General features: G+C 41.2%; 1 long non-coding RNA gene and 2 pseudogenes across 2 annotated transcripts; 2 read left to right on the forward strand and 1 right to left on the reverse strand.

Moving 5' to 3' along the window:
• The first annotated feature begins 1,117 nt into the window (after nt 1–1,117).
• Nucleotides 1,118–2,008, forward strand: LOC131752887 (myeloid-associated differentiation marker-like; annotated as a pseudogene).
• Nucleotides 2,009–21,264: 19,256 nt separating this feature from the next.
• Nucleotides 21,265–57,082, forward strand: LOC136793833 (uncharacterized). 2 transcript variants are annotated; one of them, XR_010839774.1, is made up of 3 exons: nt 21,265–21,476; nt 22,627–22,724; nt 57,019–57,082. It is a non-coding gene; the product is annotated as an uncharacterized lncRNA (long non-coding RNA). The 2 variants fall into 2 exon arrangements; XR_010839773.1 differs by lacking the exon at nt 57,019–57,082 and adding an exon at nt 23,025–23,315.
• LOC131752317 (dnaJ homolog subfamily C member 15 pseudogene) lies at nt 45,655–46,313 on the reverse strand (annotated as a pseudogene).
• Nucleotides 57,083–72,089: the final 15,007 nt, after the last annotated feature.

Consider the following 72,089-nt stretch of genomic DNA (forward strand, 5'->3'; position numbering starts at 1 on the left):
AATAGGGAAAAGTCACATGTTAAGGAAAAATTTGGGGGGAGGGGATTCAAAACAGTTCCTACTTCACATATCATCTTGTCCCCACTGCCTTGCTTTCACCCCATGGATTATCCCTGTTCTCCTCTGAAGCTGCCCTCCTCTGAGTGGGGCTGGGTCACCTCAGATGGCAGCTCCTTCTAGTGATGGCTACAGGGAGGAAAGGCCAGGACATGTGTCTCTTCAGGTTGCTGTGGAAGGAACCCATGGCTCTGAAGGTGTGTCCTGGGTCCCAGAGCCCCGAGCTTTGGTCCTGGCCTACCACCCATGGGCGCTGCTTAAATGCTGGGCTTAGAGCAAACATTCAAACCCACAGCTTTGGCATTTTTATCTGGGGTTCCCACTTTCTAGCCATGCATCCTTAGGGAAGGCACTTGATTCCCCAAGAGTCAGTTTTCTTATCTGTAAAATGGGGCCAGCAGTACAATCCACAATCCATTTTCTGAAACATTTCAGGTCAGATATGATCCAGAATTCAGAATTTTTCAGCTTCAATCATGTAACATGGTGCAACTACTCTGTAGGACATAACACCCCACTGGGGCCTGAAAGCTCCTTTTAATCAAACACATTAGTATTTCTGCAACTGAACTTTTGAACATTCACACAAAGTGAAATAAGTACAGACCATAATAAATTGTCTCATGTCTGTTCAGGTCAAATTTTCTTACCAAATGAATTTTTTTAAAAGTTCTTTTTCCATTTCAGAGCCTTGAAGCTTTGGGGTTATAGATAAGGACCATCCTACCCTGTGTCTCTGTAGATAATGGCACACAACACAGAGAGACCTAAAATGTTCATGGTTTGAGGCCAGACCCCACCAAGCTATGAGGTTTGGGATAAGACTAATCTCCTGACGAGGCCAAGGGTGATAGGTGGGGTGAACCATTCTGGAGTGGCTGTGCTGTTACCCGAGTGTCTGAGTCAGTGGTTCAAACTCCACACATCCTGAGCCTCAGCCACCACAGACTCCTGAGATGTTTCCAGGTGTCTGACTTAATCAGCTTCTGGAGCCAGATCTTTCTCTGGTGGGTTCTCAGCGAAGACCCCTGCTGTACTGGTGACGGTGACCTGAATGACCATGTGCTTGTCCTCAGGCCTGGGCTCCATGACCATCGTGGGCTTCTTCCTCTGCCTGGGGCAGCTGCTCTCCACCTGTGTGCCCTTCTCGCTGGTGGCCAGTGAAGACACTCTGAAGGGGGCATAGGTAACTGGTCCATGTTTGTCTGATGCTTCTGCTTCACCGTCACCCTCATCATCCTTATAATTTAGTTATGTGTATTCCAGTCGCGCTTCCCTCTGCCGTTGGGATGGTTTTCTCTACTCCTATGCCTATTACTTTCCCTTTGTCTGCCTCTCAGCCTCCATCATTTTCGGCATCACCTACATCCAGTACTTGCCTCAGGGCCCCGCCCAAAATCATGCCATCACCGCCACTGCATTCTCAGGCGTGGCTTCTATGCTTCATGCCACCAAAGAGGCCTAGGTCTGTGTCCGGCCTGGCGATATGTACTGATTTCTGCCCACTTTGGGAGGTGTGATCAGGAGGCTGGAAAACCATGTGGCCTGTGTCATGTTTGGCTTCATCAGTAACACTGACTTGTACCACCTACAACAGCCAGCCCTGATATGCTGTGTGGCTGTGTACTCTATCTGCTTCATCCTGGGGACCGTGAACTTCATTGTGAATGGGTGACTGCGACAATGAAACAATGCTACCCATCCCCTACCCCAGTTTCCCGGTGGAGCAGACTGTGCTCTCCGTCCTCCTTTACAGTACTGCCTGGTCCTCTGGCAGCTCTACCAGTTTGACGAGAATTTCGGCAGGCAGCCCAAGTGGTCCAGGGATGTGAGCTGCAGTGATGAGCTCCGCTCCACGCTGTGCATCTGGGACCAACGACTGGCTGTGGCCGTCTTGACCGCCATGAACCTGCTAGCTTACATGGCTGACAGCATGTACATGGCCTTGTAGTTTGTAGGGTGAGGCTCTGCCCATGAGTGCCCATTCCTCTTCTTAACAGAAGTTTCATGACATCCTCAGATGTTCTCATCCTGTCCCCTCTCTCCCTGCTCACATCCTTCCCCAATCATCTCACTCTCTTTTCTGTTTCCTTCCCTCGTTTTGCTCTGTCTTCTTCCTGATTTGTGTGGTTGCCCACATTCTGTTTTGCCTCTATCGCTTTCCATTCTCTTCTTTTTTACATTTTCTGCTCTCTGTCTCTTTCTGGTTGTGCTTTATTTTCTTTTCTACCTGTTTCCCTACTACCTCTTCCCCTTTTCCTTCTTCTGATCCATCGGGACCCGGAGCTTCTTCCTCCTCTGCTCACCGCCTGCTTCCCACCTCCTAAGGTGCTGACTCCACATCACACAGCCCTCTGTGCAGCTGTTCACACCCTGGGCCTCCAGAGGGGCCTCACGGCCAAATCATGCCTGTGCCCCTGGCTGTGCTTTAGTTGGGGTGTGTGTGTGTGGGGGGAGTTTGGGATGTGGGGTGGGTAGTTAGGGATTTGAACCCCTTTATCACAGTGGAAGATGATATACAGTGTACCTCTCCTTAGAGTTAAAATAATATCTCTGGAGGTCAATAATTTCTAGGCAGGAGGGTTAAAGCAGATACCCTGGGTCCCGAGGTCCCACCTGGTGCTCAGCCCCACCTGAGATTGGCTCCAGAATTTTTGCAGGCTTACTTAAACCCACTGCCTAGAGGGCATATTAGAGCAAGACAGGGGTGAATACCTTCCACCCCAACTACTCTCTGTGTATCAGAGTAGGAGCTGGCACAGAACTGCACCGACTTGAAGACAACCATCTGCAGTGTTTGTGAGGGAAAGTGATGTGGCCCTCCTGTCTCAGTGTTCAAAACAGCATGTCATGCCTCTGCGGGGACAAAAAAAATGGCCACTGCCAGCCTTATAGCTGATGTTAGCTTGTTTTTGTTTTTGTTTTCTGGTTAGGAGGTCACAAGTTACTGGGTGGCCTTATTCTGAAGGAAAGTTTCTTTTCATTTTATTTTTGGTGGAGTGGTTTGAATGGGGTGGAGACTGCTGCTTCCATAGTCAAAGAAACTGCAGTGACTGTGTGTGGTGCACACACGTGTGTGTTTGTGTGCCAGCTGCTTCCTGCTGCTGCTTCCTGCTTCTCTGGGACTCATGAATAATGGCATCTATATAAATGTGCATAAATTTAAAAAAACTTCCTGGAGCTTCTGGTCCCCATCAGCCCCTGCTGTCAATCACGGAGAGAAGCTTTGTCCCTTCTACCACATCTATAATGTTAGTTTTTAAACCTTTTAAAGATAAAAGTAAGAAAACCCACAATATCCACACAGCCTAATTGCCCCAAATTTGCCTAGAGCTCAGACGCTGCCAAGCAGGTTTCCCTCCTCACCCAAAGCACCCTCTCAAGGCAGCCCTCCCTCAGTCTCTCCCCCACCATGCCCCACCCCTCCAGCCTGCCCACCACCGCCTCAGCCAAATCCTAGGCAATGGCCCAGTCTCAGGAAAGAAGAGGTGCACCCCACCCCAATGCCCAGTATCTGGTCCCCTAGCTCTTAAAGGAGCCCTGCCAGCTCCTGAGGCCTCTCTTTAAAGTTGTGTGTTTGCGTGCATGCTGAGTGTCTGTGCGTGTGCCTCTGTGCTCCTGTGCATTGAGACCAGCAGCCACTTACAGTAACTGGTGGTCAGAAATGCATCACAAGCCTTCTTCCTCTCTTACTCCCAGCCAGGATGTTCAGAGCTCAGCATCCTTGTGTCACCAGGGCCAGAGGGGCCAGGCAAGCAGAGGTCTGGGGGAGAGGCAGGGGAAGGACCCCCCGCTGCCAAATGCAGCCACTCACTCCAGTCCTGGGATGAAGCATGAGTTCTTCACCCAGTGGCAGGTTGGGTGGATGGGGAGGGCTCCCAGGAGGTGATACCCATGTCAAGAAAATCTTAAGAAGTAATGAACTAAAATTGCTATTTTAAGGAAAAATTGCTATTTAAATTTTAAGTAAAATTTGCTATTTAACCAATGAGAGACTAGCTCTAGGTGTTTGGACAGGCACATGTCACTCTATTTTTTTTTTTTTTTTTTTTTGCGGTACGTTGGCCCCTCACCGCTGTGGTCTCTCCCGCTGCGAAGCACAGGCTCTGGACCCGCGGGCTCAGCGGCCATGGCTCACAAGCCCAGCAGCTCCGTGGCAAGTGGGATCTTCCCAGACCGGGGCACGAACCTGCATCCCCTGCACCGGCAGGTGAACTCTCAACCACTGCGCCACCAGGGAAGCCCCACATGTCACTCTAATTTCACATGAGGAAGAAGAAATAAACAAAGGCTCAGCCTGCCCTCCCGCCCCCCCACCCCCCCACCCCCGCAACCGGAACCAGAATAGGGCCTGAAGCAATCCTGCGGTTTTGCAGTCAGCTCCCAAAAAGGCGAGTTGAAAAATGGAGCTCAGGGGCCACTGCACTTCACAAACCTGCAGGGTTATAAGTGATAACTAACGTCCAAAAATATATTGAGGTAAGGCAACGAAGAGGATTTGAACGCAAGACAGAATTTCAGGAAACAGTTTTCAAGAAGTAGATTGGACTCGCCTTTAAAGCACATGAAAAGCGTCAGAATATCGACAAAGATGCAGTTGGCCACAAAGGGCGTATACGTTTTTTGCCAACCAAACAAGCAGGCAATGCAAATCAGGACTACAAGAAGGCTCACTTCGGATCTGTCAAAAGGGCCTCTGGAAAAGTATAAAAACAAGAAATTCAGGACAGGCCATGGAGAAAAGGGAGCCTTGTTACGCTGATGGGTGGGATGTAAATTGCCAACGGCCACACTGGAGAAGTGTTTGGTGCTTCCTAAAACATCTAAAAAACTGAGCTACAGAGCATACGGCACTTCCACTCATGGGCATATATGTTCGGAAAGCCAAAAACCGACAGGACACAGGCACCCCAAAGTTTGGGGCTGCTCTGTTTACAAGAAACTCGACTTGTGTACACCTTAAATATCCCAGGGAAGAGAAAAATGGACAAAGAAGTTGTACTTATGTACAGTGGAATATCACTCAGCCATGAAATCAATATCATTAGGCTAGTAGCATCATAATGAGTGGATTTAGGTACAATGATTCAGACAGAAAAAGAAACTGATGATAAGATCTTACTTATGGGGGTTTCGAAAAATCGCTACACATGAACTGAATTACAAAACAGAACAAAGTCACACATTTAGAAAACACACTTATGGCTGCTTAAGAGGAAAGGTGAGGTGGGGTGACGCATAAAACACGACTTTGAAATGAGCACAGACACCGTACCAAAAACCAAATATGTCGTAGACACGACCTACTCCTTGTTCAATGAGCTGGACTCAACACACACTATTCATCGCAGAAGAATATATCTGACTAGTAAGAATCTTAAAAACTATTTATTGATATCTCTCTGTAAGTGAATCAAGTGGATGTAAAGTGGCATAAACACAGCAGTGAAAATCAGCTAAACCCCACTATAAAAATAAATTACAAAAAAAAAAAAAGACAGTGAAAGAGAGAGAAATTCTTACAAAATTCGTGCAGGGTCTGTGAGGCAACCTGGATTGACCACGTCTACACCCACAGCTGGATGAGACATAAGGCTGGACACTCTTGGGGCTGAGACGATTGGTGAGGTTGGGTGAGCAAATGCAGACCCTTTAAAATAATACTGCATGGTACCCATTCCATGGATCCCAAATCTCCAGGTTCAAGGGAATCTTCCTATAGCTAAAACATGCATGGGAAACTCAGAGGATGGTACACCGTGTGATCGGGAAAGGTTTCTAAAACGAACCTCATTTTTCATCTACTGGTGCTTGGGTTCACCATTCCAGCCACTTTACTAACAATCTCCCCAGTTGGAGAATCAGCACCTTTACCTTCCTATTTCAAACAGTTTGCAATTTCTCTGGAGGATGAAGGGGAAGAGGGAGAACCAATGAGAGACTAGCTGTAGTTGTTTAGACAGGCACATGTCACTTTAATTTCCAATCAGGAAAAAGAATTAACCAAAGGCTAATTCAGGAAATATATATTCAGGAAATATATTCAGGAAAAAACGCATATGCCCTTTTTGGCCAACCAAGCAAGTGGGCAATCAAATCAGCGCTACAAAGAAGTCTCACTTCGAATGGGTCAAAAGGCCCATCCTGAAAAAGTGTGAAAACCAGAAATGCAGGACAGGCCATGGAGAAAAGGGAGCCTTGTTACACTGATGGGGGGGATGTAAATTGCCAACGGCCAATCTGGAGAAGTGTATGGTGTTTCCTAAAACATCTAAAAAATAGAGCTACAGAGCATAGGGCACTTCCACTCATGGGCGTATATCTTGGGAAAATAAAAAATCGACAGACACAAGCAAGCCTACGTTTAGTGCTGCTCTGTTTAGAAAAGCCTCAACTTGGGTACAACTTACATGTCCTTAGAAGGAAAAAATGGATAAAGAAGATGTGGTACTTATGTACAATGGGATATTACTCAGCCAGTAAATCAATGAAATAAGGCCAGTTGCAGCAACTCGTGGAGACTGAGGTACGATCATTCTAAGTGACGTGTCAGACATAAAAAGAGACATCATAAGGTATCACTTATAGATGGTATCTAAAAATGGCTACACATGAACTCAATTACAAAACAGAAACAGAGTCACACATTTAGAAAACACACTTATGGCTGCTAAAGGAGAAAGGTGGGGTGGGGTGATGCATAAACCAGGAGGTTGAAATTAGCATAGATATGGTTCCATAAACGAAATAGGTAATCGACAGGACCTACTGTATAGCTCAAAGATCTGGACTCAGCACACTGTTGTCACTGGAAAAGGATATATAAGACTGGTAAGAATCTGTAAAAGAATTTATTGATGTCTCCCTTTAAGTGAATCAAGTGCATAGATGTAGAGCAGGAAGAAACAAAGTATTGAAAATCAGCTATATTCCATTATAAAATTAAATAACAACAACAAAAAAAGACAGTGTGTGAGAGAGAAATTCTTACAAAATTTGTTCAAGGGCTGTGATGTAACCTGGACTGACCACATCTAGACACGCAGCTGGGTGGGATCTAAGGCTCTACACTCGTGGGTCTGAGAGGCTTGGTGAGTATGGGACAGCAAATGCAGCACATTTAGAGTAATACTGCCTGGTCCCCATATCATAGGTCCCATATCTCCACATGCAGGCAACCATTACTACAGCTTAAACCCGAATGGGACATCCAGAGGATGCTACACTGTCTGTTCAGGAAGAGTTTGGAAAAGTCACCTCATCTCCACTTCTCCTGGTATTCGGGTTCCCCCCTCCAGCTCCTTTCCTTGGAGTCTCCCCACTTTGGGAAGGCAGCACACTCAACATCCGGTTTTGCACAGATTGGAATTTTCCGGGTGAAGAAGGGGAAGGGGGGATGGAATGAGACACAAGTTCTAGATGTTTGGACAGGCATATGCCACTCTAGCTTCCTAATCTGGAAGAAGAATTTCCCAATCCTTCAGGTGCCCCAGTAACCGGAATGGGTCGGTAGAAATCCTGCCTCTTTGTGGCTGCTTCCATAAACAAGTTGAAAACTGGTGCTCAGGGGCACTGCAATTCACAAACATGCAGGGTTGTAACTGACACCTCTAATGGAGGCATTACTTCAGCCAAGTATTCATAAAGGCCTTGTAAGCAAGGCAGAATTGCAGGAAAGGGATTTCAAGAGGTAGTTTGCACTCGCCATTAAAGCACATGCAAAGCTGCTGAACATCACCAATGATGCAGTTTGCCAAAAAGGCCGTATGCATTATTCCTTAATATATTCAGGAAAAACCCTTACTCCATTTCTGAGCAACAAAACAGGTGGGCAATGTAAATTAGTACTACAAAGAGGTATCACTTCGCACCAGTCAGAATGGCCAACCTCACAGAGTGTAAAACCTGAAATGCAGGACAGGGCGTGGAGAAAAGGGAACCCTGACAAGTTGATGCTGGGAATGTAAATTGCTAACAGCCACTCTGGAGAAGTGGGTGGTGATGCCTTAAAAATCTAAAAAACAGAGCTTCAGAGCATATGGTGCTTCCACTCCTGGGCCTGTATCTTGGAAAAAAAGTTAATTGACAGGACCTAGAAACTCCAAAATGTATGCAGCCCTGTTTACAAGAGCCTCTACTTGGATGCTACCTAAAAGTCCTTGGGAGGAAGAATGGATAAAGAAATTATGGAAGATATGTACAATGGAATATTACTCAGCCATGAAATGAATGAAATAAGGTGATTTGCAGCCACTCAGAAGGACCTAGATACATTCATACTAAGTGTCATAAATCAGACAATGATAAATATCATATGATATTACATATCAGTGGAATCTAAAAATTGATACAAAGGTACTATCTTACAACACAGACACAGAGTCCCAGACTTAGAACACAAACTTATGGTTACTAAACTGGTTACCAAACCATACCAAACTGGTGTGGTTACCATACCTCCAACTGTGTTGGAGGCATAAATCATGAGGTTGGAGTTAGTATATACATATTTACAGAGAGAAAACTTGTAATCAACATGGACCTGCTGTAGAGCACTTGGAACTCTTCTCAACACACTTTAGTAACCTCAATGGGAAAATAATTCTAAAAAGAATATATACTCATCTCTGTATAAATGAATCATGTTGGTGTATATCAAAAATGAACACAACATGGTAAATCAACTATACTCCATTATAAATTTTAAATTAAATTACAGAAAAGAAAAATATTCACAAAATTCGTTTAGTCGTGGTGAACATGCTAGTGTCACATCCCTAGACACAGACCCAATTTGGTCCCAAGGCTGGATTGTTGTGGGCCTGAGGACCTCAGGAGGATATGCCAGCTAATTCACCCTCCTTGAACATGTAGTACTTGGTCCCCTCTGCATGGGATCACAATCTCCAGATCTAAGTGTGCCCTCATACTACTAAACCAACCCTCTGACACCCAAAGGATGGTGGACTCTCTGGGGTGGATGACATTTGGAAAATCACCTCGTCTCAACATATCCTGGTGTCTGGGCCCCGACTTCCCGACTCCTTCATTAGGGTCATCCGACTCTACAAGACACCTCCCTCAACAGGTGATTTTTCAGGGAGTTGTCGTTGTTCGGGGGACGAAGGGTAAGGGGGAAGAAGGGATGGGACAGAAGCCCTTACATGTTTGGTCAGGCACATTCCACTCTAATTTAAAACCCAGGAACAGGACTTTCCCTACATCTAAGGTTGTGTCAGTAACCAGAGAGGGACGGTAGAACTCCTGCTGCCTTCTGTTACCCATAATAACAATTCTAAAACTGAACCTTATAGGCACTTCATATTCACAATGCCTGGGGAGCTGTAAATGACAAGAGCCCTCAAAAAATGTCTTGGGGTAGGTAAACGAAATAGCCTTCAAAGCAAGGCAATCTTTCAATAACCCTTTTTCAAGGGGTAAATTTTACTCACACTGTTCAAAAAAAAAACCACATATGAAGATGCTCACCATTGCTTTTATGTTAGGCAAATGCAAATCAGATGTACAAAGAAGTATCACGTGGAACCACTCAGAATAGCCATCATCACAATGTCTACAAACAAGAAATGCTTCAGAGGGTGTGGAAAAAAGAGAAACCTACTACTTATTATTATTATTTTAAAATCTGCGTTGGGTCTTCGTTGCTGCGCACGGCTTTTCTCTAGTTGCAGCAAGCGGGGTTTACTCATCGTTGTGGTACGCAGCCTTCTCTTTGAGGTGGCTTCTCTTGTTGTGGAGCACAGACTCTAGACACACAGGCTTCAGTAGTTGTGGCACGTGAGCTCAGTAGTTGTGGCTTGTGGGCTCTAGAGCGCAGAAGCAGTAGTTGTAGCACACGGGCTTAGTTGCTGTGCGGCGTGTGGAATCTTCCTGGGCCAGGGCTTGAACCTGTGTCCCCTGCACTGGCAGGCAGATTCTTAACCACTGTACCACCAACACTATGCTATTGGTGGCAATACCAATTGGTAACAGTCACTATGGAGCACAGAATGGAGGTTACCAGAGTAAGGGGAGGCGGGAGGGATAAATTGGAAATTGGGATTGACATATACACACCACTATATATAAAAAAGATAACAACTAAGGGCCTACTGTATAGCACAGGGAACTCTACCCAATACTCTATAATGACCTGTATGGGAAAGTAATCCAAAAAGGATTGGATATATGTATGACTGCTTCACTCTGCTGTGCAGCAGAAAGTAACACAACATTGTAAATCAACTATACTCCAAAAAAAAAATGGAAATTGAAATGAAATGAAATAAAATAAAATAAAATAAAATAAAATAAAATAAAATAAAATAGAGCTACCAGATGATCCAGCAAGTTCACTCCTGTGTGCATATCTGGAGGAAAGCATAAATCGAAAGATACATCTTCCCCAATGTTCACTGCAACACTCTTTATAGTAGCAAAGACATGGAAGCAACCAAAATGTCCATCAATATATGAATATAGTTAAAGAATACGTGGTACATATATATAATGGAATATGACTCAGCCATAAAATAGAAGAAAATAATGTCAATTGCAGTAACGTGGATGGACCTAGAGATGATTGTACAAAGTGAAGTAAGTCAGAGTAAGACAAATATTGTATGATATCACTTCTAGGTGGAACCTAAAATTTGATACAAATGAACTAACTTACACAACAGAGGCAGACTCACAGACTTCAAAAACAAACTTATGGTTTCCTAAGGGAGAAAGGTGGGGGGTAGGGATAAATCAAGAACTTGGGGTAAACATACGAATACTACTATATATAACATAGATAAGCAACAAGGACCTACTGTATAGCACAGGGAACTCTACTCAATATTCTTGGAATACCTTTATCAGAAAAGAATCTGAAAAAGAATGAATATATGCATATGTGTAACTGAATCACTTGCTGTGTAGCTGAAACAAAAACAACATTGCATTCAACTATACTCCAATAAAATTTAAATTAAAAAATAAAGAAAATCACCTATATTTCAAAAGAAAAAAGAATTCCCATATATTTTTATGGCTTGATAGCTTACTTTCTTAGTGCTCAATATTATCCCACTCCCATAATATATTAATACTATATCATTTCATTCACCTATCGGAGGACACTTTAGTTTCATTCACATTTAGGTAATATTGAATTAGGTGCTATAAATATCCATATGCAGGTTTTCATCTGGAAGTATGTTTTAAACTACTTTCAGTTAATATCCATGAGAACACTTGCTGGATTGTACAGTAAGGGAATGTTCAATATTATAGCAAGTGTCAATCAGACTACCAAAGTAGCTGTATTATTTTTCATTTCCACCAATAACAAATGACATTTCCTATTATTCCACATCCCCTACAGAATTTTTTCTTGTCATTGTTCACATTTTAGCCATTCTAAGTGTTACATAGTGGTATGTAATTGTATTTTTAATTTGCCTTTTCATGGCAGCATGTAATCTGGATTATTCTTCTGTACACTTATATGCATAGTGTCTATTTTCTTTGGTGAGGTGTCCATAAAGTATGTTGGTCCACATTTTATTTAGGCGGCTTTCATTTTTTTCTACCCAATCTGTATTTATTTACTTTCATGCCTTGTTGCATTAGCAAGGACTTGGAGTGAAAATATGGAAAAGGAGTCATGAAATGGGACATCCTTGCTTTTACTTGAACTTAGTGGAAAACCTTCATGTTTTTGACCATTAATCATGATGTAAGATAAAAGTTTCCTGTAGATCTTTGTTATCAACTTGAGAAAGCTCCAGTCTATTTCTTTACCTGAGAGTTTTTATGCGGAATGGGTGTTAGATTTTTTCAAAGGTCTTCTGAATCTATTGATATGCTAATGATTTTCTTTAGGGTGTTGATATGATGGATATAATTATTTGATTTTAGAATGTTGAACCAGCCTTGCATACCTGGGATTATCCCCTCTCATTCATGATACAAAATTCTCTCAAAATATTATTGGATTCGATTTCTTAATTTTTTTTTTTTTCAGTACGCGGGCCTCTCACTGTTGTGGCCTCTCCCGTTGCGGAGCACAGGCTCCGGACTCACAGGCTCAGCAGCCATGGCTCACGGGCCCAGCCGCTCCGCGGCATGTGGGATCTTCCCAGACCGGGAAACAAACCCGCGTCCCCTGCATCAGCAGGCTGACTCTCAACCACTGCGGTACCAGGGAAGCCCTTGATTTGTTAATATTTTGTTGAGGATTTTTGCACTGATGTTCCTGAGAGATATTGGTCAGTTTTCTTTACTATTCATATGTTCCTCTAACTTTGGATGTTGTGGTTTTAGTGTCAGACATTCATTTGGGAAGATTCTCAGTCATTTAAAAAAATATTTTCTGTTCTTTGTTATCTTTATTCTCCTCCTGCTTTACCCATTACGTATAGGTCACAGCATTTTTCAGTGTTCCACAATTATTGATTACTCTGTTCTGTTGATTTCTTTCCTGCCCATTTTCTCTTTTCTTTTGAGATTTAAAGGTTTCTCTTGATATGTCTTCAAGCTCACAGATATTTCTCCTCAGCCAGCTCTTTGACTGCTAAAACAAAATACGAGAGACTTGGTAATTTATAAACAACCGACTTTTTTTTCCTCATAAGTGCTGAGGCTGAAAAGTTCAAGAACAACGTACCAGGGGCTTCCCTGGTGGCACAGTTGTTAAGAATCCACCTACCAATGCAGGGGACACGGGTTCGAGCCCTGACCCAGGAAGATCCCGCATGCCATCGAACAACTAAGCCTGTGCACCACAAATAGCCTGTGCTCTAGAGCCCACAGGCCACAACTACTGAACCCGTGTGCCATAACTACTGAAACCCACATGCCTAGAGCCTGTGCTCGCAACAAGAGAAGCCACCCAATGAGGAGCCTGCATGCTGCAACAAACACCCAATGAAGCAAAAAAATTAATTAATTAAGTAATTGAAAAATAAAAAAGAACAAGTTGCCAGTTGACTTAGTGTCTGGTGAGGGACAAATTTCTGGTTCATAATGTGGGTCTTCTGGCTTGGCAATGAAATCATGTAATGGGCATAAGATCTTCTGTGTGCTACATTTATTAGGTCACTAATCCCATGTTTGAGATCTTTGGCCTAATGACATAATCACCTCCCCAAATCCCCACCTCCTAACACCATCAACATGGGAGCTGGGTTTCACAATTTTAAAATTAGAGGTACAAAATGTTTACACCATAACAGGGACCACAGAGTTATTTGATTTTTCCTTTAATGTTAAAGGTTTGCACATTTATATTTATTATATAATCCCCAAACCCTTGTTTTTTCTTAAGGTTCTTTTCCCATATAGGCCAGTATATACCACTGAGTAGAGTTCCCTGTGCTATAAAGCAGGTCCTTATCAATACTTATCTATTTTATATACAGTAGTGTGTATATGTCAGTCCCAATCTCCCAATTTAGCCTTTCCCCACTTATCCCCTGGTAACCATAAGTTTGTTTTCTATATCCATGACTCTATTTCTGTATTTCTGTTGAGTAAATAAGTTTATTTGTACATTTTAAAAAGATCCTTCATATAAGCAATATCATATGATATCTGTCTTCCTGTGTCTGACTTGCTTCACTCGTTATAACAATCTCTAGGTACATTCATGTTGCTACAAAACCCTTAATTGTTAAGGATAACTCTCAGTTTTTTCCAGTATCATCAGCAATTCCTTCTGGCAGACATGTGATAACACTTTTTAAACAGGGATATTGAGACCAAAGCTCCTGACCTGCAAACAAACAAAACATCATTCATATAGTGAAAACTTTGCACATCAAAGGATGAAAGCACTTGGTCTAAATCCCTTAGCACCCACTGCTGACAGAGGGCAGAGGAGTTTGACTCACTAATCTTCCTTACGTGCACTTCTTCCTAATGGGGTATTCCATCTGAAACTTATAAGAAGTGGGAATGCATCATGGAACACACCAATCTCTACCACAGATTCTCAAGTGGCAAAAACAAAACAAAAACAAAAACATGATGAATCCATCCAAAGGGTTCTGTCCACATTGTTACAGTAGTTTCCCTTGCACTGTGAACCCTTTTCAAACCCTATCACTTAAACCTACTTTTATTTTTTTCAACAAAAATAATGTTAATCTGCAGTCACATGCTCCAGTAATATTACACTATCCCTTGTGCAAGTATGTAGGGATTTGAGGAGCTATGGGAGGCTATCATGAGAGGTTGCCTAGAGTAATTAGGACATTTCATTTAATGGTGGCTCTTCTCCCTAAGATGTCTGCTGCCCTCTTCTTTCTGTAGCTACTAGCATTGAGAAAGTGACCAAGATAAGGCCCTTCTCTTTTACTGCCCATGAATGCAGCTCTGATTAAGCCCACAGACCTTGGTGCTTCCAGAATCCCCTGAACCTACTGACCCTCCATGCATGGCATTACATAGATAAGGATGGTGACATGTATAGTTGTATAGAGCATGTTATAAAAATTTCAACTCTTCCCTTCCTCATAATTCCAAAGAATAGATTTCTTTGGATTTCTGCTTAATGCTGCTGGAGTTGGTACATAAGTTGAGGGAGGTATCAGGGCACACCAAAAGAGAGAGTAACTGCACAGAAAATACAAGCAAGCAGGTACATTTCTGTGTAGTTTCAAGCAGCTTATTTGCTATATCAGCCATGGTGACATGTTGACCCTTCCTCTTTCTACTAGTAGTACAGCAAACATAAAGGATATTTAGGCTACATTTTATCCCCACCTCTCACAATTGATCTGCATTCACATATAGGACAATGAAGGGCACTTTCTACCATCTTAGTCTATACTTGAGAACTAGAAAATGTCCAGATTTTTCCGGGGATTATTTGCATATTCCCCTATCAGGCCTATGAAGGAATCTTACCTATTGTGTTTAATGAAGTCATATCTCTGATGGCATCCCATCATCACCAAAACTGGAAAGAAATTTGAAGGGTATTAGATTTTACCATATTTGAAATTCCAATATTTTAGCCTGACACGTTTTTGGATTTTAGAAAAAAATATTTTAAATGAGACAAAATATCATATTTATGACACAAAAAGACAGCAATACTTTTATATTTTTATCTGTTCCACTTGCATACAAAAGTCTCATGGGGTTATGTAAAGCAGCCCTGTTGTGTGCTGTGCATGGTGCAAGTGTGGATTAAAGCTTAGGAATTTTAAGCTTCAGTCACCTGAAACTTTTAAATTAGAATGCAAGCAATCCTGTCCAACACTTGAACAGAGCAAGACACTGTCTTTATAATACTTGTCAGGTAATTAATCTGTCTTTTGCCCTAAGGAGAGAAACAACTGGCATCTTCCATCAATGTGTTGTACAAAAATCTTTGAACACAGAATGCAAGCAGAGGCTGATACAAAATGTGAAAAAAAAATGAGAGACCCTTGTGGCATTTTCTCCTAACTTATTGCAATCTCCCATTTAAAATGTGGGAATAATCAATCTTCTGAGGAAAAAAGCCCAAGGAAGGTTTTTGCTTCTGTGGAATAACGGGATTGCTAAACATTTCAGGAGGCAAGAAGAATTAGTGAGAATGACCATGAGAAATCAGAGAAAAGTCAGATCCATGGATGAAGGGATGTTTACGTCTGTGAATCGATGAGAAGTAGGAGCAAATGAAAAGAAAGCTGAATACAACATTTTCTGAATAAATGTGACCTTTCAGCTGTCATAGAAAAATTAATATTCACTATGATACAACATGTTTAGTTTAGAAAGTTAACTTAAATTTATTTATTTATTTATTTTTAACATCTTTATTTGAGTATAACTGTTTTACAATAGTGGGTTAGTTTCTCCTTTACAACAAAGTGAATCAGTTATACATATACATATGTTCCCATAACTCTTCCCTCTTTTGTCACCCTCCCTCCCACCCTCCCTATCCCATCCCTCTAGGTGGTCACTAAGTACAGAGGTGAACTCCCTGTGCTATGCTGTAGCTTCCCACTAGCTATCTAATTTACATTTGGTAGTGTGTATATGTCCCTGCCATTCTCTCACATCGTCACAGCTTACCCTTCCCCCTCCCCATATCCTCAAGTCCATGCTCTAGTAGGTCTATGTTTTATTCCCTCCTACCACTAATCTCTTCATGACATTTTTTTTTTTTTTTTTTAGATTCCATATATATGTGTTAGCATACGGTATTTGTTTTTGTCCTTCTGACTTATTTCACTCTGTATGACAGATTCCAGGTCTATCCACCTCATTACAAATAACTCAGTTTCATTTCTTTTTATGGCTGAGTAATATTCCATTGTATATATGTGCCACATCTTCTTTATCCATTCATCTGTTGATGGACACTTAGGTTGCTTCCATGTCCTGGCTATCGTAAATAGAGCTGCAATAAACATTTTGGTACATGACTCTTTTTGAATTATGGTTTTCTCAGGGTATATGCCCAGTAGTGGGATTGCTGGGTCATATGGTAGTTCTATTTGTAGTTTTTTAAGGAACCTCCATACTGTTCTCCATAGTGGCTGTATCAATTTACATTCCCACCAGCAGTGCAAGAGTGTTCCCTTTTCTCCACACCCTCTCCAGCATTTATTGTTTCTAGAGTTTTTGATGATGGCCAATCTGGCCGGTGTGAGATGATATCTCATTGTAGTTTTGATTTGCATTTCTCTAATGATTAATGATGTTGAGCATTCTTTCATGTGTTTGTTGGCTATCTGTATATCTTCTTTGGAGAAATGTCTATTTAGTTCTTCTGCCCATTTTTGGATTGGGCTGTTTGTTTTTTTGTTATTGAGCTGCATGAGTTGCTTATAAATTTTGGATATTAATCCTTTGTCAGTTGCTTCATTTGCAAATATTTTCTCCCATTCTGAGGGCTGTCTTTTGGTCTTGTTTATGGTATCCTTTGCTGTGCAAAAGCTTTTAAGTTTCATTAGATCCCATTTGTTTATTTTTGTTTTTATTTCCATTTCTCTAGGAGATGGGTCAAAAAGGATCTTGCTGTGATTGATGTCATAGAGTGTTCTGCCTATGTTTTCCTCTAAGAGTTTGATAGTGTCTGGCCTTACATTTAGGTCTTTAACCCATTTTGAGTTTATTTTTGTGTATGGTGTTAGGGAGTGTTCTAATTTCATACTTCTACAGGTAGCTGTCCAGTTTTCCCAGCACCACTTATTGAAGAGGCTGTCTTTTCTCCAATGTATATTCTTGCCTCCTTTATCAAAGATAAGGTGACCATATGTGTGTGGGTTTATCTCTGGGCTTTCTATCCTGTTCCATTGATCTATATTTCTGTTTTTGTGCCAGTACCATACTGTCTTGATTACTGTGGCCTTGTAGTATAGTCTGAAGTCAGGGAGCCTGATTCCTCCAGCTCCATTTTTCGTTCTCAAGATTGCTTTGGCTATTCGGGGTCTTTTGTGTTTCCATACAAATTGTGAAATTCTTTTTTCTAGTTCTGTAAAAAATGCCAGTGGCAATTTGATAGGGATTGCATTGAATCTGTATATTGCTTTGGGTAATACAGTCATTTTCACTATGTTGATTCTTTCAATCCAAGAACATGGTATATTTCTCCACCTATTTGTATCATCTTTAATTTCTTAGAAAGTTAACTTAAATTTAAAGCTTAATAATTAGATTTATTGAAGAAATGAAAACGTATTTGTGGTTTAGAATATATAATGTGTTCTGCTACAGATAAGAAGACTACATAAGTAAACTGAAATAAGACTAAGTAAATAAAGAAGATAAAAAACAAATTAGATGTTATTAACACTGAAAACTGACACTCATCTAAAGAAAGAGGAGAGACAGAAAGAGAGAAGAATTCATATCAAGCATATATAAAAAATACCTGGGCATCCCTGGTGGCGCAGTGGTTGAGAGTCCGCCTGCCGATGCAGGGGACACGGGTTCGTGCCCCCGTCCTGAAGATCCCACAAGCCGCAGAGCGGCTGTGTCCGTGAGCCATGGCCGCTGAGCCTGCGAGTCCGGAGCCTGCGCTCCGCAACGGGAGAGGCCACAACAGTGAGAGGCCCGCGTACCGAAAAAAAAAAAAAAAAAAAAAGAAACTCTTTTGTCAGACACATATCTTAAGTTTGTGGTGGGTTGCCTAGTATGATGACAGGTTGTGAAAACTCTCACATACATAGGGCTAATGTTAGTAGTAAAAAAAACTTTTTATAAGAGATGTATACGTTGATCATATCAAAATTCTGGGTAGGATGCTCAAATTCCTAGAAAGGAGATTGTTAGATGTGTTTTAATGATGACTGGGGCTGTATATAATTCTGGCACTTAGGGATTGTCGAATGCTCCTAAAAATAGCTTGTTGTGGAAATGTTTATTATAAGGAAATTGACATATTCTCTAGGAAGGACGGGGTGAATGGGCCTGCTATATTTTCTACATTGAAGACATACAGGTTTTGATTCTACTTCTGTTAAATCAAGTGGGGCTTCATTGGATTTCCGCTACTGCGGAGATAATCAAATTCTGGGTAGGGGTCAGGAGAAAATTAGTCATAGGTGTTCTTGTGTAATAATTACTGTTGAAAGTGTAAATGATCCATTTATCAGTAAGACTGAGAATAGAATAACTGCTACATTACTTCACATGAGATTGTGTGTGCTACTGTCCCTAGAGCTCCAGTGAATGAGTATTTTGAATGTGAAGCTCATCCAGATCTGAGGATGGAATAAATGGCTAGGTGTGATATGGCTAATATAAATAATATGCCTACATTTACATTAATTAGTGGATAAGATATGCAAAGAGGAATTCATGTTGTGAGAGCCAGGGTTAAGGCTAGCATTGGGGCAATAATATATAAATAGATGATGTTGATGGACATAGTGGCTCTTTAATAAGTAATTTGAATGCCTCAGCAATGGGTTGTAATAATCCATGGGGTCTGATGATTTTTGGCCCTTTCTGGATTTGTATATAGCCTAGAATTTTCCATTTAATTAATATGAGGAATGCTATGGTGAATTAAATTGGGTAATTTGTGAAAGAATATTGATTATAAACATATTCTTAGGAGGAGGACTTGAACCAGTGCAGATAAAGGTTTCAGTTTTACATAGTTACTGGGCTCTGCCACCATAACAAACCCTGTTCTACAGTAGGGTATGTATAAATTAATTGAATGTAGATTATATCATCATTTAGTTTGAAGACATTTTGTAAAGTAAGCCATATTGCTCTTGTCCTTTTATACTGGAAGAAATCTGCAATAGACAGAAACTAACCAGGATGACTCCAGTCTGAACTCAGATTACGTGAGACTTTAATTGTTGAACAGACAATTAATAGCAGTTATACCATTGAAATGTCGTGATGCAGCATCAAGGTCATAAACCATATTGCTGATATGAACTCTAGAATACAATTACACTGTTATCCGTAGTAAAACTTGCTCCGTTGATCAGTGTTTTAGAAGAACAGGTGATAAAGCATTTTGACTAGCTGGTCTAAGTTTAATCACTCAGAGGTGGCTTTTTTTTTTTTTTTTTCCGGTACGCGGGCCTTTCACTGTTGTGGCCTCTCCGGTTGCGGAGCACAGGCTCTGGACGCGCAGGCTCAGCCACCATGGCTCACAGGCCCAGCCGCTCTGCGGCATGTGGGATCTTCCTGGACTGGGGCACGAACCCGTGTCCCCTGCATCGGCAGGCGGACTCTCAACCACTGTGCCACCAGGAAAGCCCTAGAGGTGGCTTTATTCTCCAAAAAATAAATGGTGCACTGGCTCAAGGCACACCAGCTTCAGTAGTTGTGGTGAGTAGGCTCAGTAGTTGTGGCCCCCTGGCTTAGTTGCTCCGTGGCACATGGGATCTTCCTGGACCGGGGATCGAACCCATGTCCCCTGCATTGGCAGGCAAATTCTTAACCACTGCATCACCAGGGAAGTCCCAGAATCGCAGTCTCCTTTTTATTATACCTTAAGCCCAAAGAATCCATGGAAAATTGTTACAGAAAATAAGACAATAAAATATTGTAAGGACTATAACAGAAGCATATAGTACACAGTTCATATAGACACATCCCAAGCAGTTACAAAGTATATTGAAAGGGAGGCTGCAATTTTAAAAGAATAAGATAAATTATACCCACAAACTCCCAATCTGTCCTGACACGTTGCAATCTGAAACCCTATTGTAGGAAGCAGAAGATTCCAGGAGACATTCTACAAATGAAGGACTCTAAACCCTCCGGTTGGATAAGGAATTATGGAAAGAAGGTATCCTCACCCAAGGAGAGTAGGTTTCTATACTTCGCTCACATCACATCCCTGTACAATTCCCATTGATCTTGGTCCAGGCATTCTCACTCCTCTTCAGAGAAATCTATGGCCACATCCTGGAATGTCAGCAGTCCCTGAAATTAAAAGTACACATGCCATGTGGCCACGGGAAGAGTTCATAATGTGACCCAAGAAGAAAACAGCAAGTTAAGAGAACTGGTTTTAATTTAGAAGAGTGTCTTCAATTATCCACTAATATATATATATATATATATATATATATATATATATATATATATATATTACAAAGTAACTTTCTCTACCTTATTTCTAACTACAAGAAAAGAGTATGGCAAGTGATCCACAAAACCAGTATAAATACTATACTTATCTGGAAAAGAAATGATAAAATGATGGTTTCAAAACAGGCATATGCATTTTTGAATGTGTTATTTATATCAAACTGGATAAAATGTGTGTATTTCTCAGACAGAGAAGATATGTTGAGGTAGAAATGTACCTTTCAACTATCCATGGGTACACAAGTACACTGGAGAGATTATAAAACTGCAGACTGTGATTCAGTAGCTCCAGTGGGCCTGAGTTCTATTTTTTTAACAAGCTCTTTTTAAACTAGTGATGCCACAGTCTCTGATTCATTAACCAAAATTGTGAATAGCAGAGACATAATTAGAAAGTTAAAATTCATATTTAACTTTGAACTTAAAGTGTTTTATGGATTTTACACCTTTAACAGAATAGTAAGCACAGAAGCAACAATCATTTGTGAATATTTACCATGGACTGTGTATCTTTCTTGCTTGTGTAGGATTCCAGGATAAAGGCCTGGGCTGCGGCCACAGTGGGCGGGGCCCCCAGGTCGGGCCGCCCCTCCAGGACTCCCGACGGGGCCCTGCATTCCTGGCGGCTCCCTACCCCGGCGCCCCCCTCCCTCCCGGAAGGCCTCGGGGCAGAGCGGTCCCACCCCCTTCTCTCAGAACCTAGCCCACGTTTCCGCAGAGCTGGAATCCCGGCTCGGGGTCTCTTCCCTCCGCCGTCACGGAACTGCGCCGGAGCCCAAGGGGAGGGCGGCCTCACTGAGGCTGCCGGCTCTGGAGGGGCCCCGGCGGCCGAAGCCGCGACAGTCGTGGGGACGGCGGGCCGGGTAAGTGGGCGCCGACCCTCCGCCTGGTCCGGTGCCCGGGCGGCAGCTCAAGACCAGCTTCTGAGGGGCAGGGGTTCGCTGCCACCCGCCGCTGCTGTGCAGAAAGGGCGGCCCGCAGCGTCTGGTCCCGGGGAACTTCGGTCCCTCCTCTCGCCCCTGCCCTCGGCCTGGCTCGTGGGGCCTGGGGGGCGTAGGGAGGGGGTCGGCCGAAGGGTCCTGAGGGGACACGGGGCAAGGGAGGCGCAGGGTCTGGCTGCAGCGCCAGCGCCCCTCCTCCCGACGGCGGGGAAAGCGGCCGAAAGCTCCTCCCGAGGCTCGCAGGCCCCTTATTCAGCTGAGCCCCTCTGGGCCCCTTCCTCCCTGAGCTAAAGTACCGGGGGGAGGGGACAGGGCGGGGGAGGGGCTGGCGCAGGTGATGGGGAACATGAAAAGGTGATTGTCAGCTAAGGAAATCCAGCTCTCCCAAGGTGAGGAATGCAGGGCTTTCCTTATGCGAAGATGCCAGAGTCAGGCTCACGAATTCCTTCCTTTGATATGCACCTCAGCTCTCTGGGGCCTGCATTCTGTATTTGCATATCCTGAGTTCCTCAGGGCCCACCGGCTCCCATTGGACGGCTGCAAGTGCTGATGATGTGACATCCTTTGTTTACCGAGATGGCAAGAAATATTCCATTTCTCACAGGCTTGAGGGGCAGACAGTGAAAAGGAGTCGGAGAATCTCACTCGCCATGTACTTTGGTTTAAGTATAGATAATATTTATACTTAACTGTGCTAATAGAGGCTCTCCAGTCCAATCAACTTGTACTACTGCCCTCTATGTATTAACTTCATCAATATCATAAGATAAGTGCCTATAGAATTGACTTAATCCAGTTAAATAGGATAATGATTTTTTAAAGGAAACATAATAGAAATATAACAACAAAACCTTTACCCCTAAAGGCTGGGTCTGGAACAACCTAAATAAATGTTCCATTGTTAAAATATTGAAAGATGCATTCAATAGAAATATCAACAAAAATGACAAATAATAAGGGCAGCAGAATGTTGAAATGTTCTATCCTTATCATTAAAGTGGCAGAAAATAACTTACTAGTAGGCACTGGGGGCAGAAGATGTCTCATTTATATTTTTTTCATATTTGTGCAGTTGTTTCAACAAGTAACTTAAAGAGAATATGGAAAAACAAGGAGATTTGTGCCTGAGATCATGTTGATGTGAAACCAGGGATGGCCACCTTTTGCCAGGTGAGTTAAGTTTACCTGGCAGGTAGACCACAGAGCTCCTGAGAAGCAAGGGTTGGAATTTTTCTGCTCGGTGCCCGTTAGGTTCTGTGACTTGATTGATTGTGAGTCATGTTTCGATAAAGAGCTGATCACAGGAAGAGGGTGGGAATAGAGTGATGTGGGAGCAGCTAACAACATTCATCACAGCTCATGGCCTGAATGAATTTTAAAGAAACAGGAAAACAAATGATTCCTATGGAATCAGAGAATGTGAGGGCTGGACAATCCCAGGAAATGAAGAACACCCATTCCATTTTCCAGATGAGAAAACAGAGGCCCAGCAAGTTGAAATCCCTCAGCCAAGTTGCACCCGTCTCTCCTCTCCACTACATGGTTCATGAAAGCTGGACTCTTCCTGTCTTGATCGCTGTTGAACCCCAAAAAGGGCCAGGCATCTAGCAGCTGCTCCAAAAATTTTGGTTGACTGTATGAACAATGCTATTTCTTTCTTTCTCACTCTTATTCAGGATTGTACCAAGAACTCCTCAGGTTGCAATGTAATTCGATAAATGTAAATATGAATTGAGTTTTGTTGTGATGAGGACTTAGGCTTTGAAGGTAACAGACTTGGTTCAGATCTTGGTTCTGCCACTCAATAGCTGTTTGGCTTTGGGAAAATTACTAAACCTCTCTGAGCTTATTTCCTCCTTTGTAAAGTGGGGATAAACCTGTCTGAGCCAGCAGAGCACCTGCATGAGACATGTGCACTAAATGTTGGTCTTTCTCACTCTCCCACGCCATCTCTCTGTTCTTCCCAGAGAAGTTGTACAGAAAGATATAGTAGTTTTTTTAAAAAATTAATTAATTAATTAATTTTTGGCAGCATTGGGTCTTCGTTGCTATGCGCGGGCTTTCTCTAGTTGCGGCGAGCAGGGGCTACTCTTTGTTGCGGTGTGCAGGCTTCTTGTTGCGGTGGATTCTCGTGCTGAGCTTGTTGTGTAGCACTGGCTCTAGGCACGTGGGCTTCAGTAGTTCTGGCCTGCAGGCTCAGTAGTTGTGGCGCGTGGGCTTAGCTGCTCCGCGGCATGTGGGATCTTCCCTGACCAGGGCTTGAACCCATGTCCCCTGCCTTGGCAGGCAGATTCTTAACCACTGCGCCACCAGGGAAGTCTGATATAGTACTTTTTAAAGAGGGGTTTTAATTTATTTCAGATAGTGTACATTTTTCTTGTAGAAAAGATTATTACACTATAGAAACATAAACACGCAATACCACTACAAATGCAGTATTCTATGGGTTACATATTATCAGCCACAATTTATAAGTAATTTGGCAAATGCCAAAGCACTAGGTACTGGGGAGTAGGAAGACTCAAATCTGGGGTGCCCCCACCCCAATTTCAAGAGCAGGGTGTGTTTTTCAAATCCATATTTCATCTGGTCTTTGTTTCTCATCCATCCTCTGTGTTTGCCTTTCTCAAGAAGGCTCAGATCCTCCGCTTTCACAGCCTCGCGGCTGGCTGTGTCCCAGCTCCCGTCCTGGAACCTCTGCATGCCTGGCTGTGCCTGCTCTCCCTGTGCATCACCAGCTTTGCCTGGGAGCTGCTGCGTCCTGCACTGCTTGCTGTACCCCACAGTACCTAGACCCTTCTGGTACATGAAGTACACCCTCATACCATGTGTGCACGCCCATCCCCTTACCTTATATCCTGCCTCTAAGCCAGGCTTGGCGGTGACTACAGTGTGCATTCTGCTATGTTAGGTGCTGGGATCAAAGTGAAGTTCCCAACGTTTGAAGTTGCAGGCTTGAGGGGCACACAGTGATTTAAAGTCGGGTCACCTGACTTAAAGGGGGGAGCTGATTGATTTAAAGCCAAGGCAGCTGACTTAAAGCCTGTGTCCGTCAGCTGCAGGACGAGACCAACTTTGGCGGTTCATGGGTTCGCTCCAAGCCAGCACTGCTGTTCAGGAAGAGCTTCCAGTAGCGCCTTAGTGCAGGGGAACTTGGTCCGTTGTCTTAACCCCTGCCCTCAGAGGGGGGCCACCTGCTCTTCTGGAGGAGAATCAGGGAGGGGGAAGTGCAGAGTCCCGGCTGGAGTTGCGGCACCCCTTGTCTGATGGCAGGGAAAGGGGGGAGGGGCTTTGTGGTGTCCTGGGGCTGGACTCACCAGATCGACTCAGCCTCTCAATCTCCTAACCTCCCCCTACACACTCCACAAGAGTTTCCAATAATATGTAATTGCACTTTAGATTCTCGGTCTTCAAACTCATACCCAGGCTCCCAGGTCCCTTGATTCAGCCAATTCCTCTGTGCTCTTTCTTCTAATAGATACAGTCCCAGAGGGAGGGGCTGGGGGATAGGACTGGAGGGACCCCGGCAGCACTAGCCTTAGCTGACTAAAGAGATCCGGGGCCTGTGCTCTCACACATGTGCGAGGACCCTTAATGTGGAATCGAGGGGGCCAGTTAGAGGCAGTCCTTGCTGCCTCAAGTGAGTATGGATCACCGTCGGGTGGGGAGCACGCTGACCCCTGAGAAGTACTGTTAGGAGGATGTGTTCCTCCCTCGGCTTCAAGGACGTGAGTGGGCTTCAGGGCTCCAGTTCCCCTCCAGGCCTCCAGGTCTGACTGCACCCCAGCGGCCTTGCAGACCTGCCTTCCTGTCCCAGAACTTACCAGGCTCCAGGAAGAATACAGACTGCAGAGATGGTGCCTGAGCGCTCCAGCTTAAGAAGTGCTGTCCCCGGGGACCCAACAGTGGGGGGAGCAAGGGTGAAGGGAGTAGGGGGGTGGGGTAGAGAGGGGTGGCTGCCCTGGGAGACGTTGAGAGAGAAATATCGCCCCCCACACCCCCTGCCACTTGCAACTGACCCATTGCTGCCATAGGATCTCAGGGCCTTTTAGTCAGAGATGCTTCTGCTTCTTTACTCCTGTGTTCAAAACTTTGCAAAACCAACTCTTCATCCTCTTGCTGCCTTGGCAGGACTTTTAAAGCACTTTCTTTTGAAGCACTCATTCCTTAAACTGCAATTTGGAGCTGTCCCAGCTATTTAAAAGTGTTTCCCTTAAACTGAGACTAAATCCTACTCTTTTGGGAAAACGACCTTCATTCACTTCAGAGGAGATCGTCTTTTCTGCCCATTCCTTCCTTCTACTGCCCTCTTAAGAACCCCTGTGCTCAAAGACCTTGGTGATTTATTGTTTGCTTGATGTCAAAAATAAACCTTCCCCATGCACCCCAAAAAGCTTTCCTGGAACTTAGGTGTTTCAGAACCATGACAGTGTTTTGTAGTCAGTATACACTGGGTAGACTGCCTAGCAATCCCTCCAAGAGCCAGAGGTGAGCAACACCTTTACTTATTTGATTGGATGCCCTTCAACTTTAGAAAGGTCCCATTCTTATGACCCAGCAGATAAGACAGAGCCCTGGATGGCTGTGGTTGTGATTAGATAACTTCTGGTGATTTTATTTCCCTCACTGAGCTGCTACTTCTAGGTTAAATTCATTTTATTACCCGTCCATTTTTAAAGAAAGACTGACAAAGTCACTGTAATAGGTCAGGAGTCTGAGCTCAGGGTTGGTCAAAGGTACTCACAGGGAGGAAGGTGGATAAAAATAGGTGGGTAAAATAAGAGGGTTGGCAAGTACAGCCAGGACACCCATGTTCACCGTTCGTACTAATAAAGGCCAGAATCTCCTCATTTATCTCTGGTGGGAAGTTCTGATGGTTTTCACAGGATCAAACTCAAATCATATTCAAACTAGGGGATTTCCCTGAGCATAAAAGGAAGTATCCACCCCTCGCAGGAGTCTCTGCAGAGGAATAAAGAAGCAGATGTAGAGAAGGGACTTGAGGACACAGGGAGGGGGAACGGTAAGCTGGGATGAAGTGAGAGAGTGGCATGGACATATATACACTAGCAAAGGTGAAATAGATAGCTAGTGGGAAGCAGCTGCATATAGCACAGGGAGATCAGCTCGGTGCTTTGTGACCACCTAGAGGGGTGGGATAGGGAGGGTGGGAGGGAGACGCAAGAGGGAGGGGATATGGGGATATATGTGTATGAATAGCTGATTCACTTTGTTATACAGAAATGGTAAAGCAATTGTATTCCAATAAGGATGTTAACAACAACAACAAAAAAACCCCAAAATACTAAGTCAGTCAAGCCAACGAAGACATTGTACATGCTTACAGTTCAAGAAATCCACAAGAGAATCCTTTATTCTGTATGCAATGAATGGTCTATTCGAAAAGAAAAAACTTTCTAAAATGTTGTTTTTCCATTTATTGTTCAGAACATCATTTTATACCTCTGCATTTCTTACTATTCAAAGCCAAGTCATGTGAGTTACAGGGAAGCAGCTGATTGATTTAAAGTTGGGTCAGGTGATTTAAAAACCAGTGGCATTTGATTGATTTAAATCCCGGTCATATGACATGAGGAGGGGGAGCTAAAAACCGCTTTTTCATCTCTGGCTCAGAATATCATAATTACCTTGGTTTTTCTTATGATTTAGAAAACTTGAGCTGTCTCTCCTTGGAATCATCAGGAGAAAAATACAGTATTTCAGGTTCATTCTTGAAACCAGTTTCTCACTGTTAAGGTGTATTGACTAAAAGATCTTCCTTCTTCAAGAGATCCCAAACCTCTGTAAGACACTTCATTGTAATTGGAGAAAGAAGAAGAATGAAATCAAGCCAGCAGCTGCAGGAGGCCAAGGCAGCCCCCAGGACTAGGGAAGGAGGAGGAGGAAGGGATGAGAGTTGCCATTAGAGCAGACAGCCTCCAGAGGGCGCTGAAGCACTGACAGAGCCCACCTGTCACTCCCAGTTAGGCACTCCACGGTCAGATTTGGGTTTGGAGATGAGGTTGCTGTAACCCCGAGGAGGTGAGCAGAGAGGAGGAGTTGATTACCGGTCTCCTCTGACTCTCTGGCCCAAATTGCCTGGCTTCACAGGGGGGACAGAGTTTTGCTTTCAGCAACTGATGGGGCACTTCCAGGCTGGTCGGGTTGTCCAGTCGCCTGACAGCCTGACAGGCTGACCGCGGTGTGACCGCCCTTTGTTTCTCCAGAATGTGTACATCAGGAGGTGCATGGTTGCGGGAGCCCATTCACCGCCACCACCACCCCCAGGGGGATGGCACCTTCCCGGGCTGTACCCTATGATCACCAGGTACTTGAAATGAATGCAAGATTTTTGACTTCAAGGAAAAGCTCACAACCGCTTTTGCCTCATAATGTGTGGGATTTACTCTAATGGAAGGACATTATAAAGAACAGGTAGAAAACTCACCTGTTGGTCTCCATGTAGGAGTTTATTTTGCATGAATCCCTCCTACATGAGTAGATAGCAGAAGTTTATTTTTGTTCCCGTGTGTGTAGTTGTGGCAGAGGATGTAGGTATGGTGATTTGAAGCCCTCAAAGAAATATTCTCAGAACTCTCAAGACTTCTCTTGATTGGAACCGAAAGAGATCTGGAAAAGGAGGAAAAGAAAAGGAGGAGGGAGAACGAATGACTGTTTCTCAGTAAAATCACCTTCCTGGTTGATTGTTCTGTCTTCTCATTTCCTTTAACTTCTATGTGTGTCTAATGGAATAATGTAGAAAGGCTGATTTTTATGCTTTAAAAGATTTTACATTGGGCTTCCCTGCTGGCGCAGTGGTTGAGAATCCACCTGCCAATGTAGGGAACACAGGTTCGTGCCCCGGTCCAGGAAGATCCCACATACCGCGGAGCGACTGGGCCCCTGAGCCATGGCCGCTGAGCCTGTGCGTCTGGAGCCTGTCACAAAGAAACTAGAAGTGGCTAACAGAACTTATTCAAATCAATTTTACATAGAGACTTTGATATTAAATTTGTATACTAAAATGGGTTAATCCAAATTTTCTCTTTCTTTTTGAGTGAATATTTGTAACATATTTTTGTAGATAATAATTTATCCTTGATATACAAAATTGTGAGAATTGGTACCATATTTCACCACTTAAATGATTTCTTTAAAATGAATAGATTGTACACTTTAAATGCTAATGTTGTGTCTCACATGTTGTTTTTTAATTCCTTGATTTCCAAAACTTGTTTTTATTTAATTGATTTCTATCTAATAATCTGTCTCCCCTTTATTTTTTCTTACTTTATATTTTATTTATCTATAGTTAATTTACATTATTATATTAGTTTCAGAGGTACAACATAGTGATTCATAAATGTTTAGGTTCTTCTCCATTTATATTTATTATAAAAGAGTGGCTATATTCCCCATGCTATACAGTATATCACTGTAGATTATTGATTTTATACCTAGTGATTATACCTCAAAATCTCCTACCACTATTTTGCTCACCCACCCTATCTCTCCCTGCTGGTAACCACTAGTCTGTTCTTTAACCTGTGAGTCTGTTTTTTTTTTTTGTTGTTGTTGTATTCAATTTTTTAGATGCCACGTGTAAGTGATAATCTACCATGCTTGTTTTCTCTGCGGCTTATTTTACTAAGCATAATACCCTCCAATTCCATCCATGTTCTTGCAAATGGCAAACTTTCATTTTTTGCTGAAGTCATCATAAAAAATCTTTTTTTATCCCCTAACATATTGATGAACACTTAGTTTGACTCTATATCTTGGCTATGGCAAATAACACTGTTATGAACATCGGTGTGCAGTTAATTTTTTGAAATAGTGTTTTTGTTTTCTTCTGATATACCCAAGAGTGAAATTGCTGGATATTATGGTAGTTCTATTTTTAGTTTTTTGTGGAACCTCCATTCTGCTTTCCACAGTAGCTGCACTTCTTCACATTCACATCAAGAGTGTACATGTGTTTCCCTTTCTCCACATCCTCACTAACCTTTGTTATTTGTGATCTTTTTGATGACAGCCATTCTGACAAGACTGAGGTGTTATATCTCATAGTTTTGATTTGCATTTTACTGCCAATTAGCTATGTTTAGCAACTTTGTGAGTTCTGCCTGTCTATCTATTTTTTCCTTGGAAAAATGTCTATTTAGGTCTTCTCATTTTTTTAAAATAAGATTTTGGGTGTTTTTTTGATATTGAGTTGTATGTGCTCTTTCTGTAGTTTAGATATGAACCCTTGCTTGGTCATCTTTTTGGTATTAACCTCTTGTCATGTGCAAATATTGTCTCTCCTTCAGCAGGTTGTCTTTTCATTTTGTCTTTGGGTTCCTTTACTGTGCAAAATCTTTTAAGTTTAGTGAAGTCCCATTTGTTTATTTTTGCTTTTGTTTCATTTGCCTTAGTAGACTGAACCTAAAACTGTTGCTATCATTTATGTTGAAGAATGTTCTCTATTTTCCTCTAGGAGTTTTATGGTTTCTGGTCCTACATTTAGGTCTTTATTCAGTTTTGCATTTTTTTTTGTATATGGTGTGCTAAAATAATCTACTTTTATTCTTTTCCATGTAGCTGACCAGTTTTTGCAGTACCACTTATTGAAGAGAAAGTTTTTTCTCCATATTGCCTGCTTTGTCTTAAATCAATTAAATATAAGTGTGTGGGCTTATTTCTGGGATCTCTATTCTATTCCAGTGATCTTTGTGTTTGTTTTTGCTCGGGTACGATTCTCTTTGATTACTGTCGCTTTGCAGTATAATCTGAAGTCAAGGTGATTGATGCCTCCAGCTCTGTTCTTTCTCAAGATTGTTTGGCTATTTGGGGTTTTTGTGTTTCTATACAAATTTTAAAATTACTTTTTCAAGTTCTGTGAAAATGCTTTGGTAATCTGACAGGGATTACATTAAATCTGTAGATTGTCTTTGGTAGTATGGTTATTTTAATCGTATTAATTCGTCCAGTCCATGCAGATGCTATATTTTCCCATCTTTTTCTGTTGCCTTCAACTTCTTTCACCAATGGCTGATAGATTTCTGAGTACATGTCTTTTACCTGCTTAGGTGTGTTTGTTCCTAGGTAGCTTATTCTTTTTGGTGTGATTGCATATGGTATTGTTTTCTTAATTTTTTTCTTTCTGACAGCTTTGAGTTTTGGTTTTTCTTCTTTTTCTAATTCCTTCAGGTGTAATGTTAGGTTGTTTATTTGATATTTTTCTTGTTTCCTAAGAATAAGCTTGTATCACTATAACTTCCCCCTGAGAACTGCATTGGCTGTGTCCCATAGATTTTGGATCATTGTGTGTTCATTTTCATTTGTCTTGGGTATTTTTAGAACCCCTCTTTAATTTCTTCAATGTTCCTTTCTTCCCCTTTTATTCCCTTCATCTGTGATATGAGGACTATCTTTAATATTATGTTTGGATTTCCTTCATTTTGTGTGTGTGTGTGTGTGTGTGTGTGTGTGTGTGTGTGTGGTTATTTAAGTTGCTGAGCTGTTAATTTCACGTGACACTAACAACCCTGCATTGTTACTCTGCTCCCCCACAGTTACTGAATTTGACCTTATATTTTACATCTACTTGTTTTGTGTGTCCCTTACCGTCTTATTGTGAATATAGATGATTTTATTACTGTTTTCTTTCATACTTCCTATTATCTGTGTACATGGTTGATTTACTACCTTTGTTGAATATTTGCCTTATCCAATGAGGTTTTTCCTTTAGTAAGTTTCCTTTCCTAATTTTTATGTTTCAGTCATGGCCTTTTCTTTTTCACTTAGAAAAGCCCCTTTAAGATTTCTCATAAAGCTGGTTTGGCAATGCTGAGCTCTTCTAGTTTTTCTTCTCTGTAAAACTTTAGATCTCACTGTCAAATCTGAAGGAGAGCCTTGCTGCTTAGAGTATTTTTGGTTCTAGGCTTTTCCCTTTCATGACTTTAAATATACCATGCCACTCCCTTCTGGCATGCAGAGGTTATCCTGAAAAGTCAGCTGATAACTTTATGCAAGTTCCCATGTTTGTAACTTGTTGCTTTCCTTTGCTCCTTTTAATAGTGTCTTTTTATCTTTATTTTTTGCCATTTTAATTACAATGAGTCTTGGTGTGGTCCTCTTTGGGTTGATCCTGTTTTGGCCTTACTGTGTTTACTGGACTTGGATGTCTGTTTTCTTTCTCAGGTTGCAGAAGTTTTCAGCTCTTATTTCTTCAGGTATGTTCTACCCTGCTTTCTCTTTCCTTTTGTCTTCTGAGACCAGTATAATGCAAATATTAGTACACTTGATGTTGTTTCACATGTCTGTTCAACTTTCCTCATTTCATTTTAATCTACCGTTTTACCGTTCATCCTCAGTGATTGCCAGTACTCTGTCCTTCAGTTTTCTGATTCATTCCTCTGTATCATTTAGTCTACAGTAGTTTCCTATTAGTGTATTTTTCATTTCAGTTATTGTATTCTTCATCTCTGTTTTGTCGTTCTTTAATGGCCTAACTCTTTTTTAAAAAATTCTAACTTCTTGCTCTGGTTGTCCATTCTTCTCCTGAGTTCTTTGATCATCTTTACAGTCATTACCTTGAACTCTTTGTTGAGGAGATTGGCTATCTTCACTTCACTTAGATCTTCTTCTGCATTCTCATCTTGTTCCTTCATTTGGATTGTGTTTCTGTGTCACCTCATTTGTCTTAACTTGCTGTTTTTATTGCTATGTATGTAGTAGGTTTGTTACATTTCCTGACCTTGGAGAAGTGGGCTTTTGTAGGGGAGGTCCTATGTGTCCCAGCAGCCCACTGTCCCCTTGTCACTAGAACTATATGTTCCAGTTGTAGCCCCTGTGTGGGCTGCTTGGGCTCTTCTGTTGTGGTGGGCTGACTACTGTGGATGGTCTGGTAGGCTTGGCTGCCCCCAGAGTGCTTGTTGGCCATACTCTGCCTTGTATGGAGGCTGTCTGTGCTGCTTGTTGAGGATAAATCATAGGGCAGCTGGCTGCACAACTCTGGGAGACACCAAATCTAGTGCTGCTTCACCTATGGGTAGAATTGCAGTCCAGGTGATAGCAGGGCTAGTGCCCAGTCACTGGTCCTGGGGCTGCACTGGCTTCTGGGAGGAAAACACAGGTCCTGAGTTCTGGCTGCACGGCCCAGGAGTTGCAGAGTTGGTGTTGGATCACTGTCCCTGACACAGCTCTCTGCAGGGTCTGGGGTATCCCTAATCTTGTGTTGGTATTCTGATGGGCAGGGTCAGGACCCAGCTGAGCCCATGGCTGCTTCTGGCCTGCAAGGGAGTGTTCTGGTCACACAGGCTTCTGGGCTGTGGTATTCCTGGAGCCGGTGTGTGCCTGTTGGTGTGTGAGGCTGATCCCACTGCTAGTGCAGGTTTGCGGTTGTGTAGGTCCAAGCTCCATCCAGTCCCTGTGCAGTAATCACCTGCCGACGGTGAGGCTGATTTCAAGGCTGGAGGAGGCTCACTGGTCAGAGGGGTCAGGGACTCTGGGGCTGGTGCCTGTCCACTGAGGTGTGGAGGCTGGTCCTGGGGCTTTTGGTGGCTGGGCCCATGTCCAGGGGCAGCTGTGCACTGACGGTCTGAAGGCATCGTGTTCGCTGGTGGATGTGGCTATGCCCCTGCTCTGTTAGTTGTTTGGCCTGCAGCCCCCTAGTGCTTGTGTCTATAGTCTGGTGGAAATGGGTACGGCTAGGTCCTGAAGCTAAAAAGATAGAAGGAGGATTCTGAAATTATGCTTGCTGGTACCAGTGGCCACGAGGTAGAAGGAGCTCCCCCCGATGGCTGCTGCCAGTGTCCATGTCCCTGAGGCTGTGCTGTAGTTGCCTCTTGCCTGTCTGGGAGACTCTCCAAGATCAGGAGGTAGGTGTGACCCAGGAACCTTTCAAATGACTGCTTCTGTTCTGATTCTCAGATCATGTGGGATTTTGTGAGCATATTGTAAGAGTGGAATCTCTGTTTCCCACAACTCTCTGACTCTCTGGAAAATAAACACTACTAGTCTTCAAAGCCCAATTTCCTAGAAACTCTTCTTTCCAGCACAGGATCCCTGGGCTTGGGAGCCTGATTGGCTTCATACCCCTTGCTACCTGGGAGCACCTCAGAAATTGTAATCATTCTCCCATTTGTGGGCCACCCATCTGGTGGTATGGGTCTTGACTCTGTTGAGATGTTGCCCTTCCTTCCTGGCTTGCCGAGGTGCCTTCCTTATGTCTTTAGCTGTAAAACATCTTTCATGGTAGGTCCCGGCCTTTTTCATCAATTGCTGTTCTGTAAACAGCTGTGACTTTGATGTGACATTGCCCATGAGAGGCATCCAGCTCTGGGTCTTTGAATGCTGCCATCTCGGACAATCTCTCCACTTCATTCTTAAATCATATTATTTAATTTTTCTTAGTATCTTATTTGATTAGTGACAGTTTGAAATTTATTATCACTCTTGCTTACTTCGCCTGTTGAAAAAAATTGAATAGTGCATTCATTCATTTTGAAATGAAGGTAGTGACCTGTGAATTTCCATACCTCATAAATCAAGGATAGGACAGAAGCCTTTTCTACCTCTGTTACCCTCAAACTCTGCACCCCAGCCCAGCCTGGGGATTAACCTCTTGCACCCATGCTCACCTTCTGATTTTGGACCGTAAACCATCACTGCATCTGTATGTGTGTTGACAAAGTGAACTCTAGTCTTTCCAGTTTTTGTGTTTTGTTTTTTGGTTTAGGGAACAGTCCTACTATGAATGTACATTTACTGGTCTGCTTAAGTTCATATATAAACCTGTCAAGCACATTACCAGAATTGGAATAGCTTGTATATACACTTTGATAAATTTTAGAGACAATAGTAGAACAGAAGTAAATTGTATTTCAAATCCCACAATATTCTCACACCATGAAAACCCTTCCCTTTTTAATATATTTGTGTGTAGTTTATCTTTATGCCCATACTATATTTCCCAGAGATAGGTAAGTGTTATGTTTCTTGCCAGCACATTTACCATATTGTTTAAAGTCAGGCATTTAGTGGTTTTAGCATGGATCATATTTCCATGAACTCACAAATGCAAGATCTTCTCTCACACTGTCTTTTACTCTCTGCTGTTTTATATTGCCCTCCCAGTTCTCAGTCCTGGTCTTTATGTTCTTCATCAACCTGGATAGGTTATACTATTTTCTTCCTTATTCAAGACCAATAGAATAGAATAGAACACCCAGAAATAAACCCTGATATATGGCCAAATGATAGTTGACAAGTTGCCAAGACTTTTCAAAGTAGAAAGGAAAGTATTTTCAACAAATGATGCTGAGAAGTCTTGTTGTCAACATGCAAAAGAAGGAAGATGGACCCTTGCCTAACATCATATGCAAAAATTAATGAAAACGTATCAAGAAACTAAATATAAGACCTAAGAATATAAAAACTCTTAGAAGAAGACACAGGACAAGAGCTTCATGACATTGGATTTGGTGGTGTTTTCCTCAATATGAAACGAAGGAACAACAAAGGTACAGCTAACAAAAAAATAAACAATTTTCAGTACATAATTAAAATGTGTATCAAAGAAATGTAAACAGAATAAAATGACAACCCACAAGATGGGAGAACATATTTGAAAACCATCTATCTGACAAGAGATTTCTATTCAGAATATACAGAGAACTCCTACAACTCAACGAAAAGCAAACACCCTGATTCAAAAATGGATAAAAGACTTGAATAGATGGTTCTTCAAAAAGATGTACAAATGACTAAGCACTTGAATAGATGCTCCATATCGCTAAATGTATGTTTATATATTTGTGTGCATGCATATGCACACAAGCACACACACACATACACAAGCAGAAAACAAGTATTGGTGAGGGGCTTCCCTGGTGGCGCAGTGGTTGAGAATCCGCCTGCCGATGCAGGGGACACGGGTTCGTGTCCCGGTCTGGGAAGATCCCACATGCCGCGGAGCGGCTGGGCCCGTGAGCCATGGCCGCTGAGCCTGGGCGTCCGAATTCTGTGCTCTGCAACGGGAGAGGCCACAACACTGAGAGGCCTGCATACCACACACACACAAAAAAACAATTATTGGTGAGGATGTGAGGGAGTTGGAAGCATTGTGCTATGTCAGTGGGAAAGTAGAATGATACAGCTGCTTTGCAAAAGAGTATGGCAATTTTTCAGATATTGAAAAATAGAATTACTACATGATCCAGGAATTTTACTATGAGGTATACCCAAAGGAATTGAAATCAGTGTCTTAAAGAAATATTTGTACTCCAGTGTTTAGAGCAGTAATAATCACAGTAGCTAAAATATGAAAGCAACCTAAGTGTTCATCCACTAGCTCCTGGATAAGTAAAGTGTGGTATACCCATATAATACAATATTATTCAGTGTTAAGAAGGAAAAGATGTAGGAATATGCTACATCATGGATGAATCTTGAGGAAATTTAGCTACCACAAATGCCATTTTTGTGACTTTTAGTGAGTCATAACAATACAACTACTTATTTCAATTATATGGGGCAGTTAGTGTAGTCAAAACCATAGGAATTGGAGGATAATGATGCTCTTTTCAGGTGATTATGGAAGAAAAAGGAAAGTTATGTTTAAAGGATATAGAGTTACAGTTTTAAAACGTAGAAAAGAATTAGAAAGATATATGGTGATGTTGATCACCCAATAATATGAATGTATTTAATATCAGTGAATGGTGCACTTAATAATAATTAACATGTTATATTTTATGTTATTTGATTTTACCAACATACAAAATTGGGAAAGAATGTAATATCAGGAAAGGGAGTGGACCTGGGATAGAGCAGAGAGTAATCAGAAGGGTGAGACACTGCATATGTTGAAGAAGAAGAGCTGAGAGTCTTCACTGGCCAGAAGAGACATTAAAAAAAGAAAAAAAAATTTACTCTGAGGGTGTATTAAATAGATATCTGTGGGTATACTGCTATCTCCCATGGGTTATCTTAAAGAGTGTTTAATAAAGTCCATAAGGCTTGCTGAGACTTTTTTAAAAACTGGATTGGATTCCCCAGGAGATAATTAGAGTGTGGTACTTAAGTCTATGTCTAGGTTGACAGATTTTGCAGGGAACACGAACCTGAGAACAGTGGAAGTCCTGAGAGTGTAAGTACATGGAAATTAGAAAAAAAATAATAAAGGGAATTAGGAAAACTTTGGACTTCGAAGGTCATGTATTAATGAGTCAGACCTGAGGTTTCTAAGGAGTTATATACACAGTTGCTATTTGAATTACTTGTTGATAAAGATAAGTGGAAAGATTAGAGTTGTTTCCAAGTGTAGGTAAGATATAATGAGAGGATGGAGGTGGAAAGTAGGGAGGCCCAGAGAAGAGTGGGAAGGTGATATTGGGCCAAGATAGTGGTAATATCCAGCAGAACAGATGGTAGGGCAGACTATGGATTCATCTTTTTTATTTTGGCTCCCCACCTCATTCTTAATAATTCTTTGGAGATATTTTATTGCTCTGTGATGCAGGTACAGAATTCGAGTGAGGAGACTACACCCTCAGTGTCCAGCTGTCTGTGTCCTCAGTGTGCTTCAAATGATGGAGAACTATTGCTTCTTTATGAGAAGAGTTAGTACCTCGTAGCTAAGCTTAAGCTGGACCTTATGCAGTATTGATTCCATTTTATCTATACTGTTGGCATGGAGGTTCCTCCTCCTCTTTTCTTGACCATTCTGAAATGAATCTATATTTCTCAATATTTGGGTATATCAGATAAATACATTAAGGAAAGGAATCTTATATATTGCTCCCTGCATAGTTTGCTCTTTCTTGTTTCTCTTTTACCTTTACTAAATTAGCACAGGGAGAGACCTTGAAATATTCTAATCAGGAGAGATTAGAACATCATAATTCTAGAGAGGTTGGTTGGACAGAGCATGGGTCCCAGTGAGAAGCAAAGCTTCTCTTTCTACTTGGAAGTGTACCTGTATAGAGTAGAGGGCTCCAGGAAATATCCTAGAATATTCCAATGTCCCTGTGGGAGATCATTAAAAGAGGCAGGATCTGGTACCAGATCAATGTACTATGACGTGTTTGTTAGTCATCTGATGTGAGATTCTCAGAGCCAATCCCATATGGTAGGGCTGACTGCAGAGTGTGGCAGCACCTGTTAAAACCTTTGATTGCATGTTAAAGATGAAGCTCTGATTTCAGGGATAATTTTCTTACTTGACTGAATGTCACCCTTCTGTGGGGATGAGATTCTGTTCTTTTCCTTTGTTGATGACCACTGACTGAAAATCATTAGAGGATCATGTCTAGAAAGCATTCTTTATTTAATTTCTTAAAGAAGAAAACATTTTTATCCACTTTCAAACTGAGGATCAAGGGGAGTGATGTCAGTGAAAATGTCAGAGTCGGGAGCTCTGGCTCGTGTCCATCGCCAGAAACACAGACATACGTGGTCAAACCTGTCAGAATGATCTTTTCAACACATGTCAGTTTTCTTTTCTTTTCTCCCTGTAGATTTATCTTTCATTGAAACTTTACTTACTACAGGATGTGGAGAAGAAACAAGGAAGTAGAAACTGTATTTCCTGATGAGAGAATCACTAAGTCAGATTAGCTGTTCTGAGCTATGTCTTACAGTGACTGTAATTAAAACAAATAAACACTTTTTTTGGTAAGTCAGTTCTGACATTTCCTCGTTAAAGACAAGGTAACAGATACAGACTTAGATCTCCCAGAATTGAGCAAACTTTTGATTGTACCTGTGCTGAATATATGAGCATGACCTGCTATAAATCTTCATGATACTGATTGCCACAACTGACAAATTCCCTTTTTCCACTCCTGATATGTTGCATTTAAGGAATGCATAGGTCACTAACCCCAGCTGGTCACAGGTAAACTCTGCCACATGGATTACTGCATGTTTTCCTGCTGGAAGACCATACATTCTCGAGTATCATGCCTGCAGAGTATCTGGGCTCTTCTTTTTTCTGGATAAAGGTTAGATAATCACCTAATTTTATGAGAAATACATAAATTGTATTTGCATATTCTTCAGGTTTTTATTTATCCATTCTCTTTCAAGTCCTAAGTGCAAATATTAAAATGATTTCCAACAGGGTGGTAAATAAGACAGCTACGTTTATGTTCCAAAATTAACAATAAATCATAATACAATTGTAAATGCATTCATGTGTGATTAATATGTAGATACTTATGTAAATGCAATTTTAGTAATGCTTTGTGGAGAGCTTCAGAATCTAAGTATTACAAAAAAGAACAAGGAGTTCTTGAAACTCTCAGGGAATTATAGAGAAGTCTTTTTGTCTTTAAATATCAATCTGAAATAATTCATATTCTAAGAAATAAACTAGGCATAAAATTGTAGGAAAACACTTCATGAAATGAAAGAGCATGTGAGATGGCCATACAAGAAAAAGAATATTCTCAGAGAATAATGAACAGTGTGGAGTTCAGCAGAAGGGTCATACAGATTCAGAGAGTAATAATTTGGAGAGCCTAACTATGAGTTCCTCACCTTTCATCTTTGGAGAGACAGTAGTCATTTGAAATATGATGTTATAAGATGACATTAACATACTTAAATACTTTTGCTTAGAAATGACCACTTAGAACCAGGATAAATGAAAGAGAACCCCAAATTATGTTTTTGTTGATTTTTAAAGACCTCAGGTGAGTTTGCTGATAATTTAAAAAATACATGATGTCTTTCACTGCAAAGTAAAGAAGCTGTTACAGTGGAGGATTACTGGGCTGAATGTCAATATTATGACATAGTATGAGTGTGTTTCGTGTTTGGTAATTGCAATCATTGTTGCTTTTGTTGTGGTTATCCATTTACAATGCTTGGTGTCAGTTGATTTATCTCTTGTAAAAATAAAATACTGTCAGTGTGTGTGAAAAAGAAACATGATGTCTTGAGTAAAGTTGTATGGAATTTGAGATCTGGAAAAAAGCATTTCTTTTCTATAATGCTGAGATGCTAATTGGACATTTTTGCAAGAAAGAGATTTCAGGATGCAAATCTCGTGTCTGTAAGGTGGGAAGTCAGTTCATGGCGGAACATTCTATTAAACTTGTGTGAGTGGAGAAATATCTCTTTGGAAGGAAGAGGTCACGAATCCCTTTTTAATAGTTAGTGGTTTATAGTATACCGAATGAGCAAAATGGCTATTTCTGAATTTTAGAAAAAAATAATATAGTTTTTCTATATTTATATTATGAAGCTGATGTATAATATCCAAAATTCTTTATTTTGAAAAACAATGTAATCAATTTGACATAATTCATATATATTGAAACTGTGGTACACACACACAATAAAACTTACATTCAAAAATATTTTGCACTTAAGAAATATTTTCTAGTGTAGTTGATTTACAGTGTTGTGGGTTTTAAAAATACATGTTTATTGGAGTATAATTGCTTTATAACACTTTCTTAGTTTCTGCTTTACAACAAAGTAAATCACCTATAGGTATACATATATTCCCCATATATCCCCCTGTTGAGCCTCCCTCCCACCCACCCTATCCCACCCCTCTGGGGGACATAAAGCACCGAGCTGATCTCCCTGTGCTATGCGGCAGCTTCCCACTAGCTGTTTTACATTTGGTAGTGTATATATATCAGTGCTACTCTCTCACTAAGTCTATCTCCTCTTCCGCCCTGTATCCTTAAGTCCGTTATCTATATCTGTGTCTTTATTCCTGCCCTGTCACTAGGTTTGTCAGTACTATTTTTCTAGATTCCACATATATGTGTTAGCATATGGTATTTGTTTTTCTCTTTCTGACTTACTTCACTCTGTATGACAGACGCTAGGTTCAACCACCTCACTACAAAAAACACAATGTTGTTCCTTTTTAAGGCTGAGTAATACTCCATTGTATATATGTGTCACATTGTCTTTATATATTCATCTGTTGATGGACATTTAGGTTGCTTCTATGTCCTGACTATTGTAAATAGTGCTACAGTGAATATTGTGGTACATGTATCTTTTTGAATTATGGTTTTCTCTGGGTATATACCCAGTAGTGGGATTGCTGGGTCATATGGTAGTTCTATTTTTAGCTTTTAAGGAACCTTCATACTGTTCTCCGTAGTGGCTGTGTCAGTTTACATTCCCACCAACAGTGCAGGAGGGTTCCCTTTTCTCCACACCCTCTGCAGCCTTTATACATTGTTGTATTAATTTCTGCTGTGCAGCAAAGTGATTCAGTTATATATATATATATATATATATATATATATATATATATTCTTTCCCATTATGGTTTATCACAGGATGTTGAATATAGTTTCCTCTGCTATACAGTAGGTCTTTGTGGTTTGTCCATCCTATGTAGAATAGTTTGCTTCTGCTATTCCAAAACTCCCAATTGGCAACCACACCTCTGTTTTCTATATCTGTGTGTTTATTTCTGTTTCGCTGACATGTTCATTTGTGTCCTGTTTTCAATTCCACATATAAGTGATATTATATGGTATCTGTCTCTTTCTGACTTACTTCACTTAGTATCATTATCTCTAGGTCCAACCATGTTGCTGCAAATGGCATTATTTCATTCTTTTTTATGTCTGAGTAATATCTATTGTATATGTATACCACACCTTCTTTATACATTCATTTTTCAGTGAACATTGAGGTTGTTTCCATGTCTTGGCTATTATAAATAGTGCTGCTATGAACATAGGGTTTCATGTATCTTTTTGAATTATAGTTTTGTCTAGATATATGTCCACAAGTGGGATTGCTAGATCATATGGCAACTCTCTTTATAGTTTTTTTGAGGAACCTCCATAGTGTTTTCCATAGTGGCTGCACCAACTTACATGGCCACCGACAGTGTAGAAGGGTTCCCTTTTATCCATACCCCCTCCAGCATTTGTTAATTGTAGATTTTTTTAAGGATGGCCATTCTGATCAGTGTGAAGTGATACCTCATTGTAATTTGGATTTGCATTTTTCTAATAATTAGTGATGATGAGCATCTTTTCATGTGCCTATTGGCTATCTGTATGTCTTCTTTGGAGAAATGTTTATTTGGGTCTTCTACCCATTTTTCCATTGAGTTATATGTTATTTTGTTATTGAGTTGTATGAGCTGTTTGTATAGTTTGGAAATTAGGCCCTTGTCAATCTCATCATTTGCTAATATTTTCCCCCAGTCCATAGGTTGTATTTTCATTTTGATTATGGTTTCCTTTGCTGTGCAACAGCTTATAAGTTTGATGAGTTCCAGTTTCTTTTTTGCTTTTACAGTGAGTCCCCTACATATGAACAAGTTCTGTTCCAAGAGTGCGTTTGTAAGTCCAGTTTGTTTGTAAGTCCAACAAAGTTAGCCTAGGTACCCAACTTACACAGTCGGGTATATGATATTGTACTGTAATAGGTTTATAATACTTTTCACACAAACAGTACACAAAAAACAAACACAAAAACAAAGAAAACATGTTTATTCTGACAGTACAGTAACTTGAAAAGTACAGTAACACAGGACAACAGCTGGGGTACTCGGGCTGGACTCGAGGGACCAGGCGAGGAGAGTTACTGGTTGGAGGAGGGAGAGGAGGTGGGAGGAGGTAGAGGTGAAGGATTGTCAGCAGTAGGAGACGGAGGGCAAGCTGCCATTTCACTCATGCCTGACGTTGATGGCACAGGTTCTGCTTCCTTGCTGGATTTAACTCTATCTACCCTCTTGAAAAAATGATCCAGTGATGTCTGGGTAGTAGCTCTTTTCTTCTCATCATAGATGACAAGGTAGCACTGGATTGCATTCTGAATGACTGCTGCCACCTTTGGGTCCCATTCTTGCTTCGGGTCCTGTGCCTCAAAAACTAACAGTGCTTCCTCACATAAAGAAGATTCTCTTGCCATTTTCTGTGTCGTGAATCTCTTCAGTTCTTCAGTTTCTTCTTCCTCCTGTCCCTCTTCATCCTTTCTCTGGGCCTCCAATTCCATCAGTAAGCTCCTCATGTTGCACAGCAAGAAGTTCAATGAAATCATCCTCTTGCAGATCTAGCTGCAGCTTCCTCGCTGAGGGTCACTACGTTGCAGAAGACCTCTTCGGACTTCTGATCTACCTTCTCAAATCCACAAAAATCATGAACAAACTGTGGGCAAAGTTCTTCCAAACCCCATTCATGGTGACCACCATACCCTCACACCTGCAAAGTCAATGTTTTTTATGGTCTTGTAGATGTTATAGTCCTTCCAATGTTGTCCCTAGGTTGTTCCTGATTTGTCACTTACCTTTACTGCCTGACAAAAAGTGTGACATAAATAATATTTCTTGAAAGTCACTCTAACTCCCTGCTCCATAGGTTGGATGAGCTATGTAGTATTCGGTGACAGATGCACTACTTTGACGTTGGGATGAAAGTCATCCATGGATGGGGGATGCCCCAGAGCATTGTCGAGCAGCAAAATAATGTTTTGCTGGAATGTCCTTCTCCAAGCAATATTTCTGTACATCTGGGATAAAGTGGTGGCAAAACCAGTCCTGGAACGTGGCCTGTGTAATACAGGATTTGGGGTTACGCTTCCACACAACAGGAAGAGAGCCCTTGGCTATGTTTTTAAGGGTTCTTGGGGTCTCTGAATGATAAACTAAGAGAGGCTTCAGCTGCAATTCACTGGAAGCATTGCCACGAAACAACAGTTAGCCTATCCTTTGCTGTTTTACATCCCGGCGTCAACTTTTCCTCCTTACTGATGTAATTTTGGTCTGGCATCTTCCAGTACAGTTGTGTCTCATCCACATTAAAATCCTGGTTGGGTAAATACACACCATCATCAATAATTTCTCAAAGTGTTTCAGGAAGTTCCTGGACAGCTACCCTATCTGCACTTGCTGCCTCTCCACTAACTTTTATATTGTGAAGGTTGGCTCTAGCCTTGAACCGATGAAACCAGCCATGGCTGTCATTAAAAGATATGCCCTCTGATTCTTCGCCGTGTTTCTTCTTCAAGTCTTCATAAAGGCTTTTAGCTTTCTCTTGAATCAGGATTAAACTGAGCAGGACTCAGCGCTGATCTTGATCCTGCATCTGCACACTGAGCAGTTGCTCCATCTCCTCCATCACTTTTCCATGCTTCCTCGATATTTTGTCAACATCATCGGCGCAGCAGACTTCACATGTTCCCTGATCTTATCCTTGTTCTTTAGATTTGTGCCAATGATTGAATCATTCACGTTATAAGAATGAGCGATGTCTAACATCTTTTTACCTCGCTCCACCCTCTCAATTACTTTCACTTCTGTTTCCATCATTATCGCTTGGCGCTTCTTAACAGTACCAGCTACATCACTGCTGCTTTTACTCTTGCTTCCAGACAGACATCTTGGGCTTGAAATAAAGTTACTGTACTACTGTACTCTTTACAGTACTGTAAAGTACACAAAAGCACAGCCACTTACAGAGGATGCATGTACATGACAATGTATGCCAGACACGTGAACTAACTTACATGATTGGACATGCGACTGGACGTTTGCATATTTGAAAGTTTGCAACTTGAAGGTTCGTATGTAGGTGACTTACTGTATTTGTACTGCCTAGGGAGAACTATCTAGGAAAAGTGTGGTATGATTTATGTCAGAGAATGTTTTGCTTATGTTCTATTCTAGGAGTTTTAAGGTGTCCTATCTTATATTTAGTCATATAAGCCGTTTTGAGTTTATTTTTGTGTATGGTGTGAGTGTAAGTTCTGACTTCACTGATTTGAATATGGCTGTCCAACTTTCAAAACACCACTTGCTGAAGAGACTATCTTTTCCCCATTGTATATTCTTGCCTCCTTTGTTGAAGGTTAATTGACCATAGGTGTGTGAGTTTATTTCTGGGCTCTCTATTCCATTCCATTGATCCATGTATCTCTTTCTGTGCCAATATCATGCAGTTTTGATTACTGTAACTTTGTAGTATTGTCTGAAGTTTAGGAGGGTTATGCCTCCTGCTTTGTTCTTTTTCCTCAGGATTGTGTTGACAGTTCTGATTTTTTATGGTTTCAGATACATTTTAGGATTATTTGTTCTATTTCTGGGGAAAATGTCATGGGTAATTTGATAGGGATCACATTAAATCTGTAGATTGCTTTGGGTAGTATAGCCATTTTAACAGTATTAATTCTTCCCATCCAAGAGCATGGGATATCTTTCCATTTCTTTGAATCATCTTCAGTTTCCTTTATTAATGTTTTGTAGTTCTCAGCATATAAGTCTTTCACCTCCTTGGTGAGGTTTATTCCTAAGTATTTTATTTTCTTGATGCCATTTTAAAAAGTATTGCTTGTTTACATTTCCTTTCTTATATTTCATTGTTAGTGTAAAGAAATGCAACCAGAGACTTCCCTGGTGGCTCTGTGGTTGAGAATCTGCCTTCCAATACAGGGGACACAGGTTTGAGCCCTGGTGCAGGAAGATTTCACATGCTGTGGAGCAACTAGATCTGTGTGCCACAAGTACTTAGCCTGCCCACTAGAGCCCGTGAGCCACAACTACTGAGCCCGTGTGCCACAACTACTTAAACCCACGTGCCTAGAGCCCATGCTCTGCAACAAGAGAAGCCACTGCAATGAGAAGCCTGTGCACCACAATGAAGAATAGCCCCCACTGGCCACAACTAGAGAAAGCCTGTGCACACAATGAAGACCCAATGCAGCCAAAATAAATTAAAAAAAAAGAAAAACCAAGAAATGCAACCAATATATGTATGTTAATCTTGTATCCTGCTACTTTGCTGAATTTGTTTATCAGTTCTAGTAGTTTTTGTGTGGAATTTTTAGGGTTTCCTTTATATATATTATCATGTCATCTGCATATAATGACAACTTTACCTCTTCCCTTCCAAATTATTTAGATTTTATTTCTTTTTCATGTCTGATTGTTGTGGCTAGGACTTCAAATACTATGTTGAAGAGAAGAGGTGAGAGTGGGCATCCTTGTCTTGTTCCAGATTTTAGTGGGAAGGCTTTCAGCTTATGAACATTGAGTATTGGCTGTGGGTTTGTCATAAATAGCTTTTATTATGTTGAGATGTTTCATGTATACCCACTTTGGTAAGTGTGTTTTTTTTTTTTTTTTTTTTGATTGTTCATCTTTTATTATTATATAGCTTAGTAGTGGAAGAAATGATTGTGGTCACTGCATGTATGAAAATTATGAAGGTCATGATTTAGATTAACTTGCAGGACATTTTTTATAAGGTCCCCCTTTTTCTCCTTCAGAGTGGTCCTTGAGCATCAATCAATGTTTGGTGGCTGCTTCTAGCAAGTCTTTTGCTTCATTAATTTTGCTTGCTAAGTAAGGAGATCCACCTTTATCTGGGTGATTCAAAATCATGATTCTCCTGTGAGCTGCTCTAATCTTGGCCTTGCCGGCGGATGGGCTTACACCTAAAATAAGACTCGCTTCTCGCCTACTCATTTTTTGTTCAAATCCTCCTTTATAGTAGGATGAAAAGCTAGGAGTTGAAATCTTCTTTGCAGTTTCTGTGATTACTTGTCCTAGAGGTTTCCAGATTTGAAATGTGTAGCGACCTGCAAATCCAAGAGCTGCAATACCCAGTCCCACAGCTATCAAACTTCTTGCCAGTCTCCGGTCAATGTCGGCGTCCGACCGCTTGGTCGGGGGCGGCGAGTCCTCAGCGTAGCGCAGGCCCTCGCCGGCGGTGGCTACGCCGCCACGGGCAGCCATGGCTATGCGGCGCGGGGCACTCGGAACGCCCCGCAGCCTACGAGTCGGCCGCAGGGACAAACTCTGGTAAGTGTTTTTATCATGAATGGATGTTGAAGTTTTTCAAATGCTTTTTCGGCATCTATTGAGATGATCATTTGTTTTGTGTTTTTCCTTTGTTGATGGGGTGCATCATGTTGATTGATTTGCATATGTTGAAACAACTTTGTGACACTGGGGTGAGTCAAATTTGGTCATGGTGTATGATCCTGTTATGTGTTGTTGGATTCAGTTTTCTAATATTCAGTTGAGAATTTTTGCATCTATATTTATCAGAGATACTGGCCTGCAATTTTCTTTTTTGGTAGTGTCTTTCTCTGTGTTTTTCTTTTTAAGTCTTTATTGAATTTCTTCCAATATTGCTTCTGTTTTATGTTTTGGTTTCTTGTTTGTGAGGCATGTGGGATCTTAACTCCACCACCAGGGATTGAACCCACACCCCCTGCACTGGAAGGTGAAATCTTAACTGCTGGACCACCAGAAAAGTCCCTATCTGTTTTGTTTGTTTGTTTTAGTAAATTTCTTTCTTTCTTTATTTTTGGATGCATTGAGTGTTCGTTGCTGTGCATGGGCTCTCTCTAGTTGCGGCAAGCGAGGGTTACTCTTCATTGTGGTGTGTAGGCTATTCATTGCGGTGGCTTCTTTTGTTGCAGAGCATGGGCTCTAGGTGCATGGGCTTCAGCAGTTGTGGCTATCAGGCTCAGTAGTTGTGGCTCATGGGCGGTAGAGTGCAGGCTCAGTTGTTGTGGTATGCAGGCTTAGTTGCTCCACGGTGTGTAGGATCTTCCCAGACCAGGGCTCGAACCTATGTCCCCTGCATTGCCAGACGTATTCTTAACCACTGTGCCACCAGGGAAGTCCCCCCCCATCTGTTTTTGATATCAGGGTGATGGTGGCTTCATAGAATGTCTTTGGAAGTATTCCTTACTCTTCAATCTTTTTGAAGAGTTTGAGAAGAATCAGTGTAAGTTCTGCTTTGTATATTTGGTAGAATTTGCCTGTGAAACCATATGATCCTGGACTTTTGTTGGTAGGGACTTTTTAAAAATTACAGATTCTATTTTGCTTTTAATGATCAGTATGTTCAAGTTATCTATTTCTTCTTGATTCAGTTTTGTTCGGCTGTAAAAAAAACCATATATTTTTAGGTCATGTTAGCACCTAAATACTTACCATGTATTAGACCACAAAAGAGTGAAGAAAAAAATATTAAAATATTTTTTCAACTAGAAAAAGTATTGAAATATTTTTAAGAAATTGGGATAATACTAATTACAATAATGACAAATTGTTCTGAACTTAGACTACTTTATGTAAGATGCTTATTATATGCTTATTATAAGCATGATATTATATGCTTATATATTATATGATATTATATATGCTTACATGCTTATTGTAAGCATGATATTATATGCTTATTGTTTTTAAATACATGGAATGTTTTTGCCTTTCTAATGTAATTCTTTTATTTTACCTGTATATTGTGAAGAAAATTTAGTTGCACATAATATAAAAAATTATACTTTAATAGGAGATATTAATCCATTTACATTTACTATAGTACTGAAAATATTTAGGTTTAGAGTTACCATGTTATTGAGTGCTCTTTTTTATTTATTTACTTTTAAAAGAGATTTAATTTGGGGGGGGCATAAATTATTTATTTATTTATTTAAATCTTCTTATTGGGCTATAATTGCTTTACAATGGTGTGTTAGTTTCTGCTTTATAACAAAGTGAACAAGCTATACATATACATATATCCCCATATCTCCTCCCTCTTGCGTTTCCCTCCCACCCTTCCTATCCCACCCCTCTAAGTGGTCACAAAACACTGAGGTGATCTCCCTGTGCTATGCAGCTGTTTCCTACTAGCTATCTATTTTACATTTGGTAGTATATATAAGTCCATGCCACTCTCTCACTTTGTCCCAGCTTACCCTTCCCCCTCCTCATGTCCTCAAGTCCATTCTCTATGTCTGCGTCTTTATTCCTGTCCGGCCCCTAGGTACTTCCCAAACATTTTTTTCCTTTTTTTTAGATTCCATATATGTGTTAGCATACAGTATATGTTTTTCTCTTTCTGACTTACTTCACTCTGTATGGTAGACTCTAGGTCCATCCACCTCACTACAAATAACTCGATTTCATTTCTTTTTATGGCTGAGTAATATTCCATTTTATACTGAAGATGTGCAACATCTTCTTTATCCATTCATCAGTTGATGGACACTTAGGTTGCTTCCATGTCCTGGCTATTGCAAATAGAGCTGCAATGACCATTGTGGAACATGACTCTTTTTGAATTATGGTTTCCTCCATGTATGTGCCCAGTAGTGGGATTGCTGTGTCATATGGTAGTTCTATTTTTAGTTTTTTAAGGAACCTCCATACTGTTCTCGATAGTGGCTGTATCAATTTACACTCCCACCAATGGTGCAAGAGGGTTCCCTTTTCTCCACACCTCTGCGGCATTTATTGTTTGTAGATTTTTTTGATATGGCCATTCTTACCTGTGTGTGGTGATACCTCATTGTAATTTTGATTTGCATTTCTCTAATGATCAGTGATGTTGAGCATTCTTTCATGTGTTTGTTGGCAATCTGTATATCTTCTTTGGAGAAAAGTCTATTTAGGTCTTCTGCCCATTTATGGATTGGGTTGTTTGTTTTTTTGATATTGATCTGCATGGGCTGCTTGTAAAGTTTGGAGATTAATCCTTTGTCAGTTGCTTCATTGGCAAATATTTTCTCCCATTCTGAGGGTTGTCTTTTCATCTTGTTTACATTTTCCTTTGCTGTGCAAAAGCTTTTAAGTCTCATTAGCTCCCATTTGTTTATTTTTGTTTTTATGTCCATTTCTCTAGGAGGTGGGTCAAAAAGGATGTTGCTGTGATTGATGCCATAGAGTGTTCTGCCTATGTTTTCTCTAAGAGTTTTACAGTGTCTGGCCTTACATTCAGGTCTTTAATCCATTTTGAGTTTATTTTTGTGTATGGTGTTAGGGAGTCTTCTAATTTCATTCTTTTACCTGTAGCTGTCCAGTTTTCCCAGCACCACTTATTGAAGAGGCTGTGATTTTTCCATTGTATATTCTTGCCTCCTTTAACAAAAATAAGGTGACCATATGTGTGTGGGTTTATCTCTGGGCTTTCTCTCCTGTTCCATTGATCTATATTTCTGTTTTTGTGCCAACATCATACTGTCTTGATTACTGTAGCTATGTAGTATAGTCTGAAGTCAGGGAGCCTGATTACTCCACCTCTGTTTTTCTTCTCAAGATTGCTTTGGCTGTTCAGGGTCTTTTATGTTTCCATACAAATTGTGAAATCTTCTGTTGCAGTTTTCTGAAAAATGCCATTGGTAGCTTGATAGGGATTGCATTGAATCAATAGATTGCTTTGGGTAGTATAGTCATTTTCACAATGTTGATTCTTGCAATCCAAGTACATGATATATCTATCTGTTTGTGTCATCTTTGATTTCTTTCATCAGTGTCTTATAGTTTTCTGAGTAAACGTCTTTTGTCTCCTTAGGTAGGTTTATTCCTAGGTATTTTATTCTTTTTGTTACAATGGTAAATGGGAGTGTTTCCTTAATTTCTTTTTCAGATTTTTCATCTTTAGTGTATAGGAATGAAAGAGATATCTGTACATTAATTTTGTATCCTGCAACCTTACCAAATTCATTGATTAACTCTAGTAGGTTCCTGGTAGCATCTTTAGGATTCTCTAAGTATAGTATCATGTCATCTGCAAACAGTGACAGCTTAACTTCTTATTTTCCAATTTGGATTCCTTTTATTTCTTTTTCTTCTGTGGTTGCTGTGGCTAAAAATTCCAAAAGTGTGTTGAATAACAGTGGTGAAAATGAGCAACCTTGTTGTGTTCCTGATCTTGGTGGAAATGGTTTCACTTTTTCACCATTGAGAATGATGTTGGCTGTGGGTTTGTCATATATGGCCTTTATTATGTTGAGGAAAGTTCCCTCTATGCCTACTTGCTGGAGGGTTTTTATCGTAAATGGGTGTTTAATATTGTTGAAAGCTTTTTCTGCATCTACTGAAATGACCATATGATTTTTATCCTTCAGTTTTTTAATATGGTGTATCACATTGATTTGCATGTATTGAAGAATCCTTGCATCCCTGGGATAAACCCCACTTGATCTTGGTGTATGATCCTTTTAATGTGCTGTTGGATTCTGTTTGCTAGTATTTTGCTGTGGATTTTTACATCTATGTTCATCAGTGATATTGGCCTGTAGTTTTCTTTCTTTGTGACATCTTTGTCTGGTTTTGGTATCATGGAGATGGTGGTCTCATAGAATAAGTTTGGGAGAGTTCCTCCCTCTGCTGTATTTTGGAAGAGTTTTAGAAGGATACGTGTTAACTCTTCTCTAAATGTTTGATAGAATTCGCCTGTGAAGCCATCTGGTCCTGGGCTTTTGTTTGTTGGGATATTTTTAATCACAGTCTCAATTTCAGTGCTTGGGAGTGGTTTGTTTATAGTTTCTATTTCTTCCTGGTTCAGTCTTGGAAGGTTGTGCTTTCCTAAGGATTTGTCCATTTCTTCCAGGTTGTCCATTTTATTGGCATATAGTTGCTTGCAGTAATCTCTCATGATCCTTTGTATTTCTGCAGTGTCAGTTGTTACTTCTCCTTTATCATTTGTAATTCTATTGATTTGAGTCTTCTCCCTTTTTTTCTTTATGAGTCTGGCTAATGGTTTATCAATATTGTTTATCTTCTCAGAGAATCAGCTTTTAGTTTCTTTGATCTTTGCTGTAGTTTCCTTCATTTCTTTTTCATTTATTTCTGATCTGATCTTTCTGATTTCTTTCCTCTGCTGACTTTGGTTTTTTTTTCCCTTTCTTTCTCTAATTTCTTTAGGTGTAAGTTTAGCTTGTTTATTAGAGATGTTTCTTGTTTCTTGAGGTAGGATTGTATTGCTATAAACTTCCCTCTTAGAACTGCTTTTGCTGCATCCCATAGGTTTTGGGTCTTCATGTTTTCATCGTCATTTGTTTCTAGGTATTTTTTTATTTCCTCTTTGATTTCTTCAGTGATGTCTTGGTTATTAAATAGTGTATTGTTTAGCGTCCATGTGTTTGTATTTTTTTACAGATTATTTCCTGTAATTTATATCTAGTCTGATAGCATTGTGGTCAGAAAAGATACTTGATATGATTTCAATTTTCTTAAATTTACCAAGGCTTGATTTGTGACCCAAGATATGATCTATCCTGGAGAATGTTCCCCAAGTACTTGAGAAAAAGTGTATTCTGTTGTTTTTGGATGGAATGTCCTATAAATATCAGTTAATTCCACCTTGTTTAATATATCATTTAAAGCTTGTGTTTCCTTATTTGTTTTCATTTTGGATGATCTGTTCATTGGTGAAAAAGGGGTGCTAAAGTCCCCTACTATGATTGTGTTACTGTCGATTTCCCCTTTTATAGCTGTTAGCATTTGCCTTATGTATTGAGGTGCTCCTATGTTGGGTGCATAAATATGTACAATTGTTATATATTCTTCTTGGATTGATCCCTTGATCATTATGTAGTGTCCTTTGTCTCCTGTAATAGTCTTTATTTTAAAGTCTTTCTTGTCTGATATGAGAATTGCTACTCTAGCTTCCTTTTGATTTCCATTTGCATGGAATATCTTATTCCATTCCCTCACTTTCAGTCTGTATGTCTCCCTAGGTCTTAAGTGCATCTCTTATAGGCCACATATATACTGGTCATATTTTCAGATCCATTCAGCCAGTCTATGTCTTTTGGTTGGAGCATTTAATCCATTTACATTTAGGGTAATTATTGATATGTATGTTCTTTTTATTTTCCTTTTTGCGATACGTGGGCCTCTCACTGTTGTGGCCTCTCCCGTTGCACAGCACAGGCTCTGGATGCGCAGGCTCAGCAGCCATGGCTCACGGGCCTAGCTGCTCCGCAGCATGTGAGATCTTCCTGGACCGGGGCATGAACCTGTGTCTCCTGCATCAGCAGGCAGACTCAACCACTGCGCCACCAGGGAAGCCCTGATATGTATGTTCTTATTACCATTTTCTTAATTGTTTTGGGTTTGTTATTGTAGGTCTTTTCCTTTGCTTCTGTTTCCTGCCTAGAGAAGTTCCTTTAGCATTTGCTGTAAAGTTGGTTTGGTGGTGCTGAATTCTCTTATCTTTTGCTTGTGTGTAAAGCTTTTAATTGCTCTGTTGAATCTGAATGAGATCCTTGCTGGGTCGAGTAATCTTGGTTGTAGCTTTTTCCCTTTCATCACTTTAAATATGTCCTGCCAGTCCCTTCTGCCTTGCAGTTTCTGCTGAAAGATCAGCTGTTGCCCTTATGGGGATTCCATTGTATGTTATTTGTTGTTTTTCCCTTGCTGCTTTTAATATTTTTTCTTTGTATTTAATTTTTGGTAATTTGATTACTATATGTTTTGGCATGTTTCTCCTTGGGTTTATCTTGTATGGGACTCTCTGCACTTCCTGGACTTGATTGATGGTTTCCTTTCCCAATTTAGGGAAGTTTTCAACTATAATCTCTTCAAATATTTTCTCAGTCTCTTTCTTTTTCTCTCCTACTTCTTGGACCTCTATATTAGAATGTTGGTGCATTTAGTGTTGTCCCAGAGGTGTCTCAGATTGTCCTCAATTCTTTTCATTCTTTTTTTCTTTATTCTGCTCTGTGGTAGTTATTTCTACTATTTTATCTTCCAGGTCATTTATGCATTCTTCTGCCTCAGTTATTCTGCTATTGTTTCCTTCTAGAGAATTTTTAATTACATTTAATGTGTTGTTGATCATTGTTTGTTTGCTCTTTAGTTCTTGTAGGTCCTTGTTAAACGTTTCTTGTATATTCTCCATTCCAGTTCCAAGATTTGGGATCATCTTTACTATCATTACTCTGAATTCTTTTTCAGGTAGATTGTGTATTTCCTCTTCATTTGTTTGGTCTGGTGGGTTTTTACCTTGCTCCTTCATCTGTTGTGTGTTTCTCTGTCTTCTCATTTGGCTTTGGGGACTGTGTTTGGAGTCTCTCCTTTTCGCAGGCTGCAGATTCATAGTTTCCGTTGTTTTTGGTGTCTGCCCCCAGTAGCTAAGGTTGGTTCAGTGGATTGTGTAGGCTTTCTGGTGGAGGGGACTGGTGCCTGTGTTCTGGTGGGTGTGTCTGCATCTTGTCTTTCTGGTGGGCAGGTCCGCATCTGGTGGTGTGTTTTGGGGTGTCTGTGACCTTATTATGATTTTAGACAGCCTCTCTGCTAATGCATGGGCCTGCATTCCTGTGTTGCTAGTTGTTTGGCATGGGGTGTCCAGCACTGGATCTTGCTGGTCTTTGAGTGGAGCTTGGCCTTAACATTGAGACAGATATCTCTGGGAGAGCTTTTGCTGTTTGATATTACAAGATGCCAGAGGTGTCTGGTTGACCAGTGTCCTGAACTCGGCTCTCCCACCTCAGAGGTACAGGCTTGACACCATCCCGTAGCACCAAGACCCTGTCAGCCACACAGCTGGGGGTGAGAGCAAGAGGTATCTTTTGTACATCTCAAAGACCACCAATGGGATTCACTGACCATTTTCTCTCTATAAGTGAAGAAAACAAATTTCAGTCTTTGGCGAGACAGCCACTTTGGTAGCCAGCCTCCAAGATGGCCCTAATTATCTCCCAGTCCTCATGCACCTGTGTGGCTCCTCGCACTTGAAAAGAGCTGACTGTTTAACTCATAAGAAACTGCAAAAATGACAAAGTGCAGCTTCCAAAGGTATAAAAGACATAGCACCTTCTGCTTTGGTTTCTGCTAGATGACTCATCCTGGGGTAAGCCAGCTGCCATGTCATGAGGACACTCAAGCAGCCCTAAGGAGAGATCCATGTGGCAAGGAACTGAGGCCTCTTACCTACAGCCATGTGAGTGAGTCATCTCAGAAGTCAAAATATTTAATTTTATTTATTTTTGGTTGAGTTGGGTCTTTGTTGCTGCACAGGGTTTCTTTAGTTGTGTCATGCAGGGGCTACTCATCATTGTGGTGCACGGGTTTCTCATTGCAGTTGTTTCTCTTGTTGTGGAGTATGGGCTCTAGGTGCATGGGCTTCAGTAGTTGTGTTATGCAGTCTCAATATTTGTTGCTTGCAGGCTCTAGAGTGAAGGGTCAGTAGTTGTGGTACACTGTCTTAGTTGCTCTGTGGCATGTGGGATCTTCCCAGGCCAGGGATTGAACCCCTGTCCCCTGCATTGGCAGGCAAATTCTTACCCAGCGTGCCATGAGGGAAGTCCAGTGTGCTGTTTTTTAAACCTAATCTGTTTTCATTATTTTCTATCTTAAAGATTCTGTATTAAATTAAAAAAAAATAATACTCCTTTCTACCCCTCCTCTTTAAGGATTTTATATGAAGAAGTATGTCTTATTTATTAATCTCAAATTTTCACATTAAAGAAGTAATCACAATGTCAAGTATTTAATACCTTTCACTTCCACCTTGAAAAGCATGGATATTAAAGTGCTAATATAATTATCTTCCCTAGTCTATCGTTTTTACTTTTGGTTATGTTTAAAAAACAACTAAAAACATGCATGGTATGTAAGGAAATGACAAATTTCAGAAAATTCAGAATCTGAATACTCTATACATAGCTTCTACATAAAGACACAGAAAATTGCCAGATAATCAGAGTCCCCCTTGTCCCATTCTAGTGACTCCCTTAAGGTTTAATATTGTTCTTGTATCTAACAAAAAGATCACGTTACCTGTATTTTATATTTTATATAAATCTTATGGCATAGTAAAATCACTTTTGGATTGGGCTTTTTAATTTTATGTTATTTGTGAATATGCCTATATGGTTGCCTGTTGTTGTGATCATGCATTGCCACTGTTGCATAGGATTCCATATCATAAATATTTAACTATTAATTAATTTATTCCAATGTGTATTATAATATGATTGATTTTCAGTTTGTGTGTATTGAGAATAGCACTGGTATATAAATTCTAGAACTTGAGCTTTGGTGGTATGTATAAATTATTGTTCAGTATACATGTAGTAGTAAAATGTTTGAGTCATAGCTTTCATGTGTTTATCTTTTTAGATATTTCTAAATATTTTCAAAACATTTGTATGATTTTTCATCCTCAGCACCAATGAATGAGATTCAAGAATTATACACATTCTTGTCAAACTTGATAATACCTGTCATTTTCATTTGAACTTTTTGGTTGGTGAATGATAATTCCAGGTATCACTTTTATGCATTTAATTAACTACTAAGAAGCCAAGCATCTTTTGATATGTTTACTTAACATTCTGTACTTTCTTTTTCAAAATATCTTTGATATATTTTTCCTATTTTTGCTATTATATTATCTTCTTATTGAAAACTTTTTATAACATCTGAAGACTTCTTATTTAGGAGATTTTAATATATGCTTGCTATGCGTTCTCTTTCTCTGTCTCTCCTCTTTCTTTAAAAGAAGGTCAGTTTTTTTTTTTTTTTTTCTTGGGGGCCTCCCTGAGTTTTCTATTTTTTTACGCGGGCCTCTCACTGTTGTGGCCTCTCCCGTTGAGGAGCACAGGCTCCGGACGCACAGGCTCAGCGGCCATGGCTCACGGGCCCAGCCGCTCCACGGCACGTGGGATCCTCCCGGACCGGGGCACGAACCCGCGTCCCCCGCATCGGCAGGCGGACTCCCAACCACTGCGCCACCAGGGAAGCCCCAAGAAGGTCAGTTTTTAATGTTAATAACATCGAATTTGTTATTTTCCTCTTTATTTAGTTTTATTTGTATTTATTTATGTAGTCTTTTTATCTGTAGCAGAACACATTATGTATTCTAAACCACAAATATGTTTTCGTTTCTTCAATAAATCTATTTATTAAGCTTTAAATTTAAGTTAACTTTCTAAACTAAATATGTTGTATCATAGTGAGTATTAATTTTTCTATGACAGCTGAAAGGTCACATTTATTCAGAAAATGTTGTATTCAGCTTTCTTTTCATTTGCTCCTACTTCTCATCGATTCACAGACGTAAACATCCCTTCATCCATGGATCTGACTTTTCTCTGATTTCTCATGGTCATTCTCACTAATTCTTCTTGCCTCCTGAAATGTTTAGCAATCCCATTATTCCACAGAAGCAAAAACCTTCCTTGGGCTTTTTTCCTCAGAAGATTGATTATTCCCACATTTTAAATGGGAGATTGCAATAAGTTAGGAGAAAATGCCACAAGGGTCTCTCATTTTTTTTCATATCTTGTATCAGCCTCTTCTTGTACTCTGTGTTCAAAGATTTTTGTACAACACATTGATGGAAGATGCCAGTTGTTTCTCTCCTTAGGGCAAAAGACAGATTAACTACCTGACAAATAAAATAAAGACAGAGTCTTGCTCTGTTGAAATGTTGGACAGGATTGCTTGCATCCTAATTTAAAAGTTCAGGTGACTGAAGCTTAAGATTCCTAAGCTTTAATCCATACTTGCACCATGCACAGCACACAACAGGACAGCTTTACATAACCCCATGAGACTTTTGTATGCAAGTGGAACAGATAAAAATATAAAAGTATTTCTGTCTTTTTGTGTCATAAATATGATTTTTTATCTCATTTAAAATATTTTTTTCTAAAATCCAAAAACGTGTCAGGCTAAAATATTGGAATTTCAAATATGGTAAAGTCTAATACCCTTCAAATTTCTTTCCAGTTTTGGTGATAATGGGATGCCATCAGAGATATGACTTCATTAAACACAATAGGTAAGATTCCTTCATAGGCCTGATAGGGGAATATGCAAATAATCCCCGGAAAAATCTGGACATTTTCTAGTTCTCAAGTATAGACTAAGATGGTAGAAAGTGCCCTTCATTGTCCTATATGTGAATGCAGATCAATTGTGAGAGGTGGGGATAAAATGTAGCCTAAATATCCTTTATGTTTGCTGTACTACTAGTAGAAAGAGGAAGGGTCAACATGTCACCATGGCTGATATAGCAAATAAGCTGCTTGAAACTACACAGAAATGTACCTGCTTGCTTGTATTTTCTGTGCAGTTACCCTCTCTTTTGGTGTGCCCTGATACCTCCCTCAACTTATGTACCAACTCCAGCAGCATTAAGCAGAAATCCAAAGAAATCTATTCTTTGGAATTATGAGGAAGGGAAGAGTTGAAATTTTTATAACATGCTCTATACAACTATACATGTCACCATCCTTATCTATGTGATGCCATGCATGGAGGGTCAGTAGGTTCAGGGGATTCTGGAAGCACCAAGGTCTGTGGGCTTAATCAGAGCTGCATTCATGGGCAGTAAAAGAGAAGGGCCTTATCTTGGTCACTTTCTCAATGCTAGTAGCTACAAAAAGAAGAGGGCAGCAGACATCTTAGGGAGAAGAGCCACCATTAAATGAAATGTCCTAATTACTCTAGGCAACCTCTCATGATAGCCTCCCATAGCTCCTCAAATCCCTACATACTTGCACAAGGGATAGTGTAATATTACTGGAGCATGTGACTGCAGGTTAACATTATTTTTGTTGAAAAAAATAAAAGTAGGTTCAAGTGATAGGGTTTGAAAAGGGTTCACAGTGCAAGGGAAACTACTGTAACAATGTGGACAGAACCCTTTGGATGGATTCATCATGTTTTTGTTTTGTTTTTGCCACTTGAGAATCTGTGGTAGAGATTGGTGTGTTCCATGATGCATTCCCACTTCTTATAAGTTTCAGATGGAATACCCCATTAGGAAGAAGTGCACGTAAGGAAGATTAGTGAGTCAAACTCCTCTGCCCTCTGTCAGCAGTGGGTGCTAAGGGATTTGGACCAGGTGCTTTCATCCTTTGATGTGCAAAGTTTTCACTATATGAATGATGTTTTTGTTTGTTTGCAGGTCAGAAGCCTTGGTCTCAATATCCCTGTTGAAAAAGTGTTATCACATGTCTGCCAGAAGGAATTGCTGATGATACTGGAAAGAACTGAGAGTTATCCTTAACAATTAAGGGTTTTGGGGTAACATGGATGGACCTAGAGATTGTTATACTGAGTGAAGCAAGTCAGACACAGAAAGACAGATATCATATGATATAGCTTATATGAGGAGTCTAAAGGGAAAAAAGGTATAAATGAACTTATTTACACAACAGAAATAGAGTCATAGATATAGAAAACAAACATGGTTATCATGGGATAAGTGGGGAAGGGATTAATTGGGAGATTGGGACTGACATATACACACTACTATATATAAAATAGATAAGTATTGATAAGGACCTGCTTTATAGCACAGGGAACTCTACTCAATGGTCTGTACTGGCATATACGGGAAAAGAATCTTTAAAAAAAGGGTTTGGGGATTATATAATAAATATAAATGTGCAAACCTTTAACACGAAAGGAAAAATCAGTTAACTCTGTGGTCCCTTTTATGGTGTAAACATTTTGTATCTCTAATTTAAAAATTTTGAAACCCAGCTCCCGTGTAGATGGTATTAGGAGGTGGGGCTTTAGGGAGGTGATTAGGTCATGAAGCCAGAGACCTCAAACATGGGATTAGTGACCTAATAAATGTAGTACACAGAAGATCTTATGCCCATTACATGATTTCATTGCCGAGAGAGAAGACCCACATTATGAACCAGAAATTGGTCCCTCACCAGACACTAAGTCAGTTGGCAACTTGTTCTTTTATTTAAAAATTAATTAATTAATTAATTAATTTTTTGGCTGCGTTGGGGCTTTGTTGCGGTGCACGGGCTTCTCATTGTGTGGCTTCTTTTGTTGCAGAGCACAGGCTCTAGGTGTGCAGGTTTCAGTAGTTGTGGCACATGGGCTCAGTAGTTGTGGCCTGTGCGTTCTAGCACACAGGCTCAGTATTTGTGGTGCACAGGCTTAGTTGTTCAATGGCATGTGGGATCTTCACAGACCAGGGCTCGAACCTGTGTCCCCTTTTTGGTAGGCAGATTCTTAACAACTGTGCCACCAAGGAAGCCCCTGGTAACTTGTTCTTGAACTTTTCAGCCTCAGCAATTATGAAAACAAAATTATTCTGTTGTTTATAAAATACCAAGTCTCTCATATTTTCTTTTCTCAGTCAAAGAGCTGGCTGAGGAGAAATATCTCTGACCTTGAAGACATATCAAGAGAAACCTTTAAATCTCAAAAGAAAAGAGAAAATGGGCAGGAAAGAAATCAACAGAACAGAATAATCAATAATTGTGGAACAATGAAAATGCTGTGACCTATACATAATGGGTATAGCAGGAGGAGAATAAAGATAACAAAGAACAGAAAATATTTTTTTTTAATGGCTGAGGATCTGTCCAAATGAATGTTTGATACTAAATCCACAGCATCCAAACTTAGAGGAACATATGAATAGTAAAGAAAACTGACTAATATCTCTCAGGAACATCAATGCAAAAATCCTCAACAAAATATTAACAAATCGAATACAACAATATTTTGAGAGAATTTTATATCATGAATGAGAGGGAATAATCCTAGGTATGCAAGGCTGGTTCAATATTGTAAAATCAAATAATTATATCCATCATATCAACACCCTAAAGACAATAATTAGCATATGAATAGATTCAGAAGACCTTTGAAAAATCTAACACCCATTCTTCATAAAAACTCTCAGTTAAAGAAATAGACTGGAGCTTTCTCAAGTTGATGACAAAGATCTACAGGAAACTTTTATCTTACATCATGATTAATGGTCAAAAACATGAAGCTTTTCCACTAAGTTCAGGTAAAAGCAAGGATGTCCCCTTTCATGACTCCTTTTCCATATCTTACTCCAAGTCCTTGCTAATGCAATAAGGCAAGAAAATAAATAAAACAAATACAGATTGGGTAGAAAAAAATGAAAGCAGCCTAAATAAAATGTGGACCAATATACTTTATGGACACCTCACCAAAGAAAATGGACACTATGCATATAAGTATACAGAAGAATAATCCAGGTTACATGCTGCCATGAAAAAGCAAATTAAAAATACAATTACATATCACCATGTTAACACTTAGAATGGCTAAATTGTGAACAATGACAAGAAAAAATTCTGTAAGGGATGTGGAATAATAGGAAATGTCATTTGTTATTGGTGGAAATGAAAAATAATACAGCTACTTTGGTAGTCTGAATGACACTTGCTATAATATTGAACATTCCCTTACTGTACAATCCAGAAAGAGTTCTCAGGGATATTTACTGAAAGTAGTTTAAAACATATGTCCAGATGAAAACCTGCGTATGGATATTTATAGCACCTAATTCAATATTGCCAAAATGTGAATGAAACTAAGGTGTCCTCCGATAGGTGAATGAAATGATATAGTATTAATTTATTCTGGGAATGAGATAATATTGAGCACTAAAAGAGTAAGCTATCAAGTCATAAAAATATATGGGAATTCTTTTTTCTTTTGAAATATAGGTGATTTTCTTTATTTTTTAATTTAAATTTTATTGGAGTATAGTTGAATTACAATGTTGTTTTTGTTTCAGCTACACAGCAAGTGATTCAGTTACACATATGCATATATTCATTCTTTTTCAGATTCTTTTCTGATAAAGGTATTCCCAGAATATTGAGTAAGGTTCCCTGTGCTATACAGTAGGTCCTTGTTGCTTATCTATGTTATATATAGTAGTATTCGTATGTTTACCCCAAGTTCCTGATTTATCCCTACCCCCCACCTTTCTCCCTTAGGAAACCATAAGTTTGTTTTTGAAGTCTGTGAGTCTGCCTCTGCTGTGTAAGTTAGTTCATTTGTATCAATTTTTAGGTTCCACCTAGAAGTGATATCATACAATATTTGTCTTACTCTGTCTTACTTACTTCACTTTGTACAATCATCTCTAGGTCCATCCATGTTACTGCAATTGGCATTATTTTATTCTATTTTACGGCTGAGTCATATTCCATTATATATATATGTATCACATATTCTTTTCCTATATTCATATGTTGATGGACATTTTGGTTGCTTCCATGTCTTCACTGTTGTAAAGAGTGTTGCAGTGAACATTGGGGAAGATGTGTCTTTTCGATTTATGCTTTCCTCCAGATATGTGCACAAGAGTGAACTAGCTGGATCATCTGGTAGCTCTATTTTATTTTATTTCATTTCATTTCATTTCAATTTCAATTTTTTTGGAATATAGTTGATTTACAATGTTGTGTTACTTTCTGCTGCACAGCAGAATGAAGCAGTTATACATCTATCCAATCCTTTTTGGATTACTTTCCCATACAGGTCATTACAGAGTATTGAGTAGAGTTCCCTGTACTATACAGTAGGCCCTTAGCTGTTATCTCTTTTATATATAGTGGTGTGTATATGTCAATCCCGATTTCCAATTTATCCCTCCCGCCTCCCCTTACTCTGGTAACCTCCATACTGTGCTCCATAGTGGCTGTTACCAATTGGCATTGCCACCAATAGCATAGTATTGGTGGAACAGTGGTTAAGAATCCATCTGCCAGTGCAGGGGACACAGGTTGGAGCCCTGGCCCGGGAAGATCCCACACGCAGCAGAGCAACTAAACCCATGTGCCACAACTACTGAGTCTGTGCTTTAGAGCCCACGAGCCACAACTACTGAGCTCACATGCCACAACTACTGAAGTCTGTGTGCCTAGAGTCTGTGCTCCACAACAAAAGAAGCCACCACAAAGAGAAGGCTGAGTATCACAATGATGAGTAGACCCCGCTTGCTGCAACTATAGAAAAGCTGCACGCAGCAATGAAGATCCAATGCAGATTAAAAAATAATAATAAGTAGTAGGTTTCTCTTTTTTCCACACTGTCTGAAGCATTTCTTCTTTGTAGACATTGTGATGATGGCTATTCTGAGTGGTTCCAGGTGATACTTCTTTGTACATCTGATTTGCATTTGCCTAACATAAAGCAACGGTGAGCATCTTCATATGTGCTTTTTTTTTGAACAGTGTGAGTAAAATTTACCCCTTGAAAAAAGGGTTATTGAAAGGTTGCCTTGTTTTGAAGTCTATTTCGATTACCTACCCCAAGACATTTTTTGAGGGCTCTTGTCATTTACAGCTCCCCAGGCATTGTGAATATGAAGTGCCTATAAGGTTCAGTTTTAGAATTGTTATTACGGGTAACAGAAGGCGGCAGGATTTCTACCGTCCCTCTCTGGTTACTGACACAACCTTAGATGTAGGGAAAGTCCTGTTCCTGGGTTTTAAATTAGAGTGGAATATGCCTGACCAAACATGTAAGGGCTTCTGTCCCATCCCTTCTTCCCCCTTACCCTTCATCCCCCGAACAACGACAACTCCCTGAAAAATCACCTGTTGAGGGAGGTGTCTTGTAGAGTCGGATGACCCTAATGAAGGAGTCGGGAGGTCGGGGCCCAGACACCAGGATATGTTGAGACGAGGTGATTTTCCAAATGTCATCCAGCCCAGAGAGTCCACCATCCTTTGGGTGTCAGAGGGTTGGTTTAGTAGTATGAGAGCACACTTAGATCTGGAGATTGTGATCCCATGCAGAGGGGACCAGGTACTACATGTTCAAGGGGGGCAAAATAGCTGGTATATCCTCCTGAGGTCCTCAGGCCCACAACAATCCAGCCTTGGGACCAAATTGGGTCTGTGTCTAGGGATGTGACACTAGCATGTTCACCACGACTAAATGAATTTTGTGATCATTTTTCTTTTCTGTAATTTAATTTTAAATTTATAATGGGGTATAGTTGATTTACCATGTTGTGTTCATTTTTGATATACACCAACATGATTCATTTATACAAAGATGAGTATATATTCTTTTTAGAATTATTTTCCCACTGAGGATACTAAAGTGTGTTGAGAAGAGTTCCAAGTGCTTTATAGCAGGTCCATGCTGATTACAAGTTTTCTCTCTGTAAATATGTATATACTAACTCCAACCTCATGATTTATGCCTCCAACACACCTTTCCAGTTTGGTAACCATAAGTTTGTGTTCTAAGTCTAGGACTCTGTGTCTGTGTTGTAAGATAGTACCTTTGTACCAATTTTTAGATTCCACTGATATGTAATATCATATGATATTTATCATTGTCTGATTTATGACACTTAGTATGAATGTATCTAGGTCCTTCCGAGTGGCTGCAAATGGCCTTATTTCATTCACTTCATGGCTGATTAATATTCCATTGTACATATCTACCAAAATTTCTTTATCCAGTCCTCCTTCCAAGGACTTTTAGGTAGCATCCAAGTAGAGGCTTTTGTAAAGAGGGCTGCATACATTTTGGAGTGCCTGGGTCCTGTCAATTTACATTTTTTCCAAGATACAGGCCCAGGAGTGGAAGCACCATATGCTCTGAAGCTCTGTTTTTAAAATTTTTAAGGAATCACCATCCACTACTTCAGAGTGGCTCATAGCAATTTACATTCCCACATCAGTTTGTCAGGGTTCCCTTTTCTCCTCGCGCTGTCCTGCATTTCAGGTTTTAAACTTTGTGAGGTTGGCCATTCTGACTGGTGCGAAGTGATACCTTTTTGTAGTATTAATTTACATTGCCTACCTGTTTTGTTGGCCAAAAATGGAGTAAGGTTTTTTCCTGAATATATTAAGGAATAACGCATATGGCCTTTTTGGCAAACTGCATCATTGGTGATGTTCAGCAGCTTTGCATGTGCTTTAATGGCGAGTGCAAACTACCTCTTGAAATCCCTTTCCTGCAATTCTGCCTTGCTTACAAGGCCTTTATGAATACTTGGCTGAAGTAATGCCTCCATTAGAGGTGTCAGTTACAACCCTGCATGTTTGTGAGTTGCAGTGCCCCTGAGCACCAGTTTTCAACTTGTTGTTTATGGAAGCAGCCACAAAGGGGTAAGATTTCTACCGACCCATTCCGGTTACTGGGGCACCTGAAGGATAAGGAAATTCTTCTTCCAGATTAGGAAGCTAGAGTGGCATATGCCTGTCCAAACATCTAGGGCTTGTGTCTCATTCCATCCCCCCTTTCCCCTTCTTCACCCGGAAAATTCCAAGCTGTGCGCAACTGGATGTTGAGTGTTCTGCCTTCCCAAAGAGGGGAGACTCCAAGGAAAGGAGCTGGAGGGGGGAACCCGAATGCCAGAAGTGGAGATGAGGTTACTTTTCCACTCTTCCCGAACAGACAGTGTAGCATCCTCTGGATGTCCCATTCATGTTTTAACTGTAAGAAGGGTCGCCTGTACGTGGAGATATGGGACCCGTGGAATGGGTGCCAGGCAGTATTACTCTAAAAGTGCTGCGTTTACTGTCCCATCCTCACCAAGACTCTCAGACCCACGAGTGTAGAGCCTTATGTCCCATCCAGCTGTGTGTCTAGATGTGGTCAGTCCAGGTTGCATCACAGCCCTTGAACAAATTTTGTAAGAATTTCTCTCTCACACTGTCTTTTATTTTGTTCTTGTTATTTAATTTTGTAATGGGGTATAGCTGATTTTCAATACTGTGTTTCTTCCTGCTCTACATCTATCCACTAGATTCACTTAAAGAGAGACATCAATAAATTCTTTTACAGATTCTTACCAGTCTTATATATCCTTTTCCAGTGACAACAGTGTGCTGAGTCCAGATCTTTGAGCTATACAGTAGGTCCTGTCAATTACCTATTTTGTTTATGGAAATGTATCTATGCTAATTCCAACCCCCTGGTTTATGCATCACCCCACCCCGTCTTTCTCCTCTAGCAGCCATAAGTGTGTTTTCTAAATGTGTGACTGTTTCTGTTTTGTAATTGAGTTCATGTGTAGCCATTTTTAGATACCATCTATAAGTGAAACCTTATGATGTCTCTTTTTATGTCTGACATCACTGAGAATGATCATATATCAGTCTCCACGAGTTGCTGCAACTGGCCTTATTTCATTGATTTAATGCCTGAGTAATATTCCATTGTACATAAGTACCACATCTTCTTTATCCATTTTTTCCTTCTAAGGACATGTAAGTTGTATCCAAGTTCAGGCTTTTTTAAACAGAGCAGCACTAAATGTAGGCTTGCCTGTGTCTGTCGATTTTTTATTTTCCCAAGATATACGCCCATGAGTGGAAGTGCCCTATGCTCTGTAGCTCTATTTTTTAGATGTTTTAGGAAACACCATACACTTCTCCAGAGTGGCTGTTGGTTATTTACATCCCCCCCATCAGTGTAACAAGGCTCCCTTTTCTCTATGGCCTGTCCTGCATTTCTGGTTTTTACACTATTTCATGATGCCCCTTTTGACCGGTGGGAAGTGATACTTCTTTGTAGTGCAGATTTGCGTTGCCTGCCTGCTTGGCTTGCCAAAAAAGGGCTTATGCGTTTTTTCCTGAATATCATCAGGAAAAAACGCATACGCCCTTTGTGGCCAACTGCACCATTGCTGAAATTCTGCCGCTTTTCATGTGCTTTAAATGTGAAACCTATGTACCGGTTGAAAACTGTTTCCTGCAATTCTGCCTTGCTTTCAAATCCTCTTCATTACCTTACCTCAATATATTTTTGGACGATACTTATCATTTATAACCCTGAATTGCAGTGCCCCTGAGCTCCATTTTTCAACTCCCCTTTCTGGGAGCTGGCCGCATAACCGCAGGATTGGTTCAGGCTCTACTCTGTTACCGGGGGGCAGGCTGAGCGTTTGGTTAATTCTTTTCCCTGATTGGAAATTAGAGTGACATGTGCCTGTCTAAACACCTACAGCTAGTCTCTCATTGGTTCCCCCTCTTCCCGTTCATCCTCCGGACAGATTGCAAAGTGTACGTAACAGGAGGTTAAACGTGCTGATTCTCCAGGTGGGGAGATTGTTAGTAAAGGGGCTGAAATGGCGATCCCGAGCACCAGGAGATGAAAAATGAGGTGCATTTTAGAAATCTTTCCTGATCACACCGTTTACCATCCTCTGGGTTTACCATGCATGTTTTAGCTGTAGGAAGATTCCATTGAAAGTGGAGATTTGGGACGCATGGAATGGGTACCACTCAGTATTACTCTAAGCGGTCTGCATTTGCTCACCCAACCTCACCTATCCTCTCGGCCCCAAGAGTGTCCAGACTTATGTGTCATCCAGCTGTGGGTCTAGATGTGGTCAATCTAGGTTGCATCACAGTCCCTGAGCAAAAGTTGTAAGAATTTCTCTCTCTCTCACTGTCTTTTTTTTAAAAAATTATTATTATATTTGTTACAGCTGAGTTTCAATGCTCTGCTTCTTTCTGCTGTACATCAACTTGATTCACGTACAGAGAGACATCAATAAATTCTTTTTCAGATTCTTACCAGTCATATATATTCTTTTCCGGTAACTAGAGTATGCTGAGTGCAGTTCTTTGAGGTATAGTGTAGGCTTTTTCGATTATCTATTTGGTATTTGGAACAGTATCTTTGCTAATTTCAACCTCCTGGATAATGCCTCACCCCTCCCCACCTTTCCCCTTTAGCAGTCTTAAGTGTGCTTTCTACATATTTGACTATGTTTGTGTTTTGTAATTTAGTTCATGTGTAGCCATTTTTGATTCCACCTGTAAGTGAAATCTTATATATGTCTTTTTCTTTCTGGCTTATGTCACTTAGAATAGAATGATCGTACGTAACTCCTCCCAAGTTGTTGCAACTGGCCTTATTTCATTGATTTCCTGGCTGAGTAATATTCCACTCTACATAAGTACCACATCTTCTTTATCCATTTTTTCCTTCCAAGGACATTTAGGTTGTATCCAAGTTCAGGATCTTTTAAACCAAGATGCAGTAAAAGTTGGGGTGCCTGTGTCCTGTCAATATTTTTTTCCCAAGATATATGCCCATGAGTGGAAGTGCCCTATGCTCTGTTGCTCTGTTTTTTAGATGTTTTAGTAAACACAATACAGTTCTCCAGAGTGACCTTTGGCAATTTACATTTCCACTATCAGCCTCACAGGGCTCCATTTTCTCTCACCCTGTGCTGCATTTCTGGTTTTTACACTTTATGAGGATGGCCCTTCCGACTGGTGCGAAGTGATACCTCTTCGTAGTGTTGATTTGCAGTCCCCACGTATTTGGTTGTCTAAAAATGGTGTATGCCCTTTTCTTGAATATATTCAGAGAAAACGCATACGCCCTATTTGGCCAATTGCATCGTTTGCAATGTTCAGCCCCTTTTCATGTGCTTTAATGGCGAGTCCTTTCTAACTCTTCAAATCACTTTACTCCAATTCTCCCTTGGTTACAAGTCCTTTTCGGTGACTTACCTCAAGACATTTTTCGATGATAGATGTTGTCAATTCTTCAGTTTTGTGAATTTTAGTGCCCCTGAGTTCCATTTTTCAACTTGTATTCTTGGGAACACCCAACAGAACAGCGGGATTTCCTCAAGCCCTATTATGTTTCCATGGGCAGTCTTAGCCTTTGGTCAATTCGTCTTCCTGATGGGAAATTAGAGTGGCATGGGCCTGTCCAAACACCTAGGGCTTGTCTCTCATCGTTTCTCCTCCTTCCACTTCATCCTCTGGACAAATTCCAAACTGTGTGCACCAGGATGTTGAAGGTGGTGACATCCCCAAGTGGGGAGATTGTTAGGAAAGAGGCTGGAGGGGTGAACCCGACTACCTGGAGATGAGGAGATAATGTGTCTTTTCCAAACTCTTCCCGATCAAACGGTGTACCATCATCTGGGTGTCACAGGCATGTTTTAGCTGTAGGTACAGTCACTTTTATGTAAGGAGAACACCAGGGATTTTTCCAAATCAGTGTCTCCCCGAAACTCCAAACTGGGAAATTTTTAAGTTACGGGTACATATATGTTAATTCAGGGCCTTGGGCATTAGGCAGAGTCCGAGCTTTAGAGGATTGAAATCTTCAGGTTCAGCAGTGCTCATCATGGTCCTCCTTTAGGTTACATTTTATCTGTCGTTGATAGATGATGTAGATATAGATATCTATTCTTTTTCAGATTATTTCCCCTTATAGGTTATTACAGAACATTGAGTGTAGTTCCCTGTGCTATACAGTAGTTCCTTGTTGAGGATCTGTTTTATACATAGCAATGTGTATGTGGTAATCCTAAACTCTCAATTTATCCCTCCTCCTGCGTTTCCCCTTTGGTAATAATAAGTTATAAGATTTTATCCTTCTCAGAAATGGGGGAACTGAGAGAGAGGTATGATTTTCAATGGAAAAGCATTCAAAACAAGATTGAAGCTTCAGCCAAGATTATTAGATGTACATCCTTGGAAAGAAGTCACATCATTTCTCTAATGTTGACCTGACAAACAAGACAAACCCCTCCACTGAACTTGCTTATAATAAAGTGATGGAAATATCAAATGGAAGTGTTAGAAACATCTTATTTTACACGAGCCTTATTCACTGCTCTAGGTTAATTACATGTTGGCTCACACATCTGTTCATTGAAGTTACAGTGTTCTCAATTTCTGTTACTGATCCTACAGAGTGGCCCCAACAGGGTCCCCCTGCCCAGTGTCATTGGAGCCAAAAGAACGAGACTGAGTTTGGTTCAGAAGCAAAGGAAAACTTTATATTTTGATCAGAGAATGGAGAGGTAAGAGCGTGCGCTCCCCACGGGCTGTGGGCCGGGCTGCTGTGTAGGGATCCCAGCAGCCTCGGCGGGAGGGAAGGGGCGGAGCTCTCGAGGGCTGAGTTGGCTGGAGCTCAGGCTCTATGTCGTGGCGTCTGCACGGGGCCCCGCGAGCTGAGGTGTCGGCCCAGCCATTTTGCACCAGGAAATCGGGTCTGAAGTGCTGGGTGAGGAACCTCTGTATGTGGAAACCTAGGAGTAAGTAAAATTAGACAAAGGACAAAGGAAAAAAAAGGTTAGACTTTATTTTATTGCCCAGATTCTATTTTTATCTCCCAGGAATTTTTAATGGGCTTTGCCGGCGACAAACCCCTCCTCTGCCTTTTGTCCCATTCCTCATTGTTGGGGCGCTGAGGGTGCAGATCCCGCTTCTGTAACTGCTTCGTGCTGAGTCGGGAGGCCTCATACCCGGGGGGAGGGGCAGAACTTCTCTCCAGCAGCCTCCACGTGAGGCTGATTGTCCCCAGGCCTCCTGCCTCACTGCTCGTCCGCCTGAGCACCAGCATTGGAAGTGTTATAGATTCTAATGACCTTTAAGGATGCAGGAAAGAGATGCGCAGAGACGCTGGCGGGGGGGTGGGGCGCGGTTTTACCCCGCCCGCGTTTGTTCGGCCATCTTAGGCTGAAGATTTCTGCCAGCCTAGATGCTCTGACCAGTAGTCTGCGCTTTCTTCAATTAGGCCCCTGAATTAACGTACAAACAGCACCAGGTGTCAGAACCCTGCCTGCTCAACTCCCACACAGTCCAAAGCCGGTGGTGATCCAGACCCATGACGGCCACTGAGTCAACGGCCTTTTCAAGTAGCCAGGAGTGCAGCCGGTCTCATCGGCCGCCGCCGTCATCGCGGTGTCTGTAGGCGTTTCTATGGTGACAGCGTTATTTACGGTTCCCCCTCCAAGCTTATGAGCTCCGCTCTGGGTGCAGTAAGTCCTGCAAGCAGTAGTCTGCTCTTTTGGGGCACGCTCTTGTTGTTTTCTGAGAGAAGATCCACGTCAAGTGATGGTCACACGGGTCATCATGGGGACCCGTTGCCCCCAGTTGTCCCTCTGGAGGTTGGAGTTGGAGGGCTTCCTCACTCGAGGTCAGTGTGCCCACGGAGCGACCCCTGCAACTTCAGGGCATGGTGGGTGGTTAGGATCACCGCGTGCGGTCCTTTCCCCTTAGGAGGGAGTTGGCCTTGCGGGCTGCGGATTCCAGGTTTTTAGATACCCCCAGTATCCTGGCTGGATGGGGCGGCGGGCCAAGCCCTTGGTGACCGTACTTTCTCCTCCCTGGAGGGCATTCTTGCGTTGTTCCATTTCAAGTGGTCCCAGTTTTTGCACTAATACTCCAAGGGCGATTCACCTTCCACCGGGAACGTAAAGGTAAAAGGGTTTAGCTAAATTAGGGAGGTCCAGGGCAAGGGACTGAATTAACTGCTCTTTCCATTCTTGAAAGGCCGCTTCTGGAATTCAGAAGTATCATCATCTTTTCCTTTCAATGTTTCATATAGAGGCCCAGCTATTAGACTGTACTTAGGGATCCAGATGCAGCAAACCCCGGCTTCCCCAGGAACCCCTAAGCTGTCTTCTAGTTTTAGGAAGGGTAAGGCTGCAAATGGCTTCTTCCCTTTCCTGGGATGGGCTTCTCCAACCTTCTGTGAGAAGGAGGCCCAGGCAGGTCACCTTAGTCTGTGATATTTGAGCCCTTTTGTTGGACACCTTCTATCCTTTATTGGCTAGGTAGTTCAGAGGCCTCCTTAGTAGGGCTGGCGATCAGAATGTCCTCTGCATATTGAAGGAGGGTCCCCTTCTTCAGAGGTAGATATTTTAGGTCTTTAGCTAACGTTTCCCCAATGATGGTGTGGGAATTTTTGAACCCTTGAAGCAGGACGGCCCAGCAGTATTGTTTTTGTTGTATGTTGAGTCCTGCCACTCACAAGCCAAAATTTCTTGTGACTCTGGGACTAAAGGAACACAGAAGAAGGCATCATTAAAGTCTAATACAGAATAGCATGTCCTGGTGGATGGTAGAATGACCAGCATGGTGTAGGAATTAGGAACTACTGGATGTATATCCTCAGTGGCTTCACTGACTGTCCTGACGTACTTTACCAGGTCCCCAGAAGCCCACGGGGCTCTCGTGGTCAGGGCCTTCCCAGGATATGGAGCTCAGCTGGTCAGGTACCCAGCAGCCCACGGGGCTCTCATGGGCAGACCCCTCCCAGGATATGGAGCTCACCTGGGCAGGTACCCAGCAGCCCACGGGGCTCTCGTGGTCAGGCCCCTCCTGGGATGTGGAAGTTACCTGTGCAGGTACCCAGCAGCCCACGGGGTCTTGTGGTCAGACCCCTCCTAGGATAAGGAGCTTCCCTGGGCAGGTACCCAGCAGGGCTCGGCACACAGGAACCATGCACATAGCCCTCATGGCAGAGCACCCCCAGCTCATCTGTCGGTCACAGCTGACACAGAGCACCTCAGAGCAGGACTTGAACTAACAAACAGAAGCTCGGACAGGTCTGTGACCCTGGGCTTCACACTGTGTGGCTTCCCTCTGCCTGGTCTTCCAGAGGCTTCCAATGCAGCCAGGGCACCAGGCCTCTCTCTCCACCCACCACCCCTCCTCTCCCTGACTCCTGGGTTCCTCTCATTAGGAGAGGGTCTTCTTGAAGTTGTCTCCCACTCATGGGCCAGATAAAATGATGACAAAACAAGCCAGGGCTGCAGCCCTTTGTCTATCCTGACCCTCAGGATGCCACACCTGTTCCTTGGACCTGGCCGGTGCAGCAAGGCCCATTTTCTGCAACTGTGAGTCCCTGAGGGGCGAGAATTGGCTGACCTGGGCCACCAGGCCCCGCCGGCCAGCCAGCCCTACCCAGGTGTGCCTGGGCTGAGGTCAATATAAACACCTCTCCAGACAGTAAGAGTCCCTGTAGCTGAGCCTGACGCCATAGTCTCTACTCCATCAGCAGTCTCGGGGCTGGGCTGGTGGGAGGGAGTACGGCCCATGGCTCTGTGGGTGGCCCGGTGTGAGTGGGGTTCTGCTGGACTTTCTGCAGGAGTTGCTGGGCTCCCATCTGCTAAAGAAGAGGATGTGTTACCCAAAACTGCCGCTGGAATTTCTCCCCGGGCAGAGGTGAGGAAGGAAAAAAGCAGTGGGGGCTGGGACAGGAGGGGTACCTCAGGCAGGGAAATGGAAAGCTTCCAGAAGAGCGCCCGGGGCCAGGACTATTCT

Source organism: Kogia breviceps, chromosome 3 (assembly GCF_026419965.1).
Source record: "Kogia breviceps isolate mKogBre1 chromosome 3, mKogBre1 haplotype 1, whole genome shotgun sequence".
In the NCBI taxonomy this organism is placed as follows: Eukaryota; Metazoa; Chordata; class Mammalia; order Artiodactyla; family Physeteridae; genus Kogia; species Kogia breviceps.